At 37.8% G+C, this 60,948-nt stretch overlaps 3 protein-coding genes across 3 annotated transcripts; 1 reads left to right on the top strand and 2 right to left on the bottom strand.

Moving 5' to 3' along the window:
* Positions 1–3,497: 3,497 nt before the first annotated feature.
* LOC140243870 (protein SPMIP7-like) lies at positions 3,498–11,099 on the bottom strand. Its single transcript, XM_072323542.1, has 8 exons — positions 10,234–11,099; positions 8,889–8,983; positions 7,593–7,663; positions 6,791–6,932; positions 5,719–5,786; positions 4,976–5,119; positions 4,225–4,332; positions 3,498–3,650 (listed from the first exon to the last, which is right to left on the bottom strand). Exons 1-8 carry the CDS (start codon positions 10,796–10,798, stop codon positions 3,515–3,517), a joined length of 1,329 nt encoding a protein of 442 aa, XP_072179643.1. The 5' UTR covers positions 10,799–11,099; the 3' UTR covers positions 3,498–3,514.
* Positions 11,100–16,528: 5,429 nt separating this feature from the next.
* On the top strand, positions 16,529–37,855 carry LOC140243266 (proteasome activator complex subunit 3-like). Its single transcript, XM_072322935.1, has 9 exons — positions 16,529–16,684; positions 18,706–18,738; positions 24,621–24,683; positions 25,379–25,495; positions 26,951–26,990; positions 27,715–27,896; positions 28,931–29,053; positions 34,998–35,084; positions 36,186–37,855. Exons 1-9 carry the CDS (start codon positions 16,673–16,675, stop codon positions 36,264–36,266), a joined length of 738 nt encoding a protein of 245 aa, XP_072179036.1. The 5' UTR covers positions 16,529–16,672; the 3' UTR covers positions 36,267–37,855.
* Positions 37,856–45,069: 7,214 nt separating this feature from the next.
* LOC140243264 (actin-related protein 2/3 complex subunit 2-like) lies at positions 45,070–54,723 on the bottom strand. The gene is made up of 9 exons (XM_072322932.1): positions 54,529–54,723; positions 53,116–53,150; positions 52,623–52,735; positions 51,725–51,957; positions 51,145–51,238; positions 50,462–50,588; positions 49,505–49,605; positions 48,523–48,626; positions 45,070–46,197 (listed from the first exon to the last, which is right to left on the bottom strand). Exons 1-9 carry the CDS (start codon positions 54,600–54,602, stop codon positions 46,173–46,175), a joined length of 906 nt encoding a protein of 301 aa, XP_072179033.1. The 5' UTR covers positions 54,603–54,723; the 3' UTR covers positions 45,070–46,172.
* Between the last annotated feature and the right edge of the window lie 6,225 nt (positions 54,724–60,948).

Here is a 60,948-nt window from a genome sequence, read left to right as displayed (position 1 = left end):
AGATAAATCTTTTGTGGTATGTGTGTGTGTGTTTAGGTGCGGTCAGAGTTGCAAAAGATTGAGAAAATTAAGATCACAAAGTTTCAGTTTCTAGCAGTTACACTGGCAAAAGAGCGAGAAGTTTGGCGGGGTGGGGAAATATCCCTAGTTGGAGTGGGAAGTTTTACATGAATTTTGTGGTTGCACTGGGAAAACTTCGAAATCTCCAAGATCGCGATCTTAAACTTCTCGATCTTTTGCCAGCGTGACCGCGGCTGTTGTGTGGCTGTGTACATTGTGTGTGTTTGTGTTTGTGTTTGTGTGTGTGTGTGTTTGTGTGTGCTTGTACTTCGTAAAGGCTTACAATTGCACAAAGTCATGTATTATTTTGTACTTGCAAAAGAGTACTTAGACTGTCGGCATAATTTTCTTTTTTTTGCTAATAAATCACATTTTTGTAGTTAAACCACCCAAAATTGTGTTATCATTCACACACACATTTCTTATGTATATTTGACCATTTTGGAACAAAAATCAAGTTATACCTGAAGAAGAAGTGAAATGGCACTTAGGTTTTTCTAATTATGGACTCATCACAGTTGATGAATACTCAGTATCCTCTCATTCTAGATAAGAACCCGGCATAGAGGGGTGTTAGTGAAAATATTACTGAAAAATTTCACCCCAGACCACACTACAACAGCATCACAAAATAACAATTGAAACTGGGTATGTTGTTACCTCCGTACTTGCATATTTAATTATTCATGTTTATTAGAGAAATTAAAGGGACGGAATAACATATTGCATAGAAGGCGGTCGCAAGAACAGTTAACATGTACACGTATATCCACTGCAATCTTTTACGGAACATGAACTTCTGAATCAAAAAAAAAAAAGAACAACAGTGACATGAACAGCAATGACATCTTTCAAAAGCCTTATTACCTTCAATTCAAACACACTTGCGTAATCGTACAATAAATAGCAATGTTTCTTCCCAAATACCATCAATTCTCAAATCTATACATAATAATTTACCTCTATTCATGAAAGACCAATCGCATATTGATTAGAATGAAAATATCATTTGCATCATAATGAAACAAAAGTGTGACTGTTCCATATGGAACTCGGCACAATTTGTCTAGAACTTTCCGAGTGAGCTCTTCTCTGTACAAGTTTACTTTCATTGCACTTTCCTAAATCATGAATGCAGTGGTTCATATATTACATACAGTAACAACTGAAAATACCATTAGAAAATAAAGCATCCTCATACGATAATCCACTGTACAGGTATATATAGTTTAGCATGATTGTATATAATAATGTAAAATATTTATCTTCTACCCATAGTAAAAGAACTAATGCACCTGTGTTTATACATGTATACCCCAAGAAAACTAAAAAAAGATAGCTCCTCCATGGTATGACTGTTGGCAGTACAACACAAGTGTACAATGTACAATGCCAAACTTCTCATCATGGCAACCCTTCACAGTGCAGTTCCTCCTGTTCACAGGTTTGAAGGGCAAAACGACTCATTTTTTTTTCTATCTCTCTCTCTTCTGTCTGTCAGTATCTTATTCAATATCTTGGTAATTTCTACTGGTAATTCACTACTCAATAACACAGAAATTGCATAGATAGCATGTTAATTACGGTAGCTGCTCTTTATGATGCCTGCCAGTCTGATTTGTAGAAAATGCATTGTCAAAAGTGTCATCAAATGAAGAAAGAATAGTTACTGGTACTCATCTGCCATATCTGCAATATTTAGGGTGCATACATTGTAGAAGTAAAAACAGGTGCCCAGTGAGGATATATCTACAAATCTGTGACATTTTATACACAGTATTCATATCAGAAATTGAATAAATTGAAACTGAATATCTGAGAATATAAGAGAAACTTTATATGTATTCCAGGTAGAACAAGTCAGTACCATGTACAAACTCATTTTCAATTGGATAAAAGGCACACAAAAAGTTTGATAGTGTGGAAGCATAAGATACATTAAACTCCATCTAATTAGCACACATCCATCATATTCACTTCAGTATACAGATATGAAGAATTCTGTAGAAAATGTAAGGCATGATTTTTCTCATTTGCAGCCACAGATATCATAATTTTTTTTCTAGCTTTAAGAAAAAAAAAAGTAATACATGATACGATATCAAAATTGGCAAGCTAACCATGCGCTGATATAGAATAATGGCACTTTATATTACCGCAGTTATTGTTTACAGTATTAGAAACTCGCCAAAAACTTGCTATCATGATTGTTGTAAATGAGAGTAGACTCATAACTGATGTGGTGTATGCTGAAATGCCCATTCTGTTGTTTTTCCCCACAATGATTCTAGACAGTTTGCCCAAGATGTTAAAAAATGCAACTGACATGATGAAATCCTATGAACTTGAACTTGCATTTCTCTTCTTGATACCTCCTTTCTATGTTAAGATATGATATGTAACTAATTTTTTCAATTTGTTTTTACATAAGTAGAAATTGCACACAAAATTCTGCTCAGCAAATTTTGTTTCAGGCAAATTATGCAAAGATGATAAGCATACTGTTGTTTATCACATTAAAGCCAATTCAGAGTGAATTTTCCTGTCTTAGTAAATGTTTCTTATTCAGTGGTAGTTTAGTTCTAAAGAAGAAAAAAAAAAGAAGAAATAATCAAAAATGTAACATCCCAAACTCATTTCTACCAAGCTATTGTGACTTCAGGAGATTTGATATATTCTTTGTGTTTCCATGGTCATGGCAACTTGCATCTCCTGATGCTCTCCTTCAAAGAACCTTTGCAACCTGCTGATCATTAAATTTGTTGTTTCTCATAGAAAGCCCCCCTATCCTACTTTTGATAGCAACCCCCACCACATCTCAGAGTCTCATTTTATATTAGTAATAATTGGTAATGCACATTTCAGTGAATTTTCTCCAACCTCTGTAAGACCTGCTAGGTGCATTGTCTATCCAAATCTTACACATGCTTCAATCATGTCAACTCCAAACTCACTCTACATTTACCCTTGGGTTGCCCAACACAGCAACAACTAATGTACTCAAGAATGATCTTAACCAGGAAGAAAGAATGGACGTGAAGGGGTAAAACTAACAGCTTCTCACCTATAGGCATGTACTTAGGCATGTACGGTACACTGAAAAGGTGTACACATTCTGAAACAGGCATATGTACATACTGTAAAAGTGGAAATTTTCAAGCGTTTCAGGTGGCAAAATAGTAGCTCGAAAGTAAAAGCACACACATTTTTTTTTTTTTCAAGCTATATGCAACAATGTTTTATGTTTTGATTCAGTGGAATCAAGAACAAGCAAAATTTGTCTTTATACCTAGCCAAGTGTGTAAAAATCAGTTGCGCGAAAATTTCCACTTTTACAGTAAGGGCCTCCAAGGATAACACTGATGCAAACACTGAAGAGGGGTAACCTCGTTCAGGATCAATCAAATCTGGCCTGGTTGAAAATCTGATCAGCCATACTCCTTGTGTCGAGTGTCTACCTGTACTGCTCCAGGGTTCGTTCCTCCTTCTCCACCTTGTTGAACGGGTTGCAGGGAGGAACCAGGGTGACCATCTTGGACATACGGGACGTCCTCTTGAAGGGTGACTGGTTGGGGTCATACCGGTCTATCCTGAAGGGGGGACACAAAGGAGTCATTCTCAGATTGGTTAACAATTGCGTTTAATTCATGGGTATGACTGTACTCTGGTCTTTTAATTCCTGCTTATTTTCTTTTGTGCTGTAATTTCTCACTCCTACATTTTTATCCAACAGCAAATTGATTTTTACCATAATTGACATTGATCATTAATGCCTCAACCTATCCTCTTTATCTGTCAATAATAACAACAACAAACGTTACAACAAAAAATGCTTTCACAAGAGCTCAACCATCCATCCCCCGGTTATCATGACTTACAAAGCTGTAGCCCTATTAAGGAAAGAGTCAGTGACAGCCGTGCACTGCTAATGTGTCGTTTGAATTCTATGTGGCAATCATTGGCTGTTATATGCTAAAACAAATGAAGCATACTGTACTTTGAACAAACAATTACTATCGCTTCACAGATATGAACATAAAGGAAATCAAGGCAGTGATATAGTGAAGACTGTGCACTGGTAAGTTATTTTCAGAAGCAAAAGTCAGAATTAGAATGTTTCTCCATGAGACAAATGAAGGGACCAGGGATAAACGTCATGAATACCTGTGAACTCTGGCTGTAGTCTGAGGCGGAGGGACTGGCACATTGGCATTAGCCGGGTCTTTCCCTCTCCAGTGGGTGCATCCAGTGTAGCCAGGGATGTTGGGTCGACTAGTGAGAGAGAAATATCAGAGAGATGAAACACATGAAGAGTTCTATCACAAAACTCCATTCTTGTTATCAAAGTTGACATATCTACCTTTAAAGGTGCTAAGAAAAACATAGAAAGTAATAAGAAAATATGGAATATTTTAAATCATAACTTCCAAGAATATTCCTTGTTATGTGAGGTATCACTGGAAAGGTTTTATTTTGCTCTACGTCTGATGATGGACTTACTTTAAAATGTTCAAGAATTAGCCCATTTTGCCAAGAAATTCTTCATATTTTAGTTTTAAGCTCAGTCAAAGTGCTGAGGTGTCGAGGAGCATGCTTTGAACTCTGAAATAACAGCTCAATACCTTCCCAGCACATGTGATTCTTGGACTACAAAATATCACTCATGAAATTCCTCAGTCTTCAAGCAGGTGTCAGGATGGGTTTTAATTACTAACCTAACTCACACATCAAAATCAAACATCTCTGGTAAATTACTGCTTCCATTTCCTGTAAAGATGCAGAGTGGGCTCATTAGTACACCTTGTACCAATAAGGCTAAGTTGACAATAACATCCTATTCTGTGATAAAATGATACATGCCAATATGACTATCTATTTCAATCCCATCTCCCCGGCTGTTGCCATGGATACTCACTGTGCTGTGTCTGTGTACCAAGGCAGGCTGGTTCTCATGACAGCAGACGGTAGGAAGAACTGGCGTGGGTGGTCCCTCTCACCATAGCCACCAATGAAGGCTGTGTAGTTGGGAATCTGGTAGTTCTTTCTGTGAGGGCTACAGCTGTGATTCCATGGAGAAGAGAACACAGTGATAATGATTATGTTGTTAATCAGCATGTCTGATTCACAGAAGCACATTACAATGATGGATAAAAGGATATCTATATGTGCTATCTACACTTTGAAAAAAAAAAGGCAACAATCCTGACTTTTTAAGTTCTCTGTGCACTTCAACTGATAATCACAGACGATTACTTGCTGGATGTTCTGACCAGAGAATCAAAGAGCTACTCCCAAGAGGCCATGAAAGATCCAGTACAATGTATGGGTGTAACAGTTTCATAAATTTACAAAATACACAACATTCTATCTACTTCGAAAAGTTGCTAAGGGTGTTGGCCTAGATATGCAAATCATCACAATACATGAGTTTTTCTTCATAATGTTTTTGATTACTGGTAAAATACACTGAACTGAACTAATGGCTGGAAGGCTTGAGTAGGACCTGGCTACTAACAGTGACACATGTACTCAACTGAAGTTGGGAATGGTGTATAATTAATTTACACCACTGTTAGTTCTTCTTCTTGTTGTTTACAGACAGGACTTTTCTGTGAAATACTAGCATGACTCAGTTCTGGAAACGGTAGCAACACTTACAATTCAACGGGTCCTGTCGTGTGATATCCATTCCTGGTCTGGAACCAGTCAAAAGATCTTCCCAGATTCTGAGCACACAAAAGAGAATGAGAAATTCAATATTCATGCTGAGCTCCATCACATATACAAGATATGAACAAGATCTAATCTGCAAAGGGCAGTAATTGTTTACCAGTAATTTTTGTGCTACCGTATCAACTGGAAAGTAAAGCAAATGATTGAGTAAGGATTTAATAAAGATTTTACCAGTCTATAATCTTTGTACCTGTTTGTAAAGGGACCAATTTCAAAATTAGACAATTTGAATAATCTTAAAGTAATCAAACAATGTATTTGGTAGACATATGCATATATTTCCAAACAGGAATAATAAGGCCTGTAATATAATAAAAGCTTCATATATTGCAAATAATCTCATGTACATGGCATATGGCCATGAATGGAGTTGAATACTCTACATGTAAAGCAAGATGTTTTTGCTGCATCATTTTTTTTTTTTTTGGTGGCATGAAATTTTTTTGAATAATCACTGACATTCACTGCATATAGTGTATCCACGAACTTCTATGCGCATTTTGATTTCGCAAATCTTGGCTCTTGCTAAATTCATGGAACTAAAATGCATATTATAAAGAAAATGAACATTCCTTGTCTTAGAGTACCATTTTTTTTTTCTCAAAACGGAAAGGAGATGGTTACATACGGTTGTGTACTATTTTAATTCATTTCTGATTTTAATCAAAACTGTGCATATACAGCTGTATTCTGTTGAAAATAAGAAAGTAAGGTTTGAATTGAATTGGCTTGAATACAACATGTTCATGTACAACGATCGTTGATGCAACTATAAATGAAAAAAATGACCAAGTTCACTTGTAAGCTTTGCATACACAGATTTATGCAGTGTAGTGGCAGTATGATTTCAACTCCATGAACTGGATATGTGTCACTTTCTACTGTACATGCAGAATAGGTCAGGTCTTGTGACCAAATATGGACTGAACAGCCTCATCTCTGCTAACAAATTATTGTAACACACATCAGAAATGTGAGTACACTGTAATATGCATACCTGCCACTCCTGAGCCTCCGGCTCATAGCGCTTGTTGACGTTAAATCGATGTGAGATCTGGTCTGGCTGTCTCTCCAGGGTTGTGGCCGGAGGGTCAACTTTGGGGGCAATCTTGGCATCCCAGTTGACATCCTCATAGGACCTGGAAATCAGTGAGCAGGAAAAAAAAGAAGAGAAAAATGGTAAACAATGCATTGATTATTCAGCATGACAAGTTAGCTTGGTCTATTTCTACTTTAGTTTGTGCTCTTCTTTGTCTGGATGACTTGGGGGTGGGGTAGGGACAAGGGGGTTTGAAGTGAGCAATGTGAGTCTTATCAACAAACAGAATATTTTCCACTGCAGAAATACCAGCAGATAAAATGTCATGCTTGGCAGTGACTGACAAAAAAGAAATACAGTCACAGAATTCATATAACTTTTTGTGAGTGGTTCAATTACATGGCACTAATACCCAAACATAGTACCGATTATCATTCATAATATTTAAAATTTTGCAGCCTGTTAGGTGGCAGATGGGTGAAATTTGCCCATGTTACACCAATACCTGCTTGCTTCCTCAACATACATGTTATATCATGCTCTGAAATAATTATTTCCTATGAATTATGAGAACAGTTAGAATGACCATCCTACAAATCTCAAATACATAGACATTCACATTATCAAACTAGTTGAATAGTACTGGTCAGGATCTACACAGGTACATACTGCATGTATATATTTATTACCAAAATTCTGCTAACAACTACAGTTGTGCATGTATAATGAAAGTATTTCAGGTACAAACATGTTTACATACCTTTGTGTTGTAGGCAAATAGATGTATCTCAGGGCAGCTTCATCCTTCCAGTCTTTGGCTTTGTCAACAGCCTGGAAAATGGGTGAGATAATTTCATTTTAATTCACCATCATTACAGCAACATACACAAATCAGGTTCTGACATGATGAAAGAATATACACACACATGTACTCATTCAGAAAACTGATGAGGAGTTTTGGATACATTCATTTGTAAATGAAACAGTTCAGAGAATAATTATTGTTATCATTGCTACTCTACTGGATATCCATCATGATTGGTCTCACTAATGTGCATTGTGTGACCGCCCAGCTCAAAACCCATAAAAAAATTATATCAAAGAGATAGTGTAGTATTGGTTGAGGTGAGAATTTGGCTTTTAACTTTTTGTGAGATCAATTACCAAGAAACTACTTATGAAATAATACAGAGCATACCATTCTAAGAGGAATTCAAAGTTTATTTGATGAAAATCGGTTTTGGAATGGCTGAGATATCCAAAAACAAAGTAAAACAAAGCTATCATAATAAAATGTGGGTCCCACTTTTTATTCGGATTGCTCTGTTTTGGGTATCTCAGCCATTTCAGAACCAATTTTCATCAAATAAACTTTGAATTCCGCTTGGAATTACAGGCTCTTTCATATTTTGTATAAGGTTTCTCATTATCTCACCAAAAATGTTAGAAACCTGAAGTTGGGTCTTAACCAAAACTATAGATCCCTTTAACTTTATAGACTATCCAAACCTATTCAAAAAAATGATTGAATAATACAAGAGTAAGGAGGTGCAGTTTCAAAGAAATGGGAGAAAAGAGGATTTAAAGATTAGGAGTACTCAGGCATGCTGTGGTGGAGTATCAATGAAAATAGGTTTTACTTGTATTTCACATTGATAGCAGCTGTCACTCGTCCAAAATGTTATACTTTTTTAACTGCTTATATCTTGATTTCTGTTTTGTTTTAGCCTGCCAAATTTGACAGTAGGTAGAGAAAAGATAACTCTCCCAGGTAAGACAACTTTTTAAAAAATTGAGTCAGTGAACCCAGCTGACACACTTTGGTCCATTACATAAAGTCCTAATCTGTGACTTTCAGTGGATTTTGAGCTGGGTGGTCATATGCATCCATACATGCTCACATGAAAATGCCAGGGTCTTTGATAAAATTTTCCACACTTTGTAATTTCATGCATTTATGTGAGAAAGTTATGATACATAGTTTGTTTTCCACCAAGGGATGCTTTGTGATGAAATGCGATCATGATGAAAAACAGGCTGTTCAGACTGTACTTACATGGGACTGATTCTTGATATTCTTGCTGTGAATTTGCTGCCAGATCATGTGTTGTTCCTTTTCAGTTTTTCGAGGATCGATGTCACTTGTCCAACCTGAGAAGTAAAATAGGAAACACCTTCTTGAGCAAATCAGTGATGCATGCATACAATATGTGCTTTATGTTCTACATGCACCACACTCAAGCAAAAACTGATTCTTGTCTGCACAAGAGTTACAGTGTACACGTTGATTCCCATAGTTACCTCCACCAAGGGAGGAGATTATGTTTTTGTTACTGTTGGCTCGTTTGTTTGTTTGTTCGTTCCTGTGCAAAATAACTCAAAAAGTAGTCAACGGATTGGAATGAAACTTGCAAGAAAGGTTAAGAATGACCCAAGTAACAAACGATTAACTTTTGGTAGTGATCCGAGAATTTGGGGGGAATTTATGAAGGATTTTTGATATTTGGCAGGTAGGGTCAATGAACTTGGGAGTTCAGGCTGCGCGTATTTGAGGTTTGCATGCGCGCACTAAAGTGCGTGCTCTAGTTTCTGCTAGGGCAAGGCATGCTGTGCAGCTAAGGGTTTATGATGTAACAAAGGCTTCCATATTGGGAAATCGGGCGACTTTCAGCACACAATGCTATATACATTGTAAGTACATATGGAAGAACAAGATCAGTGGTGGAAATGAGCTGTATGCCTGGCAGAGATCTGCGCTCTCAGAGTGCTTTTCTAGTTGATAAATATATTTCTTACCACAATGCAAGACAACCAGCCATCATGTTGACGCCCACTTTGATTACTGTGATACAAACATGTAATGTGCCTGTACCTCTCCACAAACTTTGATTGTACTGACTTTCATCTGGCTTCAAAGCAGACATGAATAATATCATTATTTTCTTTTAAAGTGTTTCCTTCTTCTTCTCCTTCCTCTTCTTCTTGCTAGCTCTCCCCACCCCGCCCCTTCAAATACACCATCATGGAAGAAACATGGTTGTCCGACTTTTGGTAACACATGGTGAAGTGTACATTGTAGCTGGACCTTCCTTGGCATCAGACTTTCATTTTGCATAATGTCAGTTCAATATACAGCTGTACAGTGTGCACGTATTCCTTTAACACACATCCTTGAATAATCCTTCACTTCCTTTAAAACACAATATTTCTGTACACTGTTTTCACTTTTCAGAACATGTTTACTTACATTTTTCCTATCTACAATATGACTATTGTTGTGAGAGGCAATAGAATCTACCACAGTTCTACAATATTCTTAAAGCTGTATTCCTGTTTCAGATAGCATGTCAATAAATACACACCATTTCAGGCATTCTATTCATGATTTACATTGTACTTACCACCAAGTTTGGCTCTGATCATTGCGTCGCTGATCTTCCGACTGTTCCACGTCCCTGGATCATTTAATACTTTGGTTGTCTTCAGCTGCGGGTCATTGTAAACTATCATTGAGGGAGCAGAAAATCTAAGTGGATTTGGAGCTGACTTTCCATTCTCTTTGTCCTTCTCTTTCTCCCTATGGGCAAGTGTTGTTGTCGGTCTAGGAGAAAGCGGAGTGACTGTATTAGGTGGGTTGTCCGATTGTTGCAGGTTTGGAATGCCTTTTATGCCCGTGTTTCTATCAACATCTGCCGCAACTGATACAAAACCACTGGTTGGATCGATGACAGGATAGTTATCACGGTGTGGCGCTAGAGTATCATCGTTGTATTTGACAAATCCTGAATTTGCGGGCTCCTGGAAGCTAGCAACATCAAACCGTCCTCGTGAAATTGGGATCTTCATCAAGCGCCGTCTGCGATTTCCAACAATATTTTGCACATTATTTGGACCCGCATTGGTGTCAACTTGCAGGTGAAGTCGCAGGTCTCCTGAGGGTCGAGGTCTTACTGCTGTGTCGGCCATTGCAGTACTTATTAGGTTCCACAAAATATATCTGAGCTAGGTGGATGTGGAACAGGAAATATTGAATGCCGGTATTTGTCACCACTAACAGTTTTAAACACGTCTGGGACTAAGTGATGATGTGAACGCCCTGCTTACCTTCGAAAAGGTAAATATCCACTACTGAGTTACTACAACATGGTAGTTTCAGCAACACACCGAGCAGTTCAGGAGCCTTTATTCGTTTGATTTAATTTCACTTCCAATGTTACACATAAGCAGCAGATTTGAGTGAAAAAAAGATCCACGGGATTCCACACGATCTCCGTTCTTCGGTCTGCGATTTTGATGTACGTACACAAGCGATTTCTCTCGATGCGGCGGCGCGTGGAACACAACAATACGAGTTGCCATGAGCTACGGGGCAGGTGTACACTGTTGTTGACATGTCACTTTGCAAAGTCTACGTACAAGACTGTAGTAAATGAATATGGACGAATTCATTTTCGATAGGGGGAATAAATTGGTATTTCTGCAAGAATCAAATTATTCTATGAAATCTTGTTTAATCAAGTAAGCAACTATCAGTTGGAAGTATTTTTTACAATCTTGGTCAAATCTGGTTTTCATGGTCTCATTCTGTTGTTATTTTCTCCCCCTTTGCCGTAAATCCACCCTGTGTCAGAAAATGGACGAGTCCAAATGACGCAACATGTACTGGGATCCTCAGAATGCAGAACTTCACGCCAAGTTACTGATTTTCTGCAGGCTGGGTACCTATCCTATGCGTCTCATACTTTTAATTTGTCCTTATTTGATTGATTGTTTGTTTATTTCATTTATTACCCTGTAAAAAGAAGGGGTGAAATGAGTCATTCTTTATGCTATATGAAAAATGATATTTCTGTAAAGGTAGAGTGGGTATTTCATCAAGCAAACGTTATTTTTGCTATCAATTCCTTTTAAATCATTATTCTGATTTTTTTTTTCAAAAAGAAATATCAAATTCACTTAATTTCTTTTTCTGCTGATGACTTGACAATACAAATTGCAGCGAATGTTTTCAATTTAGAAAGTGAAATGATAACAGTCTGGTTATGGTACAACGCACAGCATGAGAGGGAGAGGGACTTTGGGTCGAGAGGAATTAAGGGGGGGGGGGTTATGGACATAGGTTTAAGTATGGATTCATATAGTCTGACATTCAAAACAAATCATACCAAACATTTTTTTAACTCTCTTTATTTGGTCACAGACAGAAACAAGAAAGAAAGAACAATGGAAACCATTTGGGGGAAATCGTCACTATGCAAATTATGAGAAAAAAATTATTCAAGATGCACACACTCAAACAGTAAAAACAAACACGCACACACACACACACACACACACACACACACACACACACACACACACATACACACACGAAAGAAGCCTTCTTGTGTCATGTATTTTGTGACAGAGAAAGCTGCACTCGGCTGAAACAAACGAAATATTCACAAAAAGGTTTATCGATTACAGGGTGTACTTTGAAACGAACTGTCCAGAGGTGAAGAATCGAACGTCAATACTTGAGCAAGTAAAGACACAATAGTAAGTATGGATTGTACTAGGGAGGTTTCTCTCTTTCTTTTTTTCTTTTTACATTTCTTTTCTCCTACGTTTACCGTGTGTTCATATTCTAACATTTTTCTAGACGCGTGATGTGGTGAAAGCAGTGTCATCTTGCTTTCTCAAACAGTTCATTTTATTCTATTTAGTATTGATTTCTAGCTGCAAGTAAGTAACCGAGCTTGATGCTGAAAACATTGATTTATGGGATTGGTTAACAAGATACAATGTATGTCCTCGCTGAAGAGAAAGAGGATAGTGTATTTCGAAAGACAAATACGGTCTGTTCATTGTGAATACTGAACGTGGAGAGTGGAACATTATAATCTGAATGTGCTGTACATGACTACACTTAATATGTTAATAAACAATAAGAGTTTTTCGTTCCACATCGATCTTTTGTCTTCTTCCTTTTCCCCTTCTTCCTTCCCTTCTTTTCATGATAAGATTCATTTTCCTGTCTCGGGTGTAAAAAGCTAAAAGATGCCAGGGCAGAGAGAAGGTAGGTAGGAGATTTTGCGTCGCGTTAACCGGTCAAGAGGGAGATGTCCCCTTCCCAGGTATTGAAGGGGCTTTCACACCTTTAAGCTGCAGATTATGCAGTCTACAACATGATTGTACTGAACATTATCTAATTTATTCTGATCTTCTTTTTTTTTTTTAGATAGTCATGAAATGTGACTCCTTGGTGGTTAGAAATCGATTTTTTTTTCTCGGTCATGTGTGTGAGTGTGAGAAAGGCCACTGAGGCATCAGCCTCTCCTGTAATGCGTGAGACTCGATAGGCCTGAGCGTTACTTCGACACGGATGAGGACATTTTTTTTTTTTCTGTCAGGGATCTTCTCTTCCTTTGAAAAAAAAAAAAAAAAAAAAGAAGATAAAATATCTGTCCTACCACCAGCCACTGAGCTTATAAGGAGACGATGCGTATAGTGTTAGAATTTTTTAAAGGTAAAGTATCGCCTAATTCAAAGAACGGTGTTATTGGTGAAATCGCGTGTGGCACAGGAATATCAGGCAGAATTCAAATTTGCCTCACTGTGCCTAAAGATTTCAAAAAGGATTCCTATATTCCATACGTGAGTGTCATGTATTACGACATAAGTTCATGGTTTCAAACCAAGGATTTTTGTTTGATCCCGGCCTTATTGAATTCAGAATACAGATGGGGATTGAACGTTATCTATCATCACAACGAAAAGACACACAATATCATTCTTTCTTTACTTTCTATCAGAAAGAAAGAAAGAAAATCCAACAGATAGTAAAAAGAGCATACATGTACCCTCGCGTTCCCCTCAGTAGACTCACCATTCCACGTTTGTTTTTGTGTTTTGTTTTGTTTTTTTTTTATCATTATGCCACACGAACAAACATCTTTGGCTAAACAGCAGCAACAACGACAACACCAACGGGAAATAGAATCCGACACTTAGGTGTAGAAGCAAACCCACTGAAAGCCATCGGATTTTTTTTTTCGAGTTTCAATTCAAGTTCCATAAACAAGTCTCTCACCAGCTTACCCTGCTCCACCGGTGTCTCTCAAAGAAATTTGAGTACGAAAAAAAAAAAAGAAAATAACGTACACTGTTCATGGGTTCATGAACGTTTATACAGAACACTTAAAAACACACACACACACACACACACACACACACACAACACAAACAAAGAAGCAAAAAAAATATCAAGCATTTATCATTTTTAATGAGCAAGACTAATAATGACTAAACCTGAAGTCAAATATGGAAACCCAATCTTTCCTATCAATCAAATACTAGTACCCCATAATCCATAATTTCTGTGTCTCGAGAACACAGTACACTCATGGCGTGTCAGTCTGAACCTGCGAAGGTAAATAAGAGATGGCGCTGTTTATAAATTTAGTAACCGACATCACTCACGCTAAAACGTCGAGCAGTGTCGAGTGAAAAGAGTGAATAGCACGAATTTCGTGTCTGTTAGTGGGGGGGGGGGGGGGGGGGTTGCTCGTAAAACTACGGAAACATGCAGCCGAATTGTAAATTCTGACCGTAAAGTTGTTTCTATTTTTTCTTTACTTATACAATTATAACCGTCCAATACTAAAATGTAAGACGTATATGCTCAAATACAGGTTATTCATTGTTCAAAAAGTTAGTTGCATATGATATCCCGAAACTACTATTTCTGCAAGCAGCGCAGTCAAGTCATTAACCTGGAGATGAGCTTAGGTGTTTCCACCTGTTTACCATAATTCTTGGTGCCATCAGATAGGTCCATGACGGTAGATAATGATACTGATTACTGTAATCATTGTCCTTATTTAGGAGCCCTATTACCTGCACCATATAATATTGTCAACAGTATGTTCAGTAGGCCTATGCCATGTCGGGAAACGTACGATGTACATAGTGGGGGAAAACCCTTATTTTACTTATTTCAAACAAAATACACACTCATTCGGAGAAAAAGTAGTTTTTAGTGAACAGAGTACGAAAGGAATGGAAACAATGCCAGAGTATGCTAATTCAGTATAAATCGGGGTTTTCATTTTCTTTTTTTTTTTTTGGTCATGCTTTATTATGATTTTCGTTTGGAGTTATCATCGAAACATTTCGATCAAGTAATATAGGAATTGACTAAATCTGTGGAATCTCCTTATAGCACATCAGTTACATCTCGTCAGTTAATTGTAATCCTCCATCTTGACCATTGAAAGGCCCTCAAAGGCCCTCATACTATTTCTATTATCATTACAGTCATCATTAATTGTTATTATTATTACTATCATCATTATTATCATCACTATCGTGTTTATTATCCGTTAATGGGTATCATCATCACCATTGTTATTATTACTATAACTTTTGTTATTAACCGTATCAGACATTTGAGCAGGGCAACTTTAATCCTTTATTGCCCTAGTTTTGACCGTCATCATTACTAGTATTTATTTTATTATTGCCCACTCAGAAACTTAGGTCTGAGTGATACAGTTTCTAATGACCGGTATCACTGCTTCGCTAAAAAAAAAAAAAACAAACAAACAAACAAACAAACAAACAAACAAACAAACAAACAAACAAACAAAGAACAAAGAAAGGAACCTTTGCTTGAATTGCAACATAGTCATTGTTTCTCTTGTGTGACTGAATTGAAAAACCATATTTTCACTAATCTACAAGAAAAATGAGCAGAGTTCGAGTTTAGATTACTAATGTACCTGGGCCCCGATTTATCAAAAGATAAAATCGATTTCAAATTTCCTCACCACACAGGCTGCCATAGACTTACAGTTGAAATCAAATATCATAATTAATTTTAACTCTTCATAAAACAGGGCCGAAGGCCCTGTTTTATGAAGAGTTAAGATGTTCGACCTGTTTTATGAGGAGTTAAAGAGACTGTACAGTACTGGTTTAGGTGGGGATTCATGTTTTGAACATTCCTATAAGTGAGATACTGAGAAACCTCTTATGAAATATGAAAGAGCATGTAATTTTAAGAAGGATTCAACGTTTATTTGATGAAAATTGGTTTTCAAATGGCTGAGATATCCAAAAAAAGAAATGATAATAATAAAAGACCACAGGCCACGTCTTTTATTAGGATCTCTTTGTTTCATCTTGTTTTGGGATATCTCAGCCATTTCAAAACCGATTTTCATCAAATAAACTTTTGATACCCCTTAGAATTGCATGCTCTTTGACATCTCATAGAGTGGTTTCTGATTTTATCTCGCAAAACGTTAAAAGCTAAATCCTCACATTGACCAGAACTGTACACACCCTTTAAATTTGATTATAAAGTTGATTTCTATCATGAAAGTCTATGGCAACCTGTGGGTTAAGGAAATTTAAAATTCGATTATATATTTTGATAAAACAGGGCCAGCCGGGCCCTGTTTTATCAAACCACAGAATCAGCGGTCAGTGTCATGTCTCGTACAAGCTGCTGTGTGAGCTTTTCAGCACGGCTGAGGGATGAACAGCGTGAACATGATGCACGTGGTACGTGGCGAGCGCGATGGCCAAGGCATCACGCACGCTGCGCTGTATTCAGTTATTTAGAATGCATGATCAGTGCAAGTGCATGCCTGCTGCATCGTACAGTGAGCGCTCGCGCTGCTGAGCTTTATGAGCGCGTTCAATGAATGAGTCCGTCGGCGCGAGTGTTGCACTCTGTAACAAACGATTTACCGTATCTCCGAATTCATATCGGCGACTTCCCATGATCTGCTGTAAAATTTGACTTGGCTTATATGCAGTTTTTATTTCGAGGTTGTCATCAAAGGGTCAACTATGGCATCAGAGGTAATGGCTTGAGTAAATATGAGCTATTGTAGGACACGACGAGATAGGATATTTATAACAGTCCCACATACTGAAATATTTGTTATCGTAAACAATACCTACTGGTGTTTCTTGCGGCGGCGCGCCCCGCGGTCGGGTCGGTGCTAACGTTAATAATATTACTGAATCTAAACGTTAGACTTGGACTGCAATATGTAAATTTTGTTTTATGCGTGTGTCTTTTATTTTCAGCAATAGTGCTCTCGGGTCTCTTTTATTTTTTTCCCTAAAAACTGACTCTCTCCTACCTGTATTCTGTAAATTTTGTTTTTTACTAGGTCTATGCGAGTCTCTTACAAATGTAATTACAGTAGGGCCTAAGCTAATTTAAAAAGTACACAACAATCTGACAGTTTATAGTAGTACATATTGTACTTTGTAGCTTGCAGTGGTGGACGCAAAGCATAACCTTGAAATGATATTGACCAAACAGGGGTCTTGCATATAAAAAACAAACTTTCTAAAAGCAAGCCGCCCATTGACCCATCAATTCAAATGCTGTCCAAAATTTGACCGCCTGCTAGTAATGCTACACATGCGCACGAATGCAAATTTGGCAGGGGAGATCGTGGCTTGGTCATGTTGGTGCAGGTTTTTTAATGCAGCTTTGTAGGTTTGTAGGCCTACATGTACATGTATTCTCATACTTTAAGTTTACGCCACAAAGCAAACTATCAAGGCTTGACTGTCGTGTATCATGCCATGCATACAGACCTGTTCTAACATTCTAATTCATCCATGACTTGAATATTATTGTGCATCTTAAGTGGTTTCCCGAGTTTTAGGGTTTTTATAGTGAGAGTTTAGCCATTAGATATCTTGTACATTGTAGGGTAAGGGTTGGGGTTTAACCTTCAATAATATCAACCCCATTGTCCACATTGAAAATGTCGCCCTCATGCAGGGCCCCCAGTAAGAACAGTAGGCCTACCTGCCTACTGATGGGGCTACCCTGTTGAAAAAAAGACTGAATAAATGAATAAATAAATAAATAAATAAATAAATAAATAAATAAATAAATTTAGAATGACGGGGTCTAGAGCCTGTAAGGAGGTAACCAAAAATTTGCTTTTCTAGCATAAGTAAGAGGTTGCCACTTTGTTTCCAAGCAAGTACAATTCGTAGTTGGTCACGATGGATGCACTGTTCACTTTGACAAACACTCTTGAGCGACCATGTCAGAGTTATATTTGTACTGAGAGACAACATTGAATATCACAGCCAAGTCAACACTTCTAGTTTTTAGTCTGATATGGTTCTAATTCATGTTAGTTTCCTCCAGTGGAGCTTGAGATATCCACTTGGATTAAAAAAAAATGTATTAATCAAACAATTAGCACCAATCCTCCATCCATTACAGAGATGAGTGTATTGATGGTCCCAGTGACATACAAGATAAACATCCATTGTAGATTCCCCCCACCAAATATCAACATAAAAAGAAATCTAGATAAAAAAGAGAGATACATTTGTCTGTGATTACTTTCAGGCCATTATTCTGGATGGTGACTTCCTTGAAACTAAGTAGTGATTAAGCAGGTGAATTCTGCTTGCTTTTCATTATGAATTTCTTGACATACAATGTACTTTCTAGATGAAAAGTTGTTTTTTAAGCCTTTGAAAATCATGTGTGGAATAAAGAGATAAAACTTCCTTTTGGAGAAAAAAAAATGGTTTTGTGATTTCCACTTGGAGAAGCTTATAAAGCTCTCATGTAAGTCTAAAAATGTAAGTTCTCCAAAACAGTCCAAAGTACATTTGTTTTGTTGAAAGCATGTATACATGTAACAAGGGAAAGCAGAAGTCATCTAGATTTTGACTAAAGTCACAGGAGCTGTGCCTTCAACAGGTATTGACTAAAATGCAATTCCTTTGAATTGATGTAGACTGTATCTGATATTTTGTTATTAAAGGAAGTCAGCAATGTTTAGGAGTGCAGTAAAGGACTGATAAATTTCTATCATTCTGTACTTGATTTGCAGATTCAAGAATGCAAGGACAACATACATGACTTGGTAAGACTGAGTTTACTATCGTCTGTCAGTGACCTTGCTTGGTTATCATGCTCTCTGGTCCTGCATGCTATCAGATGAGTTAATCAAATGGCAACTTGGAATAGCAAACATAAATTGTATGATAAGTTTGATAAACGTTTTGATTTTTCTCCAGTTTGATCTTTATGATCTTTGTTGATATCTTTGTTGCAAATTTTACCAGGAGCCAAGATTCGTGAAATTAAAATGCGCATAGAAGTTCTTGTCTACACTACTGACATTGAATGCCTTTGGTAATTTGCGCACCTCCCCCCAAAAAAATAAATAAATAAATAAAAATAAAGATCATGCAGCAAGAAAGGCTATATATGCTGCAAATATTTCTGGTTTTACAGGAGGATAGGCAACCTAATGCTGACCAATCAAGAATGTGTACTGTATCTTATGCTGTAGATGAGCAAATTTTTCAAGATATATCAACAAGTCTACACCTCAATAAAAAAAAGAGAAATATATATACATATATATATATATATATATATATATATATATATATATATATGTCAGGGCTGCACACTGGCGCCGGTCCGACGGTCAAAGACCGGTATAAGTCACTGTCGGACCGGTAACTTTTCAGGAAATCCACAAGTTACCGGTCCGACATGACCAGTAAAAAAAAAAACAAACAAACAAACAAACATTGGTGGGGTCAGTAGAAAGAAAAAGAGCAGCCCCGATGAGGAAGAAACAGAATGCAAGATATCGCACTGTTCAACAAGTTTTACGCAAGTTTTCGTTTATGTCTACCGGTGCAATTTGTACAGTAAACGGGATTAGTTTTGAGCACTAGCAGTCGACCAGTTATCGGAGTCGCGCTAGCTTGCGCATTTGGCGCTGCTCACGCACTGCATGCAATGCAATACGTGCAAAGCATGTATTACAGTGTAACTGATTTTCGATTGCTTGCGATCGGCGGTCATGCCAGACAAGAAGCATTGATAGAAGCGCATGCATTTCTGGGTCATTTTACTCATGATTTTTAACGCAAGATCGATCCGATCCCGGCTTCGCTGCAGCGTGGCAGTTATGTTAGAACTAATACACTAGTGTCGATTTTTAGAAAAAGTAAAAACACATTCGATATTCAGCGATACTGTAAATGGATCTGATTGCGTTTATTTTCATTTTACACAGTCATTTCACAAATGAATATTTTCATTCGCTCAGAATGGTCTCATAATGAAGATAGGCGCAAAAAAGGATCACGAAATCGGCCCTTCCGTGAACTTTTTAAGAACGCATGCACAAAATGTGAAGAGATAATACTAGGGAGGAAAAAAAAAATCATGAAATCATGGCAGTCCCGCTTACATATTTGAGGTAGAAATCCTCCCAAAAAGGATCATGAATTCGACCGGCCGCGTCGTATCTTTCAAAAGCTTATGATGTACGAAATGCGAAGAGATTATAGAGGAGAAAAAAAAAATAAAGGAAACAGTTTGGTGAGTGCATCATAAAAGATTACAGCCGAATAACAATTCATGAAATCAACGCAATCCCGTTGAAATTTGAGGAAATAATAGGCGCAAAAAGGATCTTGAATTCAGTCCTGCATGCCGTGTTGTTCATCAAAAACGCATGCATAAAATCCGACGAGATTGTCGGGAGAAAAATAAAAAACACATTTTTACCCTTCTGGTGCGTGCATTACAAAAGATTACATCCGAAGTAATTCATGAAATCGCCACAATCCCGCTGATATTTGCAGGTAGAAATAGGCGCAAAAAGGATCGTGAATGTGAACGCATGTTACGAAATGGGAAAAGATTAGCGGGAGAAAAATAAAGGACACATTTTCACCCCTTTTGGCGATTGCATCATATAGATTACAGCCGAATAGTAATTCATGAAAATTTGGCAATCCCGTTGGAATTTGAGTAAACAATAATAGGCGCAAAAAGAATATCGAATTCGGCCCTGCATGCAATGTATAATTTTGAAAACGCATGCACAAATGCGAAGAAATTATCGGGAGAAAAATAAAGAACGTATTTTCAACCCTTCTGGTGAATGTATCACAAAAGATAACAGCCGAAATAATTAATGACATATCGCAATCCCGCTGATATTTGATGTAGAAATAGGCGCTAAAAGGATCGTGAATTCGGCCGTGTCGTATACCTTTCAAGAACGCATGTACGGAATGCGAAGAGATTATGGGGAGAAGAATACAGAACGCATTTTCAACCATTCTATTAGTTGGTGCGCGCATCACAAAAGATTACATCTGAAGTAATTCATGAAATTGCCACAATTCGGTTGATATTCAATGTAGAAATAGGCGATAAAAGGATCGTGAATTCGGCCGTGTCGTATACGCAAGTACGAAATGCGAAGAGATTATTGGGAGAAAAAAAAAGGACACATTTTCAACCCCTTTTGGCCCGTGCATCATAAAGATTACAGCCGAATAATAATTCATGAAATCATCGCAATCCCGTTAAAGTTTGAGGAAACAATAGGCGCAAAAAGAATCATGATTTTTGGCCGTGTCGTATATCTTTTAAGAACGCATTTACGAAATGCGAATAGTTTATCCGGGAAAAATAAAGGACACATTATTTTTCAACCCATTTTGGCGCGTTATCATAAAAGATTACAGCCGAAGTTATTCATAAAATCATCGCAATCCCGCTGATATTAATTTTGAGGTAGAAATAGGCGCTAAAAGGATCGTGAATTCGGCCGTGTCGTATACCTTTCAAGAACGCATGTACGGAATGCGAAGAGATTATGGGGAGAAAAATAAAGAACGCATTTTCAACCATTCTATTAGTTGGTGCGCGCATCACAAAAGATTACATCTGAAGTAATTCATGAAATTGCCACAATTCGGTTGATATTCAATGTAGAAATAGGCGATAAAAGGATCGTGAATTCGGCCGTGTCGTATACGCAAGTACGAAATGCGAAGAGATTATTGGGAGAAAAAAAAAGGACACATTTTCAACCCCTTTTGGCCCGTGCATCATAAAGATTACAGCCGAATAATAATTCATGAAATCATCGCAATCCCGTTAAAGTTTGAGGAAACAATAGGCGCAAAAAGAATCATGATTTTTGGCCGTGTCGTATATCTTTTAAGAACGCATTTACGAAATGCGAAGAGTTTATCCGGGAAAAATAAAGGACACATTATTTTTCAACCCATTTTGGCGCGTTATCATAAAAGATTACAGCCGAAGTTATTCATAAAATCATCGCAATCCCGCTGATATTTGAGGTAGAAATAGGCGCTAAAAGGATCGTGAATTCGGCCGTGTCGTATACCTTTCAAGAACGCATGTACGGAATGCGAAGAGATTATGGGGAGAAAAATAAAGAACGCATTTTCAACCATTCTATTAGTTGGTGCGCGCATCACAAAAGATTACATCTGAAGTAATTCATGAAATTGCCACAATTCGGTTGATATTCAATGTAGAAATAGGCGATAAAAGGATCGTGAATTCGGCCGTGTCGTATACGCAAGTACGAAATGCGAAGAGATTATTGGGAGAAAAAAAAGGACACATTTTCAACCCCTTTTGGCCCGTGCATCATAAAGATTACAGCCGAATAATAATTCATGAAATCATCGCAATCCCGTTGAAGTTTGAGGAAACAATAGGCGCAAAAAGAATCATGATTTTTGGCCGTGTCGTATATCTTTTAAGAACGCATTTACGAAATGCGAAGAGTTATCCGGGAAAAATAAAGGACACATTTTCAACCCATTTTGGCGCGTTATCATAAAAGATTACAGCCGCAGTTATTCATAAAATCATCGCAATCCCGCTGATATTTGAGGTAGAAATAGGCGCAAAAAGGATCGTGAATTCCGCCGTGTCGTATACCTTTCAAGAACGCATGTACGGAATGCGAAGAGATTATGGGGAGAAAAATAAAGATCGCATTTTCAACCATTCTAGCCGGTGCGTGGATCACAAAAAGTTACATCCGAAGTAATTCATGAAATCGCCACAATCCCGCTGATATTTGAGGTAGAAATAGGCGCAAAAAGTATCATGAATTCGGCTGTGTGGAACATCTTTAAGAACGCACTTACGAAATTCGAAGAGTTTATCGGGAAAAAGTAAAGGACACATTTTCAACCCATTTTGGCGCGTGCATCATAAAAGATTACAGCCGAAGTAATTTATGAAATCGTCACAATCTCGCTGATTATTTGAGGTAGAAATAGGCGCAAAAAGTATCATGAATTCGGCCATGTGGTGCATCAAAGAACGCACTTACGAAATTCGACGAGTTTATCGGGAAAAAATAAAGGACACATTTTCAACCTCCTTTGGTGCTTGCATCAGAAAATATTACAGCCGAAGTAATTTATGAAATCGTCACAATTCCGCTAATATTTGAGGTGGAAATAGGCGCAAAAAGTTAATATCATGAATTCGGCCATGTGGTGCATCTTTTTAAGAACACACTAACGAAATTCGAAGAGTTTATCGGGAAAAAATAACGGACACATCTTCAACCCATTTTGGCCCGTTATCATAAAAGATTACTGCCGAAGTTATTTATGAAATCGTCACAATCCCGCTGATTATATGAGGTAGAAATAGGCGCAAAAAGTATCATGAATTCGGCCATGTGGTGCATCTTTTTAAGAACGCACTTACGAAATTCGAAGAGTTTATCGGGAAAAAATAAAGGACACATTTTCAACCTCTCTTGGCGCTTGCATCAGAAAATATTACAGCCGAAGTAATTTATGAAATCGTCACAATCCCGCTAATATTTGAGGTGGAAATAGGCGCAAAAAGTATCATGAATTCGGCCATGTGGTGCATCTTTTTAAGAACGCACTTACTGTACGAAATTCGAAGAGTTTATTGGGAAAAAATGAAGGACACATTTTCAACCCATTTTGGCGCGTTATCATAAAAGATTACAGCCGAAGTAATTTATGAAATCGTCACAATCCCGCTAATATTTGAGGTGGAAATGGGCGCAAAAAGGATTGCAAATTCGGCCCTGCATGTCGTGTGCCTTTCAAGAACGCATGCACAAATGCGAATAGATTATCAGGCGAAAAATAAAGAACTCCTTGGAGCGCGTACATCAGAAAATTTCACAGCTAAAATAATTCATAAAATCGTCGCAATCCAACTGACCACCAAGAGCAGGGTACGCAGCAAGTTCGTGCGCCGATGTTTAGAAAAAGTCACAAACGCATTTGATACAATCTAATTTTGTTCATTATCATTTTACACTGTAATTCACAAACAAACATTCTAGCTTTTCCTATCTTTTTTTTTTTATTTCTTGTGCAATAAATAATGCAAGTTAAAAAAAAAAAATATATTAATCTGTAAAATGTACATGGGTGGGGGGGGGGGGGGGTACGTCCATAAAAAACAAGAAAATAAGTTTATTTTTTTGGTTGTCGTTGTTGACCGGTAAATTTTCTGTTCAGACCGGTAAAAAATGTTAAAACGGGGCATTTACCGGTCCGACAGAGACAGGTTGGACCGGCAGAAAAAATGGGTTAGTGTGCAGCCCTGTATATGTATATATATATATATATATATGCACAGCTTTGTCCGATAGTAGTCATAAAGGATACTTAGTTTGTTACATATGAGTCTGTCTTGATCTCTCTTTGAATGATGAGCAGTGTTGGTTTTTTTTTCTTTTTGATCAGCCCTCTGAGAAACCCCAACAAAAACAAAATTATTATTTCTTTGAATCTCATAAATTTGAAATAACATGTATCTTTTAGGTATCTTTATTTTAGCTGTAATGATATTTCCTTTTCTTTTCTTGTTTGCTTTTTGTTCTCTTATTTTTATTTTTTTAATTTTTTTTTTGATTTTCACTCTTTTCCCTCCATGTTAAAGTCTGAGACACTGGTTAAAGACACATTTCCAAAGAAGATTGCTGAGTTCAACAAACTGCTAGCGGTAAGATATATTGGGGTTTCTTTTTTTCTCTCTATTAGAGGTGAATTTAAAATGTTGTTAGTGCCTGAGAAACTTTCCTTCTACTTTTTGATGACTTTTGAGCAGAATTATGACCAAATAACTCAATTTGGTTAAAGCTTTGAGGAACTAAAGTAGCATATCAGCAAATCTCTTTAAATGAATCAGTAAAACATGTAGAAAGTTTAAAGGTAGTTTGATTGACAGTTTGCCATTAAACCTGTAATCTCACTGTATGTGTAGCTCAATTTGCTGTAACTACATTTGTATCACCAATCATCCAGTGGGAGACTATTGTTTGTCTTTCTTACTGCACTGTTAAATTAAGGGGGGAAATGTTTGTTTCTTTCGACACTGTAATTAGATTAACTAGTTCTACATACATGTAGGTAAGAATTTTGTTCTTTTTATATACAATGTACATCCATTGACAGATTGTGTTGATGCTGAAACATTTTTATCATTGTTATTGATTAAAAATTCATTGTATTTACTTTATTTTCCCCAAAAATGTATGCACCATGATCAGGCTGTAAAGTTTGTGTCATGACCAAAAATTATTATTTCAGTTGGAATTTGTCAGTTTCATGCATTTTATTTTTTTATACTGTGGAATTAATGAACTACTGACAGCACTAAAATCAATAATACATGATTGTGTGGTTTTGTGTATTCAGGATGATATGTTTCAGTTACAACGCATGGCAGCAGTTCACAGTAGCATCAACATTCCAGTACCTTCACCAGTCATTGTCAATAAAGCTGACAGTGTAAATGATGCGCTCAATGCACAGGTAATAAACATTCCTATTTTTTTTCCATTTTATTATGATTTCCATTTTCTTTGCTGGTACACTATATTTAAAGATAAGTACATAGAAGGAAAGCATCAGAAATGAACAAGAAGGATTTGGTTGTTCTGTCCATGCCTCACCACATTAACCAAAGAACATGTTCAGCCACTGTTAACAGTGAAACATCCTTTTCTTTTCACATTTTCACTTCCACCCCAGAAAAAATAAAACACATAATCCACTGAGCTGAAAACAGGTGCCTCATTTGAATTTTCAGCACTTAAGTTAAAAAAAAAAAAATCTCATGTATCTGCAAAAATAAAATTGTCCTGCAGCTTTGTGTTGAGACAGTTATTGATGTTGTGCTTATCAGACACATTGTAATGAGCACAGTAGAAATTACTCTTCCAGAGACTCCAACTCTCCCGTTTTCGACAGGAAATCTCCCGCCAAAAACCAATTTTTGCAAAATCTCCCGTTCTTCCGCTTGAGATTTAATTTCTCCCGCCCTGGCTCTGTGTCTCCCGTTGGAAAGAATTTCTTACTTATTGCAATCGTATGTTGAAAAAATAAGCCTAAGATAGCACCAGAGGGCATCTAGAACCCTAGGAACTTCGCACGCATCAAGAGTCTTAGAGTCTCCCGTTTGCTAGGGGTTTCGGGCGGGAGAATCTCCAGATCAGAAGGTGCTTGGGGTTGGAGTCTCTGCTCTTCATTAGTTGCTGTAACTATCACCAATCATCCAGAGTGAGACTATTGTTTCGACTTTCTTACTGCACTGTTAAATTAAGGGGGAAAATGTTTGTATACAAAATGTTAAGGGGGAAAATGTTCTTTGGTTTAATAATACGTTGAGGCATGGACAGAACAACCAAATAATTCTTGTTCATATCTTCTTTGATGTACAATCAACCTTGCTTAAGTCGAAGTTGAACTGGTAGTATGATCATATTCTGTTGTTCACTGAAGGGATATCTACCTTCGGGTTTTGCCAGTCTGTAAATGTTGTAGTTTCCTTCTTGTTCTTTGATGTACAGTGTACAGTCATTCTTGCTTAAGTCGAAGGTCTTTTCAAGTCCTCTTCTCTTTATATTCTATTGATTTTAACCCCTCATAAGTCAAATTTTCTCTAAGTCGAAGCTATTTCTTAAGTTCAAATAGATTCAGCTTAGGCAAGGTTGACTGCATATTTTTATTTGATAAGGTAAATTGATAGGATACCAAAGAATTTTTGTTGATCTGAAAGTTTTCCTTTGTCTGCTTCATGTCTGCAAATCATCATTATCTTATTTCATTCTACATTGTGTGTGTCATTGTGTTTTTTCCTAACTCTATTGAACAGGATTGAACCATGGAAACAAATGAAATTATTCAGTATTGTATTATGTGTTACGAATTACCTGTCAAAGTGCATAATATTTTTAATTTGTTTTTGCTTCCTTTGATATTTTTCAGACAAAGAAGAGGAAGTTGGAAGAGGAAAATGCAGTACAAGGTAAACGGTGTTTGAATGTTTGAATTATGTATCATGTGTGTGTGTGTGTGTGTGTTTTTTTTTTTTCCATGATGCCATGACTTAAATACTTGCAGTTTTAAGTGAAAAAGTGATGTGTAGTGACATTTTGAGACATCACATTCAGTAAACGGCCAAAGCTGTTTTTGGATCCATTCCTGCAGTATCGTATGGAAAATATTGTAACCAGTATTTTTTTTACAGACTCCCATAGAGGTATTTGTTTTGAACTTACAAATTGTACTCGTCTCAAACAGTTTTCTCTGTTTTACATTCAAAGGCAGTTTGGATGTAAGATTCATAATAATTTTAAAAAACTGATATGGGACAGAGTACAAATTATATGTTTTTTTTTTTTTTTTTTAAATCTTTGTTCTGATTATTGCAGAGATGAAGTTTATGAGTGAGATTATGGTATTTCAACTTTCAAGCATGTCGATAAAGCAGCTGTATGTACATGATATCCATAGTAAGACCAAATTATTCCGCATTTTTCAATGCAAAATATGCCATTGTTGAAATATCTTAACCTGTTGAAGACTAATCCCCAGAATACTCGGGCAGGTGTCTATGGGAAATGCATGTTGTAGAAAAATCAGCCCATCCTCAACAGGTTAGGCCAAGCGTAGTTGTGGTGTGTCTCTACACCAATTCTAATGCGGTTTTGCAATCACATTCTGTGTGGAATGCAATATCTCCCTGGCAGGTTGCAAGGTGTTCGCCATCCCCTCGGGGTCGGTCCCGTGCAACAAGCACATATCAGATCTGGTGGAGATCCTCAAACCCAAGATATGCGAGCTCATCGAGCACTGCAACTGCCTCAAGATGTGGATCCAGCTGCTCATCCCCCGCATCGAGGATGGCAACAACTTTGGCGTCTCAGTTCAGGTGACCTTTAAATCCCTTTGCTGCCTTTGAATGAAATGTTTCCCACACCTAGGCAGACTCCTTGTCCCCTCTTTACCTCCCATGTCTTATCCCCATCCCCTGACCCACCACCACTACCACTACCACTACCACTACCACTGCCACTGAAATTACCACCACCACTATCACTCCCACTACTACTACCACTGAAACTACCACTACTGCTATCACAACCACTACCACTACCACTAAAACTGCCACTACTGCTATTACAACCACTACCACTATCACTACCACTGAAACTACCACTTCCACTACTACAACCGCTACCACAACCACTGAAATAACCATTGCCACTGAAACTACCACTACCACTACCACTACCACTACCACTACCACTACCGCTGAAACTACCACTATCACTACCATTACCGCTATCACCACCACTGTCATTGAAACTATTACTACCACTACCACAGTAACAACAGCAAACACAAGTGGAGTAGAAAGTAAAGAGATATGTACTGTAAACGTGGATATTTACGCATATATTTCAAGTAATTTTTTCGCACTCTGCTTGGTAAGATGAGTTTTGCATGTTTTTAATTCCGTGGAATTACGACAAGTACTGGAACATATGGCAAGCAAAAATACACTTTATTTGCGTGCCTTTATTTTTACATGTGTCTATTAGCACAAAAGATGAAAACAATGATTTTCCACTAAAAATTCTCCTTTTCAGTCCTCAGAATACTGCAGTGTACAATGTAGTTTGCAAGGTTAGATTCTGTGCATTAAGAAAAGCAACGGAATCAAAACCTGCCTTTTGTCATCAGCCTGAAATCTGAAATTCCATGTTACTATGTCATATGCATCCCCAAATCACACAAAATGGCCAGAAGAACCCCACAATTTTTCTCAGTTTCTCCTGGATAAGGATATGTTGAAATGCCCTCTGCTGCCCTCTGCTAAACATCACCTTTAATATATCTGAGATGTGAGATGAAAATTTTTTTTTGTCACTTCTTCTTTGTTTTTTTTTCAATGACGAACAGGAGGATACTCTTGGCGAGTTGAGGCAAGTTGAGAGTGAGGCGGCAGCTTACCTGGACCAAATCTCACGCTACTACATCACCAGAGGCAAGCTGGTCAGCAAGGTGGCCAAGTATCCCCATGTGGTGAGTTACAGGCAAAGATTTAGGGGTAGACTGAGGATGGAGGGCAGTGACTTGACTCATACCTTGGTTTAAATCACTTCCTCAGCTCTTGGGTCGCGGACAAAAGTGTTATTCTAACCTATTGACCGATTCTGTGACGCGCTATGTGTATTTTTGGCATGGGCAGCGCCATTACGCGGTGTCTCAGCCGACCCCCCCTTCCCACTTCCCACCCCTCTCCCTACATTAGCACGCGCACAGAATGAAAAACCTTGCTTTAGCCAATGGGCGTCTCGTACTGAGTGCGTGAATGCTTGCTTAGTGCGCGAACCTTTGTTACAAGTGCGCGATAAACATGTTGCCCGTGGGGTGGGGGAGAGCAGGGGGGGGGGGGGGGGGTCGGCTGAAACACCGCAATTTGAGCTCATGGCTGCGCCCCACGTATGCGCGGCAGGGACAAATTACGGGCCGCGGCATTATTGATTGTGACGTAATCGACCTTGATAGCATAAACAATTTATCGTTTGTGATCCCTGCATTTTTAATTACCCCTATATTGAATAAGCACTAAATAAAAGAAAAACAAAAAAGGGTGGAAAGTATAGGTATCTTCATTTCATACATATTCATGTCTTTAAAACACTCCAGTCATAGTTGCAAAATCTCACTAAAAATTCCATATAAGTAGTTATTTTTGCACCCTTAATTTCATGCATTAAATATCAAATTATGTCAATTATTTTTACGTCATCGTAATAGTATAAATAACATTTTTTGGGGATTTTTATGCCTCCGCCAACGAAGTGGCCGGAGGCATTATGTTTTCGGGTCGTCCGTCCGTACGTCCGTACGTCCGTACGTCCGTACGTCTGTACGTCCGTACGTCCGTCCGTCCCGTTTTGTTTTTGTCGATATCTCAAGAACCGTGTGGTGGTTTTGCATCAAACTTGGTATGAGGGTATATCCTTGGGGGATGATACTTTGTGTGGATTTTAGGGTCACAGGGTCAAAGGTCAAAGGTCACAGGTTATTTTGTGAAAAAAAAATTGAAATTTCATGTTTTTCTCCATATCTCGCAAATGGTTCAAGGTATCTTCATGGAACTTAGTATATATGCTTGTACCGATGGGCAGTGATTATCTAGGGAAGTTGAGGGTCATGGGTCAAAGGTCATGGGTCAAAGGTCAAGGTCAACTCCTCAAAATATAACTACTTTCCTTATATTTATGCAGTGCCTGAAGGATTTTTTTAAAACTTGATGTATGCATGTATAACCCAATATATATTCTGTGGGAAGTTTCTTGCCAAAAGGTCAAAGGTCAAAAGGTCAAAGGTCAAGTGAAAGTGCTAAATTGCACTTTTTCCTCCATATCTCAAAAATAACTCAAGGTATTGTCATGAAACTTACATATTTATGCATGTTCTACCTAACAGTGATTCTCTTTGGAACTGTGGGGTCAAAGGTCAAAGGCCAGGTTTCGATAATACTATTTTACCGTTTGATACTGAAATTATACTTTTTCTCAATACCTTGAAAATTACTCAATGCATAAACTTGTAAAAGGGTCAAAAGTCAAGTGAAAATCATCAGTTCCCCCAAATACCTGCACTCTGACGTTTTAATCATTCATCCAATTGAACCTAGTTCTAGGAAAGTGAACATTCAGCACATTTGTGGCAAACCTGTCATTTTAATATTTTGCCAATTGTGTGAAACCGTCATCACACATTGTCAAGACATTGTACTATAGACCTATTAGGAGAACCATGTATTATGGCGGAGGCATACACCAGTCGCCGTAGCGACATTTCTAGTTTTATATTTATTCCTCTTGGATTTGAATGAAAGAGGTCATGCCTGCCTGTTTCGTGCAATCGGTTTCCATCTTAGAATTTTTTGCTTATCTACCCATTCTCCTAAAGAAGGGGTACAATAGCGTCTCGTGAGCCCGATGGGCTACTAAAATCAGAGCTATTGTGTTGCTAGCGTTAATTTTGGGGGATATCGCGGTGACATGATTATGATCTCCGGTGAAGTTAGTTTTTTGTGTAATAACGATTAGATAGATTGCACTTGGTATTACATTTTTTTCCCTTTAGGGGAAAAATACAAGATACTTTCCCGATGTAAGAGCTGCAGAATTTTATTTTTATCGGAGTGGCGCTCGCGCTTCCACCTTGTGCGTAGGCGCAGAGATTCAGTCCCACATCGTTCGTTGTTCGACGCTTGAACGTGCATTTTGGCGCATGCCTATGGCAACTGCGTTATGTCGTGCTATTTTGTAGGTTAGGCTGGTTTTTGTGCAGAATGCATCCTTTGCTGCATGGTTCCTTGGTTAATAAGGTTTTGTTAAAACGTGAAAGTTCTGTGTGAAGTCGGATACTGCTTTGGCTTGCTTACGAGAGGGTCTGAATCTAAGCTGCTAAAGTCTCACTTTATGTACAATTTTGCTTTGGGATAACTGTGTACTGTAGTGTATGTAGCCTGGATAACCAGTACTAGCTTCTAAATATGAATGTTTTTTTTTTTTTGTTTTTTTTTTAAGATTTATCAGTTTGGGCAATTTGTAATATCTGTCCAGGCGTCGATGTTCTATAACCTTACTAAATTACCTTCAAGTCTCCATACCATGGACCTGGTAATGGTGGTTCAGGCATGCTTTTGTGGATTTAGGCCTATACAAATGCCTTCAAGAAATTGGAAAAGGAGTACATAATAGGTAGATTTGATATAGATTCGTCTATATTATATACTGTATGTGATATTTGTGAGTAGGGCCTATTATCTGTATGGTTGCACATTTGCCTTCAGCTTTTGCAATGTTTATATCCACTCATTCCAACACAATGATGATGGGCAAGGTGAAATTGTTTACCAATGATGATATAATGACAAAATATGACATTGATGCAATCAATTGCTAATTGAAAAAAAAACAACAACAAAGAATGAAAATATAGTGCTTTATATTTTTTAGGTGCACATAAATTAAATGTGCCCATGACCCTTAAAAGTGTGAAAAGTATCTACTACAATACTTGGTAACATACATGTAAGAGAACACCCTGTCCATAATATTCAACCATGCACTTGTCACCTCATATTTGTCGCTGTGGTGGACTTGCATTCTGCAAGGACGTCTTTGGGATGTCTTTCTTGGGTTACATTGTTTTCTTGTAACCCAACAAATGACTAAAATAACAGAAGAAGACTGGAAGAAAAAAAAACAACAACAACAAAGAGCCAGTACATGTAATGTTGCAACTGTGTTCTAACGAGAGTACTGTAGCAACCTCAGGCTATGGTCATCATCCACCCACACTTCTAGCTGCTTATTTGTATTTTTTCTGTTTTAAGCTATGCCAGAGTTAGAATGCGTTTGATATAAAAATATTGCAGGTACCATGGTAGTGGTACTAGTCATGCTAGTAGAGAGTGACATGAATTTGGTGTGATGCTGAGACTTGCAAACATTTTCATTTTTTTTTTTTTTTTTTTTTTTGCTGCCTGCAATGGAGAATATCATTCATTTACAGTACTAAATATAGGGACTGTTGGAATATTATTTTGGTCTCAAGAAAGTGACAGAGTGCATGTGGTTTACTTTTTTATTTTTATCATTTATCAATGTTAATGAATTCAACATCACAAACAACAGTGTTACACGACCTGAAAGAGTATTCAGCTACAGGTAGTGATGTATGTTGACTTTCCATCCACTGCTCATAAAAAAAAAAAAAAATAGCTGCTGCACAGATGTAATTTCCTTCTTACTTGAATAAGGAAGTACATGTATAGATTTATGCTAAAACATGTACCGGTACTAAATAATGCAGTTGGTGCAATGGATGTGGGTGAGGTCGTTTGTTTTGTTGTTGTTTTCAGTGAGCAAAGCAACGAAACGTGCAGATGTAAATATATGTAGAGGTAGTAAAGTACTGCTGTGTGATGGCGTTGAACAATTAAGTCTTGAACTGTGGATACTATGCTTGCAGTGCACACATATTTAGAAGACTTCAACATGACTTGAATGAGCGCTTTATGAGTGGGGGGGGGGGGGAATCAATTGAAACTTTTCAACAAAGCTGATAATTAAACAATAGCAATAAAAATGAAATAAAAACAAGGTGATCAACATGTTTCAATAGGGCGTGCTACAATTAACACTAATCAAAATGTCGTGACAAAGACAACAGAGAAATTCTTGAGACTGCTGAATGCTAAATGTGTCAAGATTAATTTTGCCTCCACACTTTGAGAGATTTCAAGTCAGTGCTGATCAGTCAGCCTGGACTTTACTGCTCTCTCAAATGAAATTGTTGGCAAACTAATGTGTTGTTTTTTTCTGTCAACTGATGGTGCAATGGTAATGAACATGGTTGAAATGATGAGCAGTCAATGGTGACTGATGGACAGACATCTGACTGCCTTAGCAGTGCTTAGTGTTGTCCGCTTGGCTTTTGTGCACTGTCACTGGTGTGCAAAGTGAACTGTGCAGTCTTTGTAAAAGTTATGTGTTCTCTCCTGTACAGTCAAGTCGTTTTTCATTTGTGGAAGTTTTGATTGTAACAGTAGTAGCACGATGTACCGGTACAGGAGTTCGTGGGATGAATTACTGGCACAATCCTTCCGTAACCCTGGCCACCACCCGCCCCTCTGGCCCCGGCCCGCGGCGCTCGGCTCCGCGGTCGACTGTAAAGTAACCCGCGCCGCCCGTGTCGCGGCCCGTGTGGTGACCATATATTTGATTTGCCGTAAAGTGTAAATCGAACTGCCCTGAGCAGTGCACAAGGTCAAATTCAAGGGTAATAAATGATTCGCAAAAAAATTCTAAGATGAACAGGAACCACACGAACTTAACAGGAATGTCCTGAATAATGTCAAACAGGCCATCACATTTCACAGAAAAATCCCGTCGAAACACCGAAAAAATGAAGAAAATAAGCTGAAAATTGATCGTAATTACGATCCTCTCTGTGTGTCCCATGGGACCAACTCGTCATGACAGCGACATGACTTCAAACGTCGACCCATTGCGAGTTGAATGTTTTGCTAGGAACGTTCTAATTTTTATGAGAGATAGGGTATATCTTGCTCTTCTGGATTTTCTCTGAAACATGTTTGGAAACCACTCTGAGTTTTTCTAATGACGTCAGATCTTGAGTCACCACCCTCGCTCATTTGATCGGTTTCGAACGGAACCCGAATCAAAGTATTTTTTATGAATGATAAAGTGAGCCCTCTCTCGGCGGATGTGCACAATATGGCTGCGCGCGTAAGCTGTCCATTGCTTCTGTGTTGACGTAACATACGTGGCCCAGTGCCATAAAATGTCTGCTGCCCTCAACGAACTCGAATCGGTCAATAGTGACAGCTGATCACATGTCATCACATTCAAATAGTATTCTTGATGTGATGGCTTGTATTGTGAATTATGAGTTCACACATTGATTTAAGAAATAAATGTAGAAGTTCACACATTAAAGATATAACGTCTCTGGGGCAACAAGACCTTGTATCTACAAAATTTCAAATGTTCAAGAGAGCAAAAAAAAAAAAAAATTAAAGCTAAAGCAATATATCAGATGGGATAACCTTTCGTTTGAGGGGGGAGGGTAAGATAACTAGGATTTGGAGAGAACATCACTAAATTGATTTTTCTGACCATTAATTTAAAATAAAAAATCATTTTCACCAAAATTTGAGATAAAAGGTCTTGTCACCCCAGCGATGATAATAGATAAGAAGGTAGCAAACTTAGATGTTACGTTGATCCCTTAGTGCAAAAATGGGATTACTCTGCCTCTTGCAAAATTCCCTTTCTGTTCTTCACAGTTTGGTGAAGTTTAGATGGCCTAGTGAAAGACAATCTGATTGTAGTACATAATTTTGAAAATGTCCTATGTTTGAACTATATTTGAGTAATGATAGTAATAACATCTTCACTTTGCTTTTAAATTCCAGGATGACTACAGGAGAAGTGTGGATGAAATTGATGAGAAAGAGTTCATCAACCTTCGACTGACTTGCCTGGAACTAAGAAACACATACGTGAGTATCCAGAAGTCTTTAAAGTATTCTGCTGTATCTCATCCCTGCCACTCCTCCAACCCCACTACCATGTTTCAGAGAAAACAAAATTTGAAAGAAAGTAAAACAGGCCAGCAAGTCAAAGCACTTGAGACTAAAAAAAATTTAAATGTGGACCTGTGAATGAAAAATGATACGACAATGTAAACAACCAGACACAATAATGAGGGGAAGAGAATATTACATGAAAATAAAATGATATGTTAACTATGTGAATATGGGAAACGATTTAAATTTTCCTGCTGACACAAGCCCTGCTTACTGTTGCCTCATCAGTAAGTAAATTTCAATGTTTTCATGCTGAAAGGGATTGTATAGTTTTGGTTAAGACCTAACTTCAGGTTTATAACATTTTTTTGGTCAGATAATGAGAAACCTCTTATGAAATATGAAAGGGCATGTAATTCCAAGAATAATTCAACGTTTATTTGATGAAAATAAAAGTGATCCCAGTAAAATGGATATGCCACAGCTTTTATTAGGACCTCTTTGTTTTACCTTGTTTTTGGATATCTCAGTCATTTCAAACTGATTTTCATCAAATAAACTTTTGATTCCCCTTAGAATTGTATGCTCTCAAACATTTCATAGAGTGTTTTCTAAATATCTTGCAAAACGTTACAAGCTGAATCCTCACCTCAACCAGAACTGTACAGTCCCTTTAACTCAACCAGGCCACTGGAATACATCATAGGGGGAGGATGTGTTACATCCTATCTACAAAATATCTATCCACATTTATTTTATAAGATGTCTGAATGCTTTAAGTGAAGTGTCTCTGCCATCATCAAAAATTCATTTTGTTCTCTCTTCTCCCTTACATTCTTTTTCTGCTTTTTTTTTTTTGTTTTGGGGAAGGACTTGCCACAATGTCACATATGTAAAAAAATGAAAAAAATAAAAATGTCAAAGCATGTCAAGATTTGTATCCCAGCCCATTCTGAGCTGGACTATTTGTCTGTTTATCATACTACTTTAGACTTTTTTGTGTGTTGCCATGTGGCAAGTGCCCCTGCACTTGGCTGCAATTTACTTTGGTGTATGTTTTTCTTGTGTCCCCAGCTGTCTCTGTATGATGTCATCACGAAGAACAAGGATAAGATCAAGAAACCAAGAGGGAACAACACTGAATCCATGTACTAGGGGGAAAGAGAACTTTTCAGCACATTCAAAAAACAAGAATTTAAATTTGTAGGTCAACGCGAAGCCCGTCACCACATCATGGATAAAGCCCCTCACGTCTTTTAACACGCACTCTGCAGCGACATATCATTTCTGCCAACTACAAGAGAACGGCTACTTTTCAGCCAAGCTAAGTAATCTAGATAAGGATTCTGTAACCATTATGGAATGACCCCATGACAAGGAGAACTTTTTTATTTTTAAGTTTTAATGAAGCAGTCACTGTTTTGTGGTTATAAGGACAAAAACTCACACCCAGTCCAGGAAGAATGTGGATTGGACATACGTCAAAATTGCTGTGAGCTAATGTTAAACCCTGTATGAACTCACACTGGTCATCATTATATTCCATCACATTCTTTTAATGTAAGTGGTTATAGCATGTATATAATGTCAATTCAGGGTAATAAAGGATGTTTACTATACAAAGAATGTATGCAGATAATACCAGTATGGTATCCATTTGACATTATTGGACCTGACACACTTTGTATTAGGATGAGAGCTAGGATGCAAAATCCCAGACAATGCTATCATACAGTAGTATTCTGTATTTGTAGCCATTAAGAATATTACTTGAGTTATTTTGAGTCCTGCTTCAAAGAGGCATGTCCTGGTTTACACTATAACAGTCCATCGTGTGTATCATGAGATATTTCATCAGTTGGTAATACGAGCAGAGGAGCTTCTTTGCAAAATAAGCATTCAGGACTTGACACCAGCATTTTTTGCCATTGGCCCATTTGGGCTACTAAGATGATTAGATTTGAAATTTTGGTGGCCCCCAAAAGAAATATATTAGCAACAATACCAATTTATTTTGAATCTTAGTTTCCTGATTGGGCCATCAAAAAATAAACTTTTTGGAGATTTGATTTCTCAGCATCAATTTTTAATGGTTCCAAGCCATTTTTAATGTCGAGCCCTACCTTTTCTGTATTTTGATGGAATTGATATTCAAGTAATTGAAATTTATGTGACTGAATTTTAGTACGCAGATGACAAGAAGATATTCACAAACTAGTTGGATGTGCTTGTATAAGGGTCAATTTATGGGTAAAATGAACAGTTTTGTGTGAGTATTCAATGTATGCACAATATTTTCTTGAAATTGTCACTTTTGCTGGCCTATATCGACCTTCAGAAATTGTTTTCTTTATCAGTCCTATACTCTTTTTCTTTGTCAATCCTATAAGTTTGCAGCCACGGGATGAAAGTATTTTTGTAGAACCATCTGCAAACTGATAATGAAATATTCCAGACAGATAATAGCATGTTATCAAAACATCAAAGTCATTGTTGAAACTTCAGATTATCTTTGGAATGTTTTCAAGGAGCATTTGGGTTTTATCATTCATTTCTCGCTTCATGACAATAAATTTTAGATGCACTGGATGACTCCTAATACAGTGTAGCTAAACCATCATTCTCAGCATTCTTACTTTATTTGGCGGTTTTCAAAGTGATGAAGAAGCAGTCCATGAATTAACAAAGATTGTGTCAGGCAATACACATACATGCACAAAACAACAACAACAACGACGACAACGACAACGACAACAACAACAACAACAACAACAACAACAACAACAAATATCATGCTCTGCTGCATTTACAGCAATAGCAATCCCAATCTCTTTCACAGCACATGAAGGTTGGCATTTTGTGATTAACATTTGATTTCCGTCTGACAATGTTGGAGTGCCCTTGATATGCAGTCATGAAGGTAGCCATGCTTTCGTTAAGTCTGTGAGGATATGTGTCCCTTGTCAATTATGATATGAAACGGTGGGAAAAAAATACACCTGTAGCTTGAACAAATAATGATGGCAAAGGACTAAAAAACATAATGACAGCCACCTGCTTTGTGAGCAGCAGATCCTAAGCTGTTTGCGCTCTTGCGTCAAATGCAATTTCACTATTGCAGATGTAAAATACCAATGTTAGCATTTTATTGTACTTCAAGTAATTCGCTTTATAGAGTTTCCCTGGCAACAATTGTGGTCAAACAGGCATCTACCCCCTCCATATACTGTATTTTTTAGTGTGCAAGCCGATTATTGAAATAGATTGGAACCTCCATTACAAGGAGGACCTAAAAACCATCATGACAATTACCTTTTATATCGGTTGTCCTACTATATCAGGATACAAAAATGAAAGTTGGGACCTGCAAAATTGCCATGTTAAAAACAGGATGTTTGCAAAATCTGACCTTATTATGATGAGATTTAGCTGGATTCCACAGGACGAGAAAGAGGAATGTGTATAGTTGAAATGTAGCATAGAGCTGATTTAGTCGGAACCACTGAAATTGCATTTCTTGTGTTCTGAAGACATAGTGCTCCTTTGGAACAGATCAAGGCGTCTATTGTTTCACGATGTTTGTTTGCGTTGTTAGTCGTAATGAATGTACATTGTAGTGACCATAGCAACAACTGTAATGCTCATTGCTGATTGGTCTTTGGCTGCTGTTATGGTATATGTGGTATGTATAACCAGGTCCTAAGATTCACCCACTTAAAAGGGATTCTTGTGGCAAAGTCCTCTAGACCAATTATAAGTGTAATCATTGCTTTTCTCATTCCAAATGCAATTGGAGAGATGGAAGAAATGTATTACACAGAATAATTTCGTTGAAGTTCCAAAATTATGACATATTTGATGCTTCAAATGAATATGTTAGCATTATTTTAGGAAAGATTATTGTGTACTTCTTCAATACTCAAGAAAGCAGCTGCTGTATACACTGCAATGGTACATTAGTGACAGACCCTAGGAAATTGTACATACTACCTTATGGTATTGAAACTCTTTAAAAAAAAAGAAAAACAAATGAAACCACTGACTCTCTCTATTTCAGATATCTGCGTATTTCAGAAAGTTGTGTGAGGAGGATAGATTGGAAGTATGCCCAGGACTTTTTACTGCAAAAACCTATGGCAGAATCAACAATGTGCACAGTCAATGGACAAGTATTTACATGTATATCTGGGCATACATTCTGGGCTGGTTACAATGATTAGACTGTATGATATCACATTTTCCTTATAGGGTGATTGAGTGATTTGCACAATCATGAAGAGCAGTGTTTTGTGTGTGTGTGTGTGTTATTAAGTTGCTTGTTTTTTTCTTTTGAATAAATTGTTCTCCTGGAATGTATCATTGTACTGTAACATTTTGATTGCGATATTTTACAAGTTGGTTTGTAGGTGTGTGTCTGCATCCTGGACATGTCTGAACCATGCTGGCACTATACCGGTACTAAAGTTGGCCCTCACTTAGCCTGACCAGACGCCATGCGACACTTGTGTACAGCAACAGGGCTGTGTATAGTTAGCCCTCACTGAAGCAAAGAACCAGTCATAAGTATACATGGACTCAAGCCTATGAGAATTTAAGTTTGAAAATGGATTGTCATCATTGTTTTTAAATCAATAGAGTGGAGTAGTAAGTTATAATTAGAAACACAGATAATACTTGACCTCTTCTCTACAAGCTGGTCATGAGCATAACATCCATTTGAAATGAAAGATTCTTGGTATGCCTGTTAATGCCATCTTCTTCACTAAAGTGATTGTGTCAGTGCATTGAAATGATCTACAGTATCATAGAAATAATCACATGTACATTTGTGCCCAAGTGATGTAATAAAGCAATTTTTAGAAAATTCAGATGTGACAGTAGATTGCATTTTATGTGGTACAGTGCACTCCCCTTCTAATGAACACAGTTATAACAAAATTCTTGTTACATTATACAACGTACGTAGCAAAAATTTAGGTTACAAAATCAGCATCTATATACTGTATCTTTCTATACTTTATTGTTCGGTTTTATTGAAATTTTGATATAAAGAAAGAAAACCACTGGTACCGTGACTTTGTTATTATGGGAGTACACTGTATATTGTTGTTGCTTTTTTTTTTTTAGCAGAACAGAACAAGATTTTGAAAGGAATTCTCTCCCCCTCCCCAATTTCCCCAATTTTTAACTCAGGTAACAGGAATAAATAATAAGGAAAGATAAACTATGAACCTCGTGATGCATGGAAGGTGACCAGAGGCAGACTTGAAGTTTCTCGTAGACCATTTGACTGGCAGGCCATCCTGCTTGCTGCTAATCTGGAAGGAAGCTACACTATATGTCATACATTTAGTATGGTTTTAAAGGAATGGTATAGTTTTGGTTGAGACAAGGATTCAGGTTTCAACTTTATGTGAGATGAATAGAAATCACTTATACAATTTTAAGAGGAATGAAATGTTTATTTGAAGAAAATCAGTGTAAAAATGGCTGAGATATCCAAAAACGACGAGAGCAAATAAAGTGGTCCTAATAAAAGGTTTGACCCACCTTTTATTAGGATCCTTTTATTTTTGGATATCTCAACCATTCAAAATTGATTTTCATCAAACTCTCAATTCCTCTGAGAATCGTATACACTTTGATATTTCAAATAAGTGATTTCTAATCATCCATGCAAAAAAAAGTTAAAACCTTAATCCCCATCTTAAACAAAACTACAATCAACCTTGCCCAGGTCGAATCTGTTTGGAATGAAGAAATAGCTTCGACTTAAAGAAAATTTGACTCATGGGATTAAAATCAAAAGAATATAAAGAGAAGAGGACTTGAAAGGACCTTCGACTTAGGCGATTATTCTACTTATACGAGGTTGACTTAAGCAAGGTTGACTGTATACCATTCCTTTGATTTGAGCCCTCTCCCCTCTTGCATCCAATTACCTTTTATTGACAGGCACCAAATTGTTGCATGTGTTACATTTTTACAGACCTATCCAAGTATACCTGGCCTCTTTCTCATCTCTACAGCCCCATACATTTTTTCCTCTGGCTCCAGAATATCACAGGACTAGCCAGAGAGGACAATTTCATTCACAATCGGTACCATCATCATACCAAAACAACAAAACGGCGCTAACACCAACATCATAATCAATGCCACTGCCACATTACCATCAACCATTTTCACCATTATTATTTGTCCTCATACATGTACCACCACATTATCATTATCACCATCGAGTAGTCAAGAGTGCATTCCGATTATAATGAAGACCTCAGGAACAGCGGTTTTCTTTCAGTATAGTATCAAAAGTTTGTTACAGCTGAACAGTAAACTTAAGTACATAAAGATATACCGGTAGATGATAATTTTGGATCTGAATTTTCACATCTTTGTAACGAGAATTTCGCTATAATGATAACCGTGTTCGTTATAAATTTAAATGGGGGTGCAATGCACAGACAGTTGAAGTCTTGTTCTTTGTAACAAAATTGTAGGTTTCTACAATGTGTTTGAATTCTATATAGGCTTTGTTCACAAAAGATTGCCTTTAGATAACAACCACAAAGTTTGCTGGAGGCTGGCCTTACCTAGCAACAACTAGTGAATTCTCACCAAAAGGAACTTAATCAGAAGGAGCAGATGAATGAAATGGTACAGTACTAAATTGTCCATGAATTTTAATACAGGTGACTTCCATCACAATGAAGTCCTTGGGATCGGCAGTTTCCTTTCCGTACATCAAAATTTCATTACATTATGTTATACCAGTGATGGTCGCCACAGAAAAGCACCCTCCGAAATAGTAAAACATAATAATGGTATAAGAACAGATGAAAATTCTAGGTCCTGAATTTTTACTTCGTTGTGATGAGAATTTAGTCATAACTGTGTTTGTTACCCAGGGTTCAGTATAACGGGAGAGTATCTGTGCATTGCAGAAACTGTTCTGTCATGCCAGATGGGTATACATGTACTGCCAGCATGGCGCAGCAGATGGAGAAACTGAAAATCACATACACACAGAACACACGTGCCCACACACGCACCATAAACACACACACACACCCACACACCCACACAAACAAGCAATACTTCCAAAGTAGGCAATGGTAAATTGTGTCAGAAGTCTTTTATTACATATCCAATATATGAAAACTATAAAGTGTCTTCTTGCAAATTTAAAAAAAAAAAGACTGTGACCCAAAGTCTGTGGTAATCTTCCGAATTTTTAACCAATCATAGAGTACCAGAATTTGGTATACATTGTGTATTATTCAATAGCTGTATTTTAAGTGCCAATGAGTAATCCACATCTATGCTTCATATCCTATAAAATGTTCATGTAATACAACATTAAATTTCTGTTTGTCATGGGGAGTAGTTCAGAAGCACAGTTCAGCAATCTACGATGTGCCGACAGTCTCTGAACAGATGCATTTGCAGTAGATAATCAAGAAAATATGCATTTTACTAGATTCTTAGGTGGTCATTACATGTGACACCCTTTGATAAAATGAACTGTCCTTGTGCTCAAAGTTACTTCATATCATATTCACTGGATTTCATATAAAACACTAACAAGAGCGAAAAAAAAAATAACATGGCTGCACTTTAGCTGTGCATATAAATTGTAAATGCTCTTTTCTGTTACATTGTCTATAAAAGTTTGTGTGGAGAACTCCAATGGGTTTGCAATGAGTGTTTGCTATACCAAGTTTCTTCTTTACCAATATCCCATTCCACTGAAAGTTCCATTGACCTACTGCCACTTCATAGCCTCTCTAAAGAACTAAATAACTTGGTAAGATTAAAAAAAAAAAACAATTTGCAAGCACAATGAATATTTCATTCCAGTTTGATAAAAAATAAGGAAGTTATGAATTGTCAATGTAGTAAAGTTTTGCAACATGGTTGTGGCACAGGATATAAATACATGCAAATGAGTAAGCTGATGATGTCATCATATTACAATTTTCCGTTTATCATGTACAAAAATCAGATGAAAATTCAATTAACTTCAAAATAATGATCAGTCAGATTTTTAAACTGGGGCACAATTGTGTTTGAATAAATATCTTGAAACATACAAGAGTTTGTGTACAAAATGTATATGCAAGTTGTTACGCTTATATCATTAACTCACTCATTTGCATATTCATATTGACTGCTCAAGAACTGTTTTGTGAAAATGAGCAAAACTTAGGAATTCAGAACTTCCGTAACTTTTATTCAATTTTGATGAAATTTTCACTGTTGTGCTTAGAAATGCTTAACTCTTTCTTTTCAGACAAACTTGATAACTGGTCTGGAATAGTCCTTCAATGCACAACATCCAGGAAGAGTGACTATCATCGGTGTAGAGCAATGTAAACTTCCGGCCATCAAGTTTATCATGGCAACAACTTCCTTTTACAGTAGCCAGACTTTCATTTTTTCTCACCTTCCAATAACAGTGAATGGCACAATACAACAGCGAACATACAAGAGAAAAATGGAATGACATTTTAGGATTGTTTTAGAAACAAAAACTGTGTAGACCATAGCCGCTTTACAGATATCACTTCTTCTAAATGTTATCATCCGCTGATTTATGTGAGCTACTGCAGCAACAACTGTCAAAATAACAAACATATAGCAACACAGGGCTGGAAGAAGAGATAGATAAGTGAGAAAAAGAAAACTAGTCACCATGGTAAACATGGTGGAAGTGTTTCCACACTGCATGAAGCTAGTCACCCTCTGGCTACCTGGAACATTAGTTATGAATCTGCATCATGTGACACAAGTTTAATCCCAACTGGAATCAATGCAAGCAGACTCTATGGCCGGAATACACAACGGTAGTTGAAATTTTGTCGACACATGCAAATTTTGATAGCACAAAAAATAATACATGTATCACATTATGTCAACAGACATCCCATAGTGAACACACGCAGATACACACATGCATGGGTGCACCTATATCATAGTTACTCTCCTCAATGGATGAGATATAACTTATGGATTGGATTTAAACAACTGAATTGAATTCTGGCCACTGGGATACAATAGTAAGCAACAACAATAACTGCACCCCCCCCCACCCCCCCCCCCCACCCCCGCAGCTGCCCCTGCTTGCCACTACAGCAGGTGCTAATACTGTAAATTACTGACATGCTGCACAGGGTAACTGCAACCAGCTTGAACGCAAAACGCGAAACGCACAACTACAACGGAGTACCACAGGATTATGTACACTTGTATTTATTCTTTTATATTTGGGCCCATATGAGGTGGCAAAATTCAGTGTAATTCAGACATTCTACATTATTTTCATCAACTGACATACTGCAAAAAAAGATGTGCGATCTAAAATCATTCATGATTTCATACAATTAGAGTGACCATGCACTGGACTGCCTCAAAATGAGTCACACTTTACACTTACGATTCTTCTGTCAAACCGGTACATAGTATACATATGGTTATCAACAATCATCTTCATCTGTGCTACTGAAAATATTCTTCTTTGATATCTAGCCTTTTTCAGTCAATTGCCTGTGATTAGAAAAAAAAATACAAGCAGAACAATTTTGCTGCTCTAAAATTGCAATATTGCTAGTAAAAAAAAAAAAAATGTTACATGTGACAAGAGTATGTGAGTGGACGTCCACTGTTCTTCTACCTGCTTTTCCATACCCTAACAATGTAGATAAATCTATAATTTGGGAGGAAGATCTGGCTTTGGTCAAACAATGTTTGTATCACAGTGCATAACACTCGCCATAAATACCATCTCTTTCTCCTTTCCTCCAAGATTCAACTTAGGCTGCCTACATCCTCTCTTCCCTACTTCTCTCATCTTTCACTGCGACAATGACGAAAAATAGAAATTGTATATTAAAAGAAAGACACTTATCCGATGCAAGAGGCTATGGTAAGATACCATATTGCTTCTCTTTCCATTGGTCATTTCTTTGACCTTCAAAACAACTATGAAAGTCCTATGCTCAACAGTAGTATTAACAGGTCTGAAGAGTGTAATCAGCTTTGTGGAAGAACATAGAGTCTTGAAATACTTTATAGTGTGCCATTTATGTTTTTATATATGCCTTGTGTGCTAAATAGAACACTGGGCGGTATTCTAAGGTGCAATGCTTTAAGATGGGATGATAATCGTTTTCACAATCACTTCTAACTCATGAACGAACTACTTCTACAAAAATTTGTTCATTTCTCTCTATAGATTACCATCGTAATCACCATCCTTGAATTCTTTTCTTCACAGAAGTAGTGAATATTGATTTCACAAAACAGCCACCATGGACTGCACAATAAGGAGACAAACAGATATGAACAGATGCAAAGTCCACACTAGCATCTTACATTCAAAGCAGCACTGTTGTGCCAAGAATCCTTGCACTTGACTTATGCGAACGATCAAAAGAGGGCATTCCTTAACCACTTCTGCTATGTACACAAACAAAATAAGTAAAAAATTCTACAACTTTGACAAATTAGGGATGACACTTTCCATACTAACTTCCACACAATACATTGACTGTTAACATGAAAAAAAAAAAAAAAAAAAAAAAAATGTCAGGTGGGGGGGGGGGGGGGGGGGAGGGTTGGTAAGGTAGTTGAAGCTATTTCCCTGGAAGCCACACCTTAAATGATAAAGGATACCGTGTGGGTGGGATCAAAGAGAGCACTTTGAGGCAAAACAATAACACTTAATATATCTGGTGCTGGAATGTTGCCTCATAGCTTTCCTTGCAACAAGAAGCGAAAGAACCGTGCAGGGGTGACACCATCACTACGCTCCATCAAGTGGCTCTATTCGACCAATGTGAACACATCCTGCAGGTACTCTCTGCCTGAATTGCTCCACAAGTTATTTGCGATGACGCTACAGGCATTTTGTCTCTACAAAGTGTATCTTACTGAGAAGAAAAAGAGGGGATAAGTGGTTTTTTTTTTTTTTTTTTGGTTTGATATATTTTTCTCCTCGCTTGGGTAATCTGATGCTAGTCTCTGCGTAGTCCCTTCCTCTGCTTGAAGCCATTTCCTGGTTTAGTGCTGGACAAATGTCTTTCCTCTGTAGTCAAATGAAAACAAAAACAAAAGCAGAGCACATAATGTCAGTGGGAAATTCATGTTGCTCTTACCAGGGATGGTACTGTTTTGGTTGAGATGAGGATTCAGCTTTTAACTTTTTGCAAGAAAACGAGAAACCACTTTCTAGGAGGAATTCAAAGTTTATTTGATGAAAATCGGTTTTGAAATGGGTGAGGTATCCAAAAACAAAGTAAAACAAAGCAATCCTAGTAAAAGATGGGTCCCATCTTTAATCAGGATCGCTTTGTTTTGGATATCTCAGCTATTTCAAAACCGATTTTCATCAAATAGACTTTGCATTCCTTGTAGAATTGTATGCTCCTTAATATTTCATATGATGATTTCCGTAATCTCACAAAAAAGTTGGAAACCTGAATATCCATCTCCACAAAAATTATATCATCACTTTAACGCATTCAGCAGTGACACTTCTTAATGCTTCCAGACTCTCTTTATAAATGTCATTAACTCATCTTTGTCCACCCACAAAGTTCTCAAAGAATTCAAAGTTTATTTGATGAAAATTGGTTTTGAAATGGGTGAGGTATCCAAAAAAAGTATACTGTAAAAGTGGATATTTTCGCGCGATTAATTTTTTGCGCTTGGCCGGGTCAGAAGAGTTTCGCATGTTTTTAATTCCGCGGAATCTAGACATCACGCACAGGAACATATGGCAAGCAAAAATATTCGCGGGCTTTTATTTTTGCGCTAGTTTCTGGTTGCGCGAAATGCGCGAAAATGTCAACACCGCGAAAATTTCCACTTTACAGTAACAAAGCAATCCTAATAAAAGGTGGGTTCCGTCTTTTATAAGGATTGCTTTGTTTTGGATATCTCAGCTATTTCAGAACCGATTTTCATCAAATAGACTTGGCATTCCTCGTAGAATTGTATGCTCTTTAATATTTCATATGATGATTTTCATAATCTCACAAAAAAGTTGGAAACCTGAATACCCATCTCAACCAAAACTATATCATCCCTTTACATTAACACATTCAGCAATGACACTTCTTAATGCTTCCAGACTCTCTTTATAAATGTTATAATTAAAATCGTCTTTGTTTATCCAAGTCGTTGACACCCTACTGAACATTGAAGCAATGAAGCAAAGCAACTAAAATGTTTCTTTATTCCACAAATGTCAAATGACGCTTCATCTTATTCTCTACACTTTCGAAGTGAGACAAAATCGTAAACTTGAGGCTACACTATACCTTCACTGTAAAGTCCTACCGTTTGCACTTTCTTTTTCTTTTTTTTCAAATCTCCCTTCAACACATGTACATTGGAGCCATGAGTTATAACATTATATAGATGATGACTGGCGGGGGAGGAAACATACTGAATGTTCCACCCGAAGGGTTTGAAATGCTATTGAGGGAGGTTATAAGTCCCGAGACGAACACCCGAAGGGTTTGAAATGCTATTGAGGGAGGTTATACGTCCCGAGACGAAGTCGAGGGACTTCTAGCCTCCCGAAATAGCATTTCAAACCCTGAGGGTGGAACGTTTGGTACATGTTCCCGACAACAAAAGTCATCATCTGTTATATTATATGGGTTAGTCAAATACGTCAAATACGTCAACGACAACCACCAGCACCAGAGCCTCTTCAAGCTTCTAGCAAGGCTCCGACCAGCACAACGCACTCGATCGCTCGGGTGATCGCTCGATCGCGCAGAGCCAAATTCACTGTGCGCGTGCGGTCCTAGGCCTTCTGTCATTTGTTACGTGAAAATGCTTTCCCATGAGAGAACATTACAAGAATGTTCGCCCACGGGCGAACATAATGAATGTACCTCCATCACGTGACTGTGTTTAGCCAATCACTAACCGGTATTTGACTAACCCATTTTATATAATGTAATACTGCACAGTCAATAACAATGACTCTACATTGCTCTATTGCATAGCAATACACATACACTGTAAACAATTCACGGACAGGAAATGTAAGACAGCACATCTCAAAAGAAACAAATCAAAACAAAAGAAACAAGAGACCCAGTGGGTCTCGTGCTCATCCCAGGATCCGCCATAAACAAACTTGAATCAAAGCCAGTGTACTCACTCATGGCACTAACTTAGCTCTCTGAGAGATTTCTGAAGATGTCATGATACTGCAGTTTGCCCCCCCCCCCCCAAAAAAAAAAACAACAACAACAACAACAACAACAAAACAACAACAACAACCAAAAACAAAAACAAAAACAAGAAGAAAAACTATAAGCTAAAAGCTGGTGGGGAAGAGCAGAGGGCAGGATGGGCTATCTTCTGAAAGTGAAAGTGCTGAAAAACTCACGAAATGGTCTTTTTCTCTTTCTGGGTCTGATCTTCTGGTCTGGCACGGTTGAGAATCTTCAGGAACTCCGAGGTGCGGAACCTCATTCTGGAATGGATATATGCCTGGTGTGAAGAAAAAAGACACAAGATATGATGATACAACTCTTTAAAATATAACAAAGACAAAATACGAACTTCCACATACACTGGTTGCCATTTCACAAGTGTCTCAAATTTGAAATCTTATTTGGAGAAGAGTAGGGAGGTGGCTCAGTCAGTAACACATCCACCTTGTAATCGGAGAGTAATTACGGATATGATAATGAATGAATGAAACAAGTTTAGGCTAAGAGCCTGGGCAAATCAGGGGATAAGACATGTATGTTTGACAATCAAATCTGTCTCTCTGTTTCGGGATGGGGGAGATTGGTATAAAATACACCGAATTATTTCAGTTTGATCATTAAAATGTGTCTTGTTTGTACCTACTATTTCAGTAATCATTTTAAATACTAAAAAACAACTGCAACTATAAAACAACTTATCATTACCATTACACATGATTTGATTTGATCTACATTCATACTGCAAAGCTCTACAAAAATAATTAATGTATTCTGGCATTATATAAAGCTTGCATTGCTTTGCGTTTCATTGCATTGAATTGCATTGCATGGTGAAACAACAGTGCTAAAACTTATCCTTGCTCATCTCTTTAAACAGATACTTGCCCAACAGAGACTCTGTGCAAATACACTGGACTGACTGGGAGAGTAACAGAAACAAACAAACAAACAAACAAACAAAACAAAACTCCTAAGCACACAAAACCACCCTCCCTCCTAAACTATTTTCAAAGTTCTATGACTGTTGAGGACGGACTGATTTTGCTAGAACATGAATTTCCCATGGACACCTGCCTGAATATACTCGGGACTAATCCTCAACGGGAACCAACTGACTAACACCAATTTGAAAGGTTTAGTCTACAATGGACCTACCTTTGAGCACTTGATGTGGTAGTGGAGATAGTCCCGGAAAGTGTGAATGAGGTTGATGGTGTTGTCCCTTGATGCTTCGTTTGTGTGACGTGGTTCCAAAACTGTACACCAGTGGCACAGGTGTTTGAAAGAAAATGACAAAAAGCATGATATTAGGAATGGTTAATGGAAGATGTAATCCACTCAATGTCAACTTGCACACACATTTAATTTTTCTTCCATGAATTCATCAACTGTTTACATGCCTCTGCATAGCAACACCTCAGAGCTATGTATATACATGTAATATAAGAAGATGCTACAATTGTACAATGTGTGGACTAAACTGAGGTATTCACTAAGAAATGACATTTACACTTAGCAAGACATTGGCTAAACTGAGAATGGAGCTAAGTGGCCCTAAGTACATGCATGACAATGACCATGCCAACATAATGTCAAGCAGCCAAACACAATGTTAAGATTTTGATTATTTGTACTCCCACTTTTAGAATGCAAGGTATGCTGAAAAGATGCAATGGGTTGCAATCATTTCATTTTCAATTATAATTCACAACTGAGCTAGCAGGGTCGTATAAAGTCAAGTGTGGGCAGAGTTATAGTAATACAGAGAGTAATAGCTATATGATCATCTAGCTATGTCACAGGAAACCTCCTAGCAGTTGCAGATGTAAGCTCTTACAAAGAGATATTATAATGACCAAAGTTGAGGAAAAACAAATCACATACATCAGTAATAAAAAGTCCCACATTCACATTTCTGTTGTGACAATGTTTGGGATACATGGCGAGTATCATGCCTTTGTAAATTTCCCTTATCCACTTGCTAAAGCATGTACTTACAGTGTACTACCCTCCCCCTCCCCAAAGATTGCTCTATTCTGTTACTACCTCGACACCTGAACAGTGGGCAAAGACAGCATAACACTTAAATTAGACTTTGCTGACAACGCTCACCAAAAGTGATGTATCCAATGTTGTCCCCAGTTGCAGCATCTGTGCCTTCAAGTTCTAAAGGGGGCTCACGATGGCTGAACAGAACCTGAGGTGCTGTGTGGCTGGCCTTACGACCCTCCTTGAACTCCTACACACACAAAAACACACACACAAGTACACACAAATGATAACAAAGAGTATAATAAAAATACAGTAAACTAGTGTTTCCTTGGCCATCATCAAGGTAAAAATCATTTCTGAGACGGTTAATTCATGCCCCTTCAACCAGGTGAATAAACATAGTGACATTTAATTTCTGGATGTGCATTTGATTGAGATCTTTCATATCAGGTGTCCACAATCACGGTTACTACCATGTACATCCTTTTGCAATTACAAACAGCCATCTTTTTATTACTTGTCAATTTTAAATTTGATATGGAGCTGCTGCACATATGGGTTAATAACAGAATCAACAGAATTTATTCATCAAAAGATTCTGAAAGATGACCTAAGATGAACTATGACCCACAGATATTCCCTTCAACTCCATGTGAAGGTATTCAGTGTGGTTTCTTTCGAGTTTATACATTGTCAATATATCATTAAGGGGAGGATGTATGGTGTTAAGAGCAAGAGATGCAACAAACAACTTTTAGTTGTAACCAACCTTGAGGTGGTTGCACTACACCAGACAATCTTACCTGCATGAAGACTTTCCCTATAATCACGTCATCATCATCCTTGAAGACTGTACTGAAAATGACCGTCACTCGGTCCTTGCGCGCAGACACATACCTGGAGCAAAAATATTGTGGATTGATTGCAATGAGTATAATGAGTTACCCTCTCTTGGTTTTTCCTGACTTTGCAGGATATTTAGAGCACTGCAGTGAACATGCCAACACAGCTTAATTTCTTCTTAACCCGTTGAGGATAGTTGATTTTGCTACATCACGCATTTCCCATAGACACCTACCCAAGTATACTCAGGACTTGTCCTCAACGGGTTAAAATTTTAGGAACACTATGAATGAAAATGCAGTCAACCTTGCTTTAATAAGTCGACCTCGCACAAGTCAAATAATCGCCTATGTTGAAGGTCTTTTCAAGTCCTCTTCTCTTCATATTCTACTGATTTTCATTCGTCATAAGTCAAAATTTCTCTACGTCGAAGCTATTCTTCAGTCCAAGTAGATTCAACTTAGGCAAGGTTGCCTGTAAACAATAACAAAGGTTAGGAGGATTTACAACAAATTGAAATCAGGACAGATAAACACTCACATGGTCTCATCTTCGCGATATTGGATCACTGCCTTCTTCTTGCCTGTCACCTCGTTCTCCTGGTACTTGAAGTACCTCTCAAACACGGAGGCAAAGCAGTTCCTCTTTAGGAGGGCCACCTTGGCCGCAAACTCCTCCACATTGGGTGGGAGGTTCTCCAGGTCGATGAGCAGGGTTGCATTGTAGCCGCTCTCGGGGGTCGTCAGGAAGTCACCGTATTCTCGCTTCAGGAGCTGCATGAAAGCGACGGGGTTGGCAAGAAATAGATGAGTTGCACAACATAAAATTTCTGCATTTTAGAGCTGCCATCGCCATATGGCTCATAAAGTTCTAAGCACATTACATGTACATGCCAACTACAGCTAGAGCTTGTCATACCATATTCATGTTGATAGCACATGACCAAAAAAAAAAAAGAAAGAATTACTTTGATGAATAAATTCGGTCTCTTTGATGTTGTTTTTTTAAATGCTAGTAATTGTAATACACAAGCAAATTTACTGCAAGATGAGAAACTTGGGGTCCTATGCAAGAGTGAGGTACATTGTACAATGTATAAGACAGAAAGCTTGTAGACCGTACAGTACTGCTCAGTCCAGATATTTCCATGACTAGGTCTGAAACCCATTCTCTTTTGAGATTCTAAAATCCTTAGCAGACTTTGGACACTAATCCATCACAGAAAACACATTTCCTGGTATCGCATCACAATTTGCTATCCATTTTTACATCACAGCTACACAAAGTACCTTTTGTGTAGCAGTTTTCTTCCAGAGAACGTACAGGATGCCATTTGAAATATTGTTTATCAGCTGAAATTGCTAATCAAATTTGACTTGGAAAATTATTTTCTGCATCAGGATACCATGGCAGCATTTTAACTCTGTTTGTATCTTACCTCATCAGCTCCATATTCTTGCAGATCCTTGAAGAAAGTCAATGAAATGCTGACAAGTAGTTTTGTCTTGTTTCCATCTTGGTTTCCAATGTGGTAGAGCACACCATCAAAATCTAGCACCATGGGATGAAAGATATGTCAGTGAAAAGTTGATGAGTAACTTAGTCTTGTTTCCATCAAGGTTTCCAATGTGATTTAAAGCATATCAGCAAAATCAGTAAAATCGCAATATCAATCTCAAGAAATTACACTGGTCGGTAAAATATCAATGGCTTTTATGGAGGAAAAAAGAAGAAAATCTGAAGTCAAATTCAGGAATTTCTTTCTGAAATAGATTTGATGCATAGCTGGAAGCAGAGGGAAAAATACGCCACTTTCTTACAAATGGTTATATTGGGTTGAATTTTATGCAAGGAAGCCTGCACATGGTAAAATACTAATAGGCTCACAAATAAGCAACAACTGATTTACTACACAATCCCTCAACTCTCACCTGCAATCTTGATGTCAATCCCATCAGCTTTCCCACTGTACAGAGAAAGGAAGGAGAAAATGTTATTTGTATTCCCCCTCATGTCTACAGTCATGGCACTATCTTACAGGCAGACACTGACTTTTTCCATCATATGAACTCTACTACAGTACATGAATGACTAAGTTTCTATCTAGATACTTCCCCATTAAAGGCTGTCTCACTGCATTTGTAAAACTGAATGCAAACTGTCTTTGAAAAATAGCACTGCAATTTTCAGATATGCTCAGAATGATAAATTCATGAAAGACAAACAAACCTTCAGTACTATAGGTTATAGAATTTTTAGTTGACTATTAAAATCAAATTATCTCTGGCAGGCAAAGCAGTACTGTAAAAGTGGATATTTTTGCGCAACTAATTTTTCGCGTTTGGCGGAGTAAGAAGAGTTTCGCATGTTCTTAATTCCGCGCGACCAAGACATCAACAGTTGGAACATATGGCAAGCAAAAATATTTGTGTGCTTTTATTTTCGCGCTAGTTTCTGGTTGCACGAAATGCGCGAAAATTTCCGCTTTTACAGTAATATTAAACTGCCATGATAGTCACTGAACATCCCAAACTCTGTCCCCTTACATCACTACAACTGGATACTCCAGCTACTTTCAAACAGTCTATTTCTGTCTAATGTAATAGTTGTGCTTTCTGGAGAAAATGTTCAAAATACTGTCCAAGTTTAAGCTTTTTCTTTAAATTGGACACAACATTCACTGATTCAAATCATATATTTGGCTTAATGAAACTTCATTTCATATGGGATAATTATGCAGATGCCATTCATGCGTGCATATTAAAGTGACTGGCCACAAAACCATACTGATGAGTGGCAGGAGACACAGAGCCAGGGCAGGAGAAATTTAATCTCAAGCAGGAGAACGGGAGATTTTTTGCGAAAATGGGCTTTCGGCGGGAGATCTCCCGATGAAAGCAGGAGAGTTGGAGTCTCTGACACGCCTTCACTGAAAAAAAAAGGCAGGAATGATGAAAAGGTGGAAATGTGCACATCCATTTAGCCCAGCAGTAAAAAACACTTGCTATATTAAAATCTGTTAATCAATGCCCACACACAATTACACAAGTCACTGGATGCAACACGCTTCTGTATCTCTTCATGAAAAAAGAAAAGGAAGAAAGGAAAGAATCTTCTGTAATCTGAAGCAAAGGTAAAGCTGAATGGCTAACCGCCCGCTCACCAACACACTCCACACGTTTCCCTCTGCTAGAGCTGTGAAACGCGTAATTAAACACTGACTGGTGAACAAACGTAACCTGCAATCAACATGTCATTGTACTGCATTATGCACATTCTGTACTAAAAGGGAGGGTACCAATGCAGGTTACACGACATGGGAGAGGCAACCACTTCCTACTTACCCGGCCTGAGCATTCTCAAACTTCTGCAGGAGTGTGTCTTCCAATATCCTATTCTTGATTTCTAACAGAATCATTTTGACAGTGGTTCTGATTCTATTACTCAGATACGCTCGTAAATTCTGCCACTCCTTTGAAAATGAGATATTTTCCGTCAGTCAGGAGGGGCTGGACACCAGCGATCGACGGCACTTGAGAAGGAAGTAAGGCATCGTCGAGATAAAAGGTGCTGCCCTCTAGTGGTGAAATGGCAACCATTCCTTCCTGATTGCCTTTGCAGCCAGCCAGCGCCTTTCCTTGTAATCAAAGCTGTATTAACAGGCAGCCAACATTTTCTAGAAAAAAGCTCGACCTTCAGGGCCCCATTTCATAAAAGATGTTAGGACAGCAACTCTTGCTGGAATGACAACTTCCAATAGCAACAGCCAATCAGGAAGCTGGATTCTTGCCGATACCATGACAATCGCCATCCCAGCAAGAGTTGCTATCATATCATTTTTTTATGAAACGGGACCCAGATAGGCCTGTCACAAATACACACACATAGGCCTACACGCAATTTTTTTTCATTCTTTATTTGAATTTCGTTCGATGATATCAAAATCGTATTCACCATCCACAAAACATAAATGGCAGCTATTGATAGGCCCTATTGCACATTATATGATGGTGCTCTGATTATAAAAGCTTACTTAATATGCAAAGATACAGATTATTCACATTGATGATTAAAACGTTACTTTATGCATAATTATGTGTTACGCTATAGTATACTATAGCGTAACACACACACACACACACACACATACATACAGACATAATTATAGACATATTAATGATTTTCATCCAATTCCATTCAATTAATACAACAGCAGACTTTATTCAAACTACGTTACTGAAAAACAAAGTATCCAATTTCATATTAACAAGCACACACACCCGTATACACCGAAACACAAAAACAACATGAGCAAAACAAAAACAAAAACAACATTATCAGCAACAGCAGCAACATGAGCAATAACCACTTTTTTTTTCTTCTTTTTTTTTGCGCTCGCAACTACAGGCTATGAAATTTGACTAAGACATAAAATCATCAGGCAGACTGATCCGAGACGTGCTGGTAACTCAATATTGATAAAACACACTTCAAACTGATTGACAAACATTCATATTGACGCCAGTAGACTGGCAGATATGAGACAGAAAACTTCTGCATTCAGCTTAGCGTGCACACTGAAGGATCTGGATGCCACAGATGCTGCTGAGAATAATGGAACCTAACCCAAAAGTTAAGAGGGTATATACCAGACAAAATAATAAGCAGGGACTCTTCACCGCCACAACAAAGTTTTGACAAAATAATACAAGACCAAGCAAATGAGAAGGGTGTTAGTTGTCTTAAACACTTTAGGTTTAGTGGCAACTTAACGCCCGTCTCATTCTCACCCGACATATCAATCTCTGTATCTCACCGAAGTTTATGTTTGATCTATTCAACTATCTGTCTATCTTGCCATTATAGCCCGTAATTCCATCTATCTATTATCTATCTATCTATCTATCTATCTATCTGTCTATCTATCTATCTATCTATCTATCTATCTATCTATCTATCTCTCTGTGTTTTATCAAAACAATGGCCGAAAGTTAACCATCCTATTCTTTTTCATTAATCATGTTGATTGGACAGCTATAAATTATCATTGCACATAACAGGATACCGCCTTCTTCTATAAGCAGAGACTCAATACGCCAAGACATATTATGTGAAAACTTTTTGTTTTTATTAACGTATATACAGTGTATAACATAGAGTGATACAAGAAGAATGATAAGTAACATATTTACAAAGATAGTGCACAGTTTCTTACAAAGGGATTGAAGCACAGTATAACACATGAAAATTGTAAAATGAAACATATAGTTTAGTGGCTATAGTGTTAACATGTGAGAACTAAACAAACTAAGGTTGAGGTCAGACTTGATTTACATCGTGTATTGAGAAGGACCACTTCTTGAAGTGGGCATTTAACTTGTTTCGTTTCTGTGTGAAAACTTGTTAGAGATGCTCTGATGCCATCATAAATCGTAAAGACGTTTTTATACGTAAATTGAGATTTTTGCCATTCTTATATTACTTTTTTTCGATCTCTCAAGGGTATAGACCCCTACACAGTCAATTCAAATTGCATTGCGGCCTTAAATGCTCGTGATGCCTTGACCGCAAATGTGCTAACAAGTTTAACGCTCTAAGGAAGGAATAGGCCCATTATTATAGCAACAGTATCATAGCAACTTACCCGTCTTTAAGGTGAGGACTCTTTCAGGATCATTCACACACTCCTTCTTCTGCTATACTGCTGGCGCTCTACAGTTTCGGTCTATAATACGGTGACTGGTATCAAGATAGAAAAGCTTTCGGGTGTTGTTGGTTTTTTTTTGAATGATCGAACTGTATCCTGGTTTAGATATGAAGCGCTCATGATCGATGTGTATTATTAAGTGCTTACGACAACATGATCTGACAGCAATTTAGTTGAATTCTTGTATAACGTTCCACAACGCCCACAACCCAAACTCTGTAGCCTGTATAAAAGTACCACACAGTACAGTACAGGTGCCGTCAGTGCAAACGAACAGTACATTGCATAGGAAGTGTTGGTATGATACAATACCCCGAAGATAAACAGGTCCAGACGTTTCTTCCGGCTTTCAGGTTCAAACATTACCTTATGATAACCTTTAATCGTGCCAGTGATAAAATTGTGCGAAAAAGGAAACATGGAGAGATAAAATCACGTTATATACCGAGGAATATTGTGGAATCTGTATACAATCATCATCAATTCACATGTGATGCAAACCAATGCAGCACCTGGCGGCAGCCTACGTGGTGTGTTAGTCTATTCCGAAGCAGAGATGCACCATAACATTCGACAGGAGTTGCAACTGATTGACAAATTGCCCTACATCGACGTAAATAAGCACTGAATTGATCAGTGTTTTAGTAGTAGCCATGATAAAAAATCATGGGCGTACATACTCGAGCAGGATTCGACCCTACGACCTCCTGATCACCGGACAGGCGTCATCTCCACTAGACCACCGAGCTTTCCCCCGACAGCAAGTGTTGGTTCTAGTCCTTATAGCATGCAGCGGGTACTGCTTTGTTGAATTCGACAGGAGTGTTGCAGACAACATGCCGGCATTCCTAGATTAGATTCCACATTAGGGTATAGATATTTATGAGGGCCTGTTCGTCAAGGACAGTCAAAAAAAAAAATCGGACCTTTGCAATGACGTTTAGAGTTTTATCGCGAAAAGAGCTAAATCCATTCTCGTTAAAGGGATCGTATAGTTTTGGTTGAGACCTAATTTCAGGTTTCTAACATTTTTTTGGTGGGATAATGAGAAACCTCTTATGAAAATATTATATGAAAGAGCATGTAATTCTATTAGGAATTCAACTTTTATTTGATGAAACTTGGTTTTGAAATGGCTGAGATATCCAAAAACGAGCGATTCTAATAAAGTGTGGGTCCCACACTTTATTACAATCGCTTTGTTTTTGGATTTTTCAGTCATTCCAAACCCGATTTTCAGCAAATAAACTTTGAATTCGTCTTAAAAAATGGTATGCTCTGTACTATATCGTACGTGTTTTCTTGGTATCTCGCAAAAAGTTAAAAGCCCAATTCTCATCTCCACCAATACTGTATCATCCCTTTAAATTGAGATATTTGTGAATCAAGCTGCTAATAAACAAAGAAAATAATAAGAAAATACAGGATAGTCTAAATCATAACTTCTAAAACATTCCTAGTTATGTTACAAGTGAGGTATTACTGGAAATAGTTAATTTTGCTTTAGCTGATGGTGGTCTTTCATTGAAATGTTTTACAATGGCGCTTAGCTCATTTTTGCAATAAAATTCTTCTGTAATTCCGCATGGAGAGTGTGTTTACGCTCTCCATGCCTAAAATTATACATAATAACATTGACATAGCTATGAGCAGTTCCCTGACCCCCTGGGTTACATCAGAAACTCAGAGCGGAAGTCTTGATGACCACCTTCAATGGCAGTGATAATCACGGGTGCCTCTCTGGGGGAGCGGTAACCGGCGGCGGGCTTGAAATGGCAGGGGTCATGATGAAAAAATGTCTCCAGTACCTTGGAGACAACAACTTGTCACGTCGTCACAAAAATACTAAAGCAAGCAAAGGAGGAGAAGGAGGAGGAGGAGGAGAGGGAGAAGGAGGAGGAGAAGAAGGAGGAGGAGGAGGAGAAGGAGGAGGAGGGGGAGGAGAAGGCGGAAGAGGATAAGGAGGAGGAGGAAGTCAGGATAAGGAGGAGGAGGAGGAGGAGAAGGAGGAGGAGGAAGTCAGGATAAGGAGGAGGAGAAGGAGGAGGAGGAGAAGGAGGAGGGGGAGGAGGAGGAAGTCAGGATAAGGAGGAGGAGGAGGAGGAGAAGGAGGAGGAGGAGAAGGAGGAGGGGGAGGAGGAGGAAGTCAGGATAAGGAGGAGGAGAAGGAGGAGGAGGAGGAGAAGGGGAGGAGGTAAGGAGGAGGAGAAGGAGGAGGAGGAGTAGGAGGAGGGGAGGGGAGACAAATTAGGTTGTTGTAAACGTTTCTTTTGAAGATTTCGGAATAGATTTCGGAATGTTGATATCGTATACAACAAAACATGTATACAAGAAATATTAACGCTTTGAATGTATTTCCTTCACGTCTGGTTTTGCCAGGTTTTTATTTGTTCGTTTTTCTTAGGGCGAAGTTTATTTCGCTTCTGCTGTTTTTATTCTTGCTGGAAGGCGTCAGTATACAAAAAGCAGACTAACAAACAGCATTTCCTTCCTACATCTCCCCTCCTGTATCATCGATAATGTTAATCTGTTTCGAGAGGATGGTATCTTAGCATGACGGATGGAAGACCTAGAGTGCCTTCGGTCTCGACTCGTTGGTATGACGGAGTGAATTGACGTGCTCGGAAAATGATGCATTCTCGGTCGGCTTAAAAGACGATCAAGAGTCACTTGGGCAGATATGTTAATTCCGGCTTAGGGGGACACCTTGAAGGAGAGAGAATGCGTCACGATACCTGAACATTTCGAGGTCGCGAGGAATAAGAGCGCATGATGACGTTGATTTTTTTTTTTTTTAACGCTCAGTATACTTCAGAGCAGGGTTCAGAGCCTATGCATCGGTATTAATACAAGACTCTCCTCGAAAACTTAAAACCCTCTTCTCTTTACAATTATTTCCTTTGTCAATTACAAAGTTGTTTTCCCATTATCTCTTTCTTGCTCATCTCTATCTCGTTTCATCAATAAAGAAACTAAAACTATGCACTGCTCAATCCACTTCTGGTATTTCAACTACATCTTAAATTGCTTGACTCGCATTACCCACGCACCTTGATTTTTCTAACATCAATTGAATAAAATAGATTTTATAATTGTCGTGGCAGCATAACATTAACTTCATTCCATTTCTATTACATTCTTTTTTTTACTCTCTTTAATTTTCCAATATATTATCTTGAGGTCTCTCTTTCTAGTTTGTCTTTGGTTTTATTTGCTTGATATCATCAGATCATCGATAAAAAATAGCAATACACTTTACCTTGAGTAGATCGCGAAGAAGAGTAAGACGATTTTTTTAGAATTCTTTTTAATATGGGACTTGAATCCTTTTAACAAAATGTTTAATATCGTGTATCAGTTTGTGTGTACAATGTCATGTTTGTGTGTGGGAGTGCCAACGTATAGTGGTTTGTACGTCTGTCTTCTGCATGTATGTGTCAGTCTGTTTTGAACAGTTGAACGTCTGTCTGTATTAATATACTTTTGTGTGTTAAAGGGTGTGTACAGTTCTGGTCGAGGTGAGGATTTAGCATTTAACGTTTTGCGAGCCAGAAATCACTCTATGAGATGTCAAAGAGCATGCAATTCTTAGGGGTATCAAAAGTTTATTTGATGAAATCAGTTTTGGAATGGCTGAGATATCCAAAAATAAGGTGAAACAAAGAGATCCTAATAAAAGCGTGGCCTGTCGCCTTTTATTATTATTACTTTTTTGGATATCTCAGCCATTTGAAAACCAATTTTCATCAAATAAACGTTGAATCCTTCTTAAAATTACATGCTCTTTCATTTTTCATAAGAGGTTTCTCGTTATCTCACTCAGGAATGTTCAAAACATGAATCCCCACCTCAACCAGTACTGTACAGTTCCTTAAGGCATTTGAAAAATTGGCCGCATCCATAAAGTTTGAAAATGAATAAATAATTATTATGGTTTTTTGTGTGTCTTTGGAAGTATCTTTTGCAATTCAAAATGTGCGATGCCAGGTTGAGATGAAAAAGTGCATCTTTGTGGTTGTCTATTTTATCAATAGATATCACACCAAATAAATAATGA

This window comes from Diadema setosum, chromosome 20 (genome assembly GCF_964275005.1).
Source record: "Diadema setosum chromosome 20, eeDiaSeto1, whole genome shotgun sequence".
Taxonomy (NCBI): Eukaryota; Metazoa; Echinodermata; class Echinoidea; order Diadematoida; family Diadematidae; genus Diadema; species Diadema setosum.
Note: the sequence above shows the minus strand (reverse complement) of the source record. Positions and strands in the feature narration are given on the sequence as shown.

Coding starts and splice junctions, on each gene's coding strand:
- LOC140243870 (XM_072323542.1), bottom strand. CDS start 10,798: ATGGCCGACACAGCAGTAAGACCTCGACCCTCAGGAGACCTGCGACTT. Junction 8,984..10,233: donor GATCAGAGCCAAACTTGGTG/GTAAGTACAATG, acceptor TTTACTTCTCAG/GTTGGACAAGTGACATCGAT. Junction 4,333..4,975: donor TGGTACACAGACACAGCACA/GTGAGTATCCAT, acceptor CTCTCTCACTAG/TCGACCCAACATCCCTGGCT.
- LOC140243266 (XM_072322935.1), top strand. Junction 18,739..24,620: donor AGGACAACATACATGACTTG/GTAAGACTGAGT, acceptor TCCATGTTAAAG/TCTGAGACACTGGTTAAAGA. Junction 25,496..26,950: donor ATGATGCGCTCAATGCACAG/GTAATAAACATT, acceptor GATATTTTTCAG/ACAAAGAAGAGGAAGTTGGA.
- LOC140243264 (XM_072322932.1), bottom strand. CDS start 54,602: ATGATTCTGTTAGAAATCAAGAATAGGATATTGGAAGACACACTCCTG. Junction 51,958..52,622: donor AAGAATATGGAGCTGATGAG/GTAAGATACAAA, acceptor GCTTTCATGCAG/CTCCTGAAGCGAGAATACGG. Junction 50,589..51,144: donor TAGGGAAAGTCTTCATGCAG/GTAAGATTGTCT, acceptor TTGTGTGTGTAG/GAGTTCAAGGAGGGTCGTAA.